Source organism: Scyliorhinus torazame, chromosome 17, assembly GCF_047496885.1.
Source record: "Scyliorhinus torazame isolate Kashiwa2021f chromosome 17, sScyTor2.1, whole genome shotgun sequence".
NCBI classification, from domain to species: domain Eukaryota; kingdom Metazoa; phylum Chordata; class Chondrichthyes; order Carcharhiniformes; family Scyliorhinidae; genus Scyliorhinus; species Scyliorhinus torazame.
The window spans coordinates 83,411,087-83,481,223 of NC_092723.1; the positions used below are offsets into that span (position 1 = coordinate 83,411,087).

The window sequence follows — 70,137 nt, forward strand, 5'->3', positions numbered from 1 at the left end:
GCCGGGCGTCGACAGGTTTCCGATCGAACCGGCCCGCTCCCGTTGGCGAGATCTGGATCCCGCCGCGGCGTGACGAGAAACCAATAATCACCAATTAAGGCCAATCTCTATCCCATTAACGGGGTGGACCACCTATATAACTGCCTCCCGTAATCTACCCAGCTCCCCAGCGAGTGGTCACGTGGACGCCCTTTAGCACCTATTTAAAAATGTGAAGCTGGCACAACGGCTGCGGTGGGGATTGTATGAGGTGAGTAGTCATCTTGGAAAATTGGCGGTCAGCTCTGAGGAATTGGGGCTGTTGCCAGTGTGCTCGGGGAGGCGGGGGTCGCCCCTTGATTGGGTGGGCGAGGGGCTCAGCGCCCGCAGGTCCAACATGCCACCCCCTGGATAGCGTATACCCCTACCAGGAGCAACTTTTGCTTCTGCCTCTCCGTTCCATTGAACAGCCGAGGACAGAACCCCGTCCGTGGTACTATGCTGAAGGTCACCTTAACCCCCACTGACCACGCCGGCCTCTGGCCGCACAGTTGAAGGCTTTCATTAATCAGGAATTGGCAATGTTAGCAATTCTGAGCACTACACAATTCCCAAATGGATTCCCCTGGGTAGATGTGCTAGGTCACAGGCCGCTGTGACTGCCTGGCACCCAATCAGACATTGCGGCCTGGGCACTTTGCCTGAACACTGGAGGTTGCACAACTACATGTGCAGTAGCCCACAATCAAACGCACAGCTCTGGGAATACTCCCTGGCCTCATGGTGGATGTGTGGATTGGGTTGGGGGGGGAGGGGGGGGATACATGAGACCAGTCCAAGTGCCTTTCCCAGCGGGGGGGTGGGTTTCAGTGCCCAGGGTCCTGTGCTGTGGCCGGAGGTGCGGGTGCAGTGCAGGGCCCCCAGCACAACCGGCTCGCTGGATGGCACTGAGAGATGGCAGGGAATGTAAGGGTGGGGAGGCTTGGGGAACTCGAGGATCACGGAGTGGAAGTCATAACTGATTGACAGTATCACACCCTCTCCAATTCCTTATAGATATCATGTGATGGATGATATTATAGACCCCGCAGCATGTGCCCTCATGGTGGCGTGACAGTCCAGGCAGCCAGAGGCCGGAGAAGGCAATGGCAGCAGCAATAGAGGCCCAAGGAGGCAGCCAATGTGCAGGGGCCCACCCCACATCCTGAGGACCCTGTCGCCCATTGGGCCAGGGAGGGATGCAGAGGGGGAGGCCGGCGACAGGCAAGGTGTACAGGCATCGCTGGTCTTTCAAAGAGACAGCATGTGCTGCAGGAGCTCTGAGTCAACAAGGAGACTGTGCGGCACCTGTGCCATGTCATGGCGGCCTTGGCACCACGTGGGGGAGGATACCCACTCCCGGTGGCCATCAAGGTCACCGCAGCCCTGAATTTCCAGAGCTTGAATGGGGACTTGTGTGGCATTTCGCAACCAACAGCCCACAATTGCATCCATTAAGTCAGAGATGCCCTGTTTGCCGGGCAGCTGACTATACAAACTTTGACCTGGACCAAGCCCAAGCCGGGCAGCAGGATTCTCTGCCATTGCCGGATGCCCCAGATCCAAGGGGTAATAGATGACATGCATGTCGCCTTGCAAGCACCAGTCGGTCTGAGAGTGCCCTTCGTTAGCAGGAAGGGGTTCCACTCCTTGAACGTCCAACTTGTATGTTGTCATGATATTCAAACACACACATCATGATAGACACACCAACAGACAAATCAGCACACCCAACATGACAACCAATCATAGACAAGGACAGAGACAGTATAAGAGAAGAAACACAACACCTGGTGGCCAGTAGATCTGGAGACCAGGACAAGGACAGGACCTGATTAACATCACACACAAGGAGTCACCACGTGCAGAGTATCAAGACAGAACTGTAAATAACAAGTTGAAATAAAACAGCGTTGTACCAAATACAACCGTGTTGGTTCATCTGTACATCAGAACACCCAACACTACATATGTGACCACCCACCTGAAGATCATGCACTTCCCCGGGAGTGTGCACGACAGCTACATCCTGGAGCAGTCGGAGCTCTCCCCCGTCTTCGAGGGACACCCCTGGATGACTGGTTAGCTCTTGGGGGATAAAGGGTTAAAGACATCACTGCTCCATCTCCCCCCTTTGAGTCCTTGAACTTATAGGTTCAGTTGGGCTGGAGAGCTTAAAACCCTTTCATTTAAGATAACATGTGTTAAGACAGAGGTGAGGAGGATGTTTTCTTTCTCTGAGAGGGTGGTGAGTCTCTGGAATTCTCTTCCTCAAAGGCAGTGTAATCAGAGTTGCACTCAAGTGAGAGCACAACGCAGCCTGAGAATCCAGGGAGTGCACTCCTGCGGACCTCCTGACAGCCTCCGCACATTGCGGGATTCACCAAAATCCCACGAGACGTCGCATGAGGCGCTCGTGGAATTGGGTCGTAAACCTACCTACGACCTATCTGCGCGGGATGTAATGGCCTCCGTCAATTCTCGGGCCTCCCCAGAGAGGCTGCAGCTGGGCGTCAATCTGTGCTCATCCACACAAACGAAGACCAGGTGGAACGGCACCCGGGGGTTCTCCCGGGCAATCGGAGACCCCTGGGTGGTCAGACTAAGTCCCTCCCCCTCCCCCGAGAATGCAGGCACCTGGGAATTGTCAGGTTAGCACCTTGACATTGTCAAATTGACATCTTGGCACTACCACCCTTGCACTGCCAAGGTGTCCGAGTGGCACTGCCAAGTCGGGAGGAGCACTGCCTGTGTGCCAGGGTGGCAGTGCAAGGGTGCCTGTGCCAGGGTGACACTGCTAGGGGTCAGGGCCCTAGAGGGGGCCATGCTCATGAAAGGAGGGTGAGGGGAGTTTGAAGGGTGGGGGTGTGCAAGGCAGGTAAATAGGGGCCTCTGGGGGGTTGGGGGGGGGATGATGGGTGGGAGTCCATTCCTTGTTTGTCGGAAAGGGTGCTGTAAGGGGCCTTGGGGGGCTTGATTAACAAGGGGGTGAAAAGTTATCAGGAGGTCGGCAGGAGTGTGGCGTTGAGGTCACATCAGATCAGCCATGACCTTACTGAATGGTAGGACAGGCTGAAGGGGCAGAGTGGCCTACACTGCTCCTAATTTGTATGTTCACATGTTTGATTTTTCATTCACCATTCTGTTGAAAAATGGATCGACTCAGTTGGTTTTGCCCTGGGACCAGGGTTGGTCCTTGTTCCATTTGATGACTATTCCTCGCCTGATGAGGTCCAGGATACAGACTTTGTCACCCTGCTGCAGTTGTGGCAGGTTTCTGGTGTGGTAACGTCTGTTGTAATAAAAGCTTGCTTCAGTCTGCAGGGTTGCTTTTTTGTTTGGATATCCAGGTAATCCTTTGTTACCAAGCCTTGCATGAGTTTTTCTGGCAGGAGCGTAAATAGTGTGTGATGTTTCCCACTCGGATTGGGACAGGCTGCACCCTAAGTTGGTGGACATGTATGTGAGTAGGGCAGACCCTTCATTCCACTTTTCAGCTTGACTGAGGGTATTTTGGGGAACTGACGTGGAAACAGATACCGGCTGTGGCTGCAAAACTTGCAAAGTATTGAGTGGAGAATTGCAGGCTGCTATTGGATATGATCTTGTCCAGAGTGCAGCGGCTCGCAAAAATCTCTTTCAGAGCTTTGATGACTGTCCCTGGTAATTGTATAAAGTTGTTTTGCCTCCACCCAGCTGGAGAAGTTGTCCGCCACAATCAGGAAGGATTCTATCAATACATTAATGATAAAAGGTTAGTTCAGGAAAAAGTGAGACAAAGAACAAAGAAAAATTACAGCACAGGAACAGTCTCTTCGGCCCTCCAAGCCGGCGCCAATCCAGATCCTCTCTCTAAAACTGTTGCCTATTTTCTAAGGATCTGTATCCCTCTGCTCCCTGCCCATTCATGTATCTGTCCAGGTACATCTTAAATGACGCTATCGTGCCCGCCTCTACCACCTCCGCCCGCATCTACCAGGACCTGGGAGCAGAACTGGCCAAGAGGCGCGCTGGATTCAACCGTGCTAAGGCGGCCCTCCGCAGCAAAGGGGTGAAGTTTGGGCTGTTGCATCCGACGAGGCTGTGGGTCACGTATCAATATCGCCACCATTATTTGGATGAGGCGTGGAATTTCATCAAGCAAGAAAAGTTGGACTCGAACTAAAGGACAGCCACACTGGGATGTTGCTCTGGTGGGGATGGTAATTGGCGAGTAGCCGGAGGCAGCGACATTATGTTGTTTTCTCTTATTTTTGTTTGTTCCCTGTTTCTTTGGCCATGTGTTCGGCTTTTGTAGAAATCGGCCGCAGGGGGTGGAGGGGGGCCCTACACGTAGGGCTGCTCTCCTGGCAACTGGAGCCATTTCTTTGGTGGGGCTGGGTTTGCACCCGGGGTTTGCTGTTTGTTGCGCTGGGGGGAGGGGGCGGAAAATGTTGTTTGGGAGCCGTTGAAGCAGATAAGTTGGGCTTTCCATAGGGAGTGAAGGGCAAAATGAGGCATCTGAGTAATTGGAGACAGAGGCGGGAGCGGCCGGGGTCAGCATGGGTCAGCTGACTCACGGAAGCATAATGGGGGGCGAGCCAGTGTCAAGTGGTTGCTTGACTTGGGGGTTTGGGATCACGGGGTTGCTGGGGGGGGCGGGGGGGGGGATGGGATGCTGCTTGGCTGACAGAAAAGGTGCCAACTTGGGGGAACAGAGGGAGAGCCAGGGGGGCCTCCAATGGGTAAGCGGGGAATGCGTGCTTGTGGCTGGCCGAAAAAGGGAGATGGCCAATCATCAGGGGGGGGGGGGGGGGGGGGGGGGTCAGCCCCCCGTCCAGGCTGATCACGTGGAATGTGCGGGGCCTGAATGGGCCGGTCAAGAGGGCTTGCGTGTTTTCGCACCTAAAGGGGTTAAAGGCAGACGTAGCCATGCTACAGGAGACGCACCTAAAACTTGCAGCCCAAACAAGATTGAGAAAAAGGTGCGTGGGCCAGGTATTCCATTCGGGGCTGGATTCAAAGACCAGAGGAGTAGCAATCCTGGTCAACAAACGGTTGGCTTTTGAGGCAGGTAATATTGTAGCTGACAAGGGGGGCAGATACATAATGGTCAGTGGGAAACTGCAGGGGACTCAGGTGGTGCTAGGGGGCATAGGTTTAAGGTGAGAGGGGCAAAGTTTAGAGTAGATGTACGAGGCAAGTTTTTTACGCAGAGGGTAGTGGGTGCCTGGAACTCACTACCGGAGGAGGTAGTGGAGGCAGGGACGATAGGGACATTTAAGGGGCATCTTGACAAATATATGAATAGGATGGGAATAGAAGGATACGGACCCAGGAAGTGTAGAAGATTGTAGTTTAGTCGGGCAGTATGGTCGGCACGGGCTTGGAGGGCCGAAGGGCCTGTTCCTGTGCTGTACATTTCTTTGTTCTTTGTTTGTTCTTTGTTCTAGTGAATGTTTACACCCTGAACTGGGACGACGTGGAATATATGAGACGCACGCTGGTTAAAATTCCGGACTTAGACTCACACAATCTGATTATGGGGGGTGACTTTAACACAATTATAGACCCTGAGCTGGAGCAGTCAAAGCCCAGGTCGGGCCTCTTCCGGTGGTGCTCGCGAGTGGAGTGGGTGCGTCGGGAAGAGGCTCCCGCCGGTCCACAATTTTTCGGATTTTTCCGGGGTTTTCCCCGTGGTTCTGTCTTCCCGGGTTTATTCGGCCATTGGGGCCTGAGGGACGGGCGTCGGGTCAGTCCAGTTTGGAGCCGGTGAGAAGCCCCGCGGGAGTGTCCAGCGACCGGAGCGGGAGGCATCGGCCCAGAGGTCGGATGCGTGGGCGGAGCTTGACACGAGGCGAGGCAATCGAGGTGGCAGGCCTGAGTCCAGAATGCGATGTAGAGGGGGGCTAGAGCACACTGGGTGGCTCCCACTGAAAATGGAACTTTGAGGAGTTTGAAGTCCGGTCCCTGGGGGAAGAGATTTCTTGAATTTGGAATTTTGGGGAAAAAATTTGTGAAAATAATTATTTAGTTATTTTCGGATTGAAGAAAGAGAGCAGAAAGAATACGTTGTTAGAGGATGCGAACAGCAGCTAGGAAGAAGGAAGAAAACCCGGGTTCGCCGTTAAATGAGAAGGCAAGCAAAAGCGCTGACAAGATTTACAGAATTTACAGTGCAGAAGGAGGCCATTGGAAAGAGCACCCTACCCAAAGTCAACACCTCCACCCTATCCCCATAACCCAGTAATCCCACCCAACAATAAGGGCAATTTTGGACACTAAGGGCAATTTATCATGGCCAATCCACCTAACCTGCACATCTTTGGACTGTGGGAGAAAACCGGAGCACCCGGAGGAAACCCACCGGATGCCGGACCGCATGGTGGGGCCGCACTACTTACCGTGGAAAAGATGACCGAGGTGATGGCGGTGGAGCTGGAAAAGCAGTTTGCGAGGCACATGGAGGCTTTGAGGAAGGAGACGCATTGAAATCATTGGTGGAGGAAACAATCGCCCCGGTGAGGGTAGCTGTGGCAAAGACATCGGCCGAGGTGAGAGAGCAGGGCGAGAAGATGAAGTAAGTGGAGGAAGCCATGTCGCAGCACAGCGACCAGCTCACCTCAATGGGGGACGAGCTGCGGAGAGTGGTGGAGGTCAACAGAGGACTCCGAGCAAAGCTCGAGGACTTGGAGAACCGCTCGAGACGGCACAATCTGAGAATTGTGTGCTTGCCCGAAGGGACAGAGGACCCAAGGCCAACAGAGTACTTTGCAAAGAAGTTGGCGGAGCTGATGGGGGAGGGTGAGAACTCCTCCCAGTACGAGCTGGACCGAGCTCATCGGTCATTAAGGCCGAAGCCCAAGGTGAATGAGCCGCCAAGAGCAGTAATTATCTGCTTCCATAAGTACTGCATGAAGGAGAAGATGTTAAGCTGGGCAATGCAGAAGCGGGAGGTGCAGTGGGACGGTGCTGGAGTTCGGATCTATCAGGACTTGACGGTTGACTTGGCAAAGAGACGAGCGGCGTTCAGGCAGGTGAAGGCGGCACTGTACAAAAAGGGGGTGCGATTTGGTACGGTGTACCCGGCGAAGCTGACGGTAATGTATAACGCCAAAGACTTTTATTTTGAGACAGCGGAAGCGGCTGAGGCGTTCGTGAGGGCAGAAAGCTTGGGACAGACGTGACGAGCGGAACTGGAAGAGAGACTGTGGACTGTGTTTGGGCAGCTGGAAAATGTATAAATGCTACAACTTTCATTTTACTGATGTGTATTGTAATCTACTTCTCTTTGCATTGTAGCAGAGTTCAAGTTAATGGTTGGGTTGATTGCCGTTCTGTGTTGCGACGGTTAAATCTTATGTTAGTGAATTGTATGGGTTGGATTGTTGGTTTTGTTTTTTCTTTCTCTGGGACTGGGTGGAAGGGGACGATATACCTTGGCGGGGGGGAGACACCCGCGCTAGCTAACTAAAGTCAGCTAGTGAACGGAGGTGAGGTGAGAGGAGGGCTGCGGACATTGGAGCCTGGATAGCAGGCTTTAATGGGACTATGAGGCGAGCGAGAGCGGGGGAAGGGATTGATGCTGGGGGATGTGTTTTCAAGGGGAAATATACTTGGGAGGGGGGGAAGAGGTTCGATGTTAATAATGGATCGGGGCAGGTCAGGCTCATGGGGCAGGGCCCGGTGGTATGATGATGGTGGATAAGAAGGGTTGGGGGGTTGAGAGACCCCCAGTCAGGATAGTCACGTGGAACGTGAGAGGGCTAGGAGGTCCGGTCAAGAGGTCAAGGGTGCTTGCGCATCTTAAAAGTTTGAAAGCTGATGTGGCAATGCTGCAGGAGACTCACTTGAGGGTGAAGGACCAGGTGAGACTTAAAAAGGGCTGGGTTAGTCAAGTGTTTCACTCTGGATTAGATGGAAGGACTTGAGGGGTAGTGGTGCTGGTCAGCAAAAGGGTACGCTTCCAGATGGAGATGGTGGTGGCAGATCAGGGGGGTCGATATGTGATTGTGACAGGGGCGCCGGAGGGGAGATTAGTGGCGCTGTTTTTTTTTTTTTCCTTTTTTAAATTAAATTTAGAGTACCCAATTCATTTTTTCCAATTAAGGGGCAATTTAGCGTGGCCAATCCACCTACCCTGCACATCTTTGGGTTGTGGGGGCGAAACCCACGCAGACACGGGGAGAATGTGCAAACTCCACACGGAGAGTGACCCAGAGACGGGATTCGAACCTGGGACCTCGGCGCTGTGAGGCAGCAGGGCTAACCACTGCGCCACCGTGCTGCCCGATTAGTGGCGCTGTTAAGTGTCTACGGTCCCCATTGGGACGATGTGGGATTCGCAAAAAAGGTGTTTGGGGCCATCCCCGACTTGGACAGGCACAAACTGATTGTGGGGGGGACTGGAACTTGGTGCAGGAGCCAAGGTTGGCCAGATCACGGCCGCGCTCGCTGGTCCCATCAGGGGGGAGCGTTCCGCGGCAATGAGGCCAGGCCCATCCTTCGTAACACCGGGGACAGGTAGAACCTCAGTATGTAGTGACACTTGGTGTTTGCATACTGGGGGTCCACGCACAGCTTGATGCAGCTGGACACAAAGGTGGCCAACAGGATGAGGGAGGCGTTGGGTACATTCCGCCCTCCCTTCTCCAGAGGTTTGTACATGGTGTCCCTTCGGACACGGTCCATCTTGGATCTCCAGATGTATTTGAAGATGGCTCGGGTGACTGCTGCGGCGTAGGGTCAGGTTATGGGCCAGACCTTCGCCACGTGCAGTAGCACCGAGAGTACCTCACACCTGATGACCAGGGTTTTGCCCGCAATGAAGAGGGAGCGTTGCTCCCACCAGCCCAGTTTCTGCCTTGCCTTTGCTAAGCGCTCCTCCCAGGTTTTGGTGCACGCCCCAGCAGCTCCGAACCATATCCCCAGCACCTTCAGGTAATCTGACCTGACAGTGAAGGGGACAAAGGACCGGTCGGCCCAGTTTCCAAAGAACATGGCCTCGCTCTTGCCATGGTTTACCTTGGCTCCCGAGGCCAGTTCAAACTGGTCGCAGGTGGTCAAGAGCCTGCGTACAGACGCAGGATCCGAGCAGAAGACGGCAACGTCGTCCATGTACAGGGAGGCCTTGACTTGCATGCCTCCACTGCCTGGGATCGTCACTCCTCTTATGCCCGGATCCTTCCTGATGGACTCGGCAAAAAGTTCTATGCAGCACACAAAAAGGGCAGAGGAGAGAGGGCAGCCCTGCCTGACTCCAGATTTGATCTGGATCTTTTCTGATTCCCACCCATTGATTGAGACTGCGCTATAGATGTTTGTGTAGAGCAGTTTGATCCAATTGCGAATTCCCTCCCCAAACCCCATTTTGGAAAGCACATCCATCATGTAGGTGTGCGATATTCTGTCAAAAGCCTTCTCCTGGTCAAGGCTGATGAGGCAAGTGTCCACCCCCCTGTCCTGCACGTAGGCGATCGTATCCCTGAGTAGCGCGAGGCTATCAGAGATCTTCCTGCCGGGTACAGCACAGGTCTGGTCAGGGTGGATCACCGACTCCAGAGCAGACCTGACCCGATTGGCGATGACCTTGGCTAGAATTTTGTAATCCACATTCAACAGTGAAATGGGTCGCCAATTTCGAATTTCTTCCCTTTCCCCCTTCTGCTTGTAGATGAGGGTGATGATGCCTTTCCTCATGGACTCTGACATGCTGCCTTCCAGAAGCATACTCTCGTACACTTCCAGCAGGTCTGGGCCGATCCAGTCCCACAGAGCCGAGTACAACTCCACCGGTAAGCCGTCGCTTCCGGGAGTTTTTCAGGCCGGATGGTGCGCACCTGATCAAGGCTTCCCGCCCCTTTGAACGCCTTAGTCTGGATTTCAAAGGGCCCCTCCCCTCCACCGACCGCAACACATACTTCCTGAACGTGGTGGACGAGTACTCCCGTTTCCCCTTCGCCATCCCCTGCCCTGACATGACAGCGGCCACAGTCATTAAAGCCCTTAATACCATATTCACACTGTTCGGTTGCCCCGCATACGTCCATAGCGACAGGGGGTCCTCCTTCATGAGTGACGAGCTGCGCCAGTTCCTGCTCAGCAAGGGTATAGCCTCGAGCAGGACGACCAGCTACAACCCCCGGGGGAACGGGCAAGTAGAGAGGGAGAACGGCACGGTCTGGAAGACCGTCCTACTGGCCCTACGGTCCAGGGACCTCCCAGTTTCACGGTGGCAGGAGGTCCTCCCGGACGCTCTCCACTCCATCCGGTCGCTACTGTGTACCAGCACTAACCAAACGCCTCATGAGCGTCTCCTTGTCTTCCCCAGGAAGTCCTCCTCTGGAACGTCGCTGCCGACATGGCTGGCGGCCCCAGGACCCATCTTGCTCCGAAAACATGTGCAGGCGCACAAGTCGGACCCGTTGGTCGAGAGGGTTCACCTCCTCCACACCAACCCGCAGTACGCTTACGTGGAGTACCCCGACGGCCGACAGGACACGGTCTCCCTGCGAGATCTGGCGCCCGCCGGCAACACGCACACCCCCCCGACACCAATCACCCCCTCCCTGCCACCGGCGCACCCCGCGACCGCCCCCTTCCCGGGAGGATCGGTCCTCCTCCCAGGTCCGACCAGAAGTGAAGCTGAAGCAGAAACCGTAAAGCTCCCGGAGATGACAACACTGGAACAAGCACCACCACCACCGGGGCTGAGGCGATCAACAAGGACGACCAGACCACCCGACCGACTCTTGGCAGCGGTGTAACACTAGAATGTTGTGGACAATTTTTTTTTCCCTCTTACGAATACTGTAAATATTTCAAAACAAAAAACCCTGTACATAGCCCAGTGTAGGGCACTGTGATGACATGCAAAAGTTTTTTTTCCTCCCAGGACCAGCCTTGTAAACCCCTACCACCATGCGAAGCACCACCCCGCCGGGTTCATTTTTAACAAGGGGTGAATGTGGTAGTATGCATTAGGGGACATGTGGGACTGTGAAGCCGTGATGTCATTGGCTGACAGATCCCGGGTCCTGGTTGGCTGTTGATCTCTAGCTCCGCCCTGAAGGCGGAGTATAAGAACCTGGAGTTCTCCCCCGCAGGCCAGTCTGTTGCTGAACTGCGGGGAACAAGTCACGCTTAATAAAGCCTCATCGACTTCATCTCTATTCGTCTCTCGTGAGTCTTTGTGCGCTACACTCGTCTCGAAGGACTTGGCGGCCTTTGTCAACTCGTCCAGAGTTAGTGGTTTGTCCAGGTTTTCCAGCTCGCTGTCGCCTATGACCTCCGTGATAGTCGACAGGAAGGTCTGGGAAACAGTGCTATCTGTTGGCTTCAGGTCATACAGTCCGGCATAAAAGGATTGGCTGATCCTCAGGATGTCAGACTGCGATGACTTTTCAGAGCCATCTTCTTCCTTCAGGCTGCTGATCACAGAGGTCTCTCTGTGCACCTTTTGGAAGAAGAAGCGTGAGCACTTTTCGTCCTGCTCCACGGAGCGGACTCTGGAACGGAAGATAACCTTGGAGGCCTCCGAGGTGTAGAGCGAGGCTTGCTGGCTCTTCACCTCTTGGAGATCCTCCTTGACATCCACCCCCATCGACTGCAGCTGGAGCAAATTCTGCATACTTTTCTGGAGCCTGGACATGACCCCTCGTCTCTCTCTCACCTTTTGAACGCCCTTGAGGATGAAAAACCTCTTGATATTCCCCTTGATTGCTTCCCACCAGAGATGTGGGGCGTCAAAGAGGGGTTTCACGGTTCTCCAACCTTTGTAATCCCTCCTGAGTTCCTCAAGGTTCTCAGGGGTCAGCAGTTTTACATTTAGCTTCCATGTCCCCCTGCCGACCCCCTGGTCTTCCTGCAGGTGGCAGTCGGCCAGTAGGAGGCAGTGGTCAGAGAAGAACACCGGCGTTACGTCGGTGGATTTGACCGTGAAAGCTCGGGACACAAAAAAGAAGTCTATCCTGGAGCGGACGGACCCGTCTGGCCGTGACCATGTGCATCTACGCTGCGCTCCGTCTGCAGGGTTGCTGCAGACGTCGAGCAGCTTGGCGTCTTTTACCGTTTCCATCAGGAGTCTGGACGTAGCGTCTAGTTTGCTGTCGGCTCTGCTGGATCGTCCAGTCGCATCGATGATGCAGTTGAAGTCACCACCCAGCATGACCGGCTTGGAGGTGGCCAACAGCAGTGGGAGTTGCTGAAGGACTGCCAGCCGCTCACTTTTTACGGCCGGGGTGTTCACATTAATAATTCTGAGAAGGGTGTTTTTGTATTTCACACCTGCTACGAGGATGCGCCCGCCCACCTCCTCCTTAACGTCAGAGATGGTGAAGTTGCCTCCCCGCAGCAGAATACCCAGGACAGAGAAGCGGCAGTCGTTTCCTCCTGACCAGATGGATGGCCCGTGGGACCACCAGCTCGACCAGCGCCTGTAGTTGCTGAGGTGCGGAATTCCGCACTCCTGCAGGAACAGTAGGTAGGCTTTCACATTTCCCAAATAGTTGAGTGTGGCTACACACCGCGAAGTATCTTTGATGCTTCGCACATTTATGGATGCAATTTTTAAACCAATTATAAAAAGGTAGATTTACCAGTCTCAAGAGTCCAGAGTCTATACAGTTGGCTGTTCCAGCTGTTCGATGTTCCCCAGCATGCCGGTGGTGCTTGCAAACTTTAGCACAGTTGCAGGGCTGAGAAAACTGTTCTGGTCCGTACTGGCCCCGTGATTTTGATGCAGATGCATTGGGGGGGTGGTGTAGCCCTGGCGTTCGTCGTGGCAGTCAGTAGGTGTTGGGGTTGCAGGCCGGTCTTCACCTGGGTTGTTGCTGCTCGTTGCTATCGGGGGTTGGTCTGTGACCTTGTTTTCTTCCCGGTCGGTGGTCTGGGGGTCTGTGTCTCCCATTCCACGTTGGTGCTTTGCCTCTTTATTTGAGACCGACTCTTGTCCTGTTTTCCCTCATCGGATGAGGTGTCGGCGCTAAGTGCGCCGGCTGAAAGGTGTCGCTTTTTGCCACTACCCCTCGGGGGGGTTCTTCAGTTTGTTTTTATGTTTTCTCTTTCGTTTGTCCCTGTTCACTGTTTCCCAGGGCTCTTTATTCTTTGTCCCATCCTCTTCCTCTTCCATTGAGTGTTCCTCATCAGATGGGGCTGGGGCTGGGTTGTCAGGGCGTTCTGGGGCCTCCTCTTTTTGTTGGGGGCCCTTCTGTTGCTTTTCCGCATTCTTGCCGTGGTGTCTTTTTCGGTGGAGGGTGTATGCACCTCCTCACTGGTCGCCTTTTTAACTCCGCTGCTGATGATTTGAGCGTATGTCGCCCCGCGTTTCGGGCAGGCCCTGTAAAGATGGCCGGCCTCCCCACACAGGTTGCAGCACTTGTCTTCCTTGCAGTCCTTAGTCATGTGTCCCTCCTGCCTGCAGTTCTTGCAGAAGGTCACACTGCAGTTTGCGGCAACATGCCCCGTTTTGCCACAGGTGTGGCATACTCGTGGCTGTCCCACGTAGTAGAGGTAGCCACGATTTACTCCAATAGCGAAATTGGAGGGGGGCTGCAGGATGGCTCCGTTGCTGTCCGTTCTTAGGGTCACCTTGACCTGGTGCTCACTTGTCCAGATGCCGAAGGTGTCTTTCACTTGCACGCTGTCACTTTTCAGCTCAGCGTACCTGGCGAGGAACGTGAGCACATCAGACACAGGGACGTGGGGGTTGTACGTGTGCAGTTTAACAACCCGATTTCGCTGTGCCGGTAGCGTAAACAGAGGTTCCGCAGTCAGGATCGACAGGGGACTCTGGTTACCTTTTTCCTTGAAGACGTTCAAGAATTTGATGCACGCTGCGACGCTCTTGAAGGTGACATCAAAGAAACCATTCTTGGGGAAGTTTTGCAAGCAGAAGATCTCTGTTACTTTAAACCCACAACACTCGAGCAGCACCCTCTTCACGAAGTGTTTCCGGTCCAAAGGTGACTCTCCTTCCGTTTTCTTCACTGTGACTCGGACAGTGTTTCGCACGCCCCAGCCTGGTGGTCGGGATAGAACATAGAACAATACAGCGCAGTACAGGCCCTTCGGCCCACGATGTTGCACCGAAACAAAAGCCATCTAACCTACACTATGCCATTATCATCCATATGTTTATCCAATAAACTTTTAAATGCCCTCAATGTTGGCGAGTTCACTACTGTAGCAGGTAGGGCATTCCACGGCTTCACTCCTCTTTGCGTAAAGAAACTACCTCTGACCTCTGTCCTCTCTCTATTACCACTCAGTTTAAAGTTATGTCCCCTCGTGCCAGCCATTTCCATCCGCGGGAGAAGGCTCTCACTGTCCACCCTATCCAACCCCCTGATCACTTTGTATGCCTCTATTAAGTCTCCTCTTAACCTTCTTCTCTCCAACGAAAACAACCTCAAGTCCATCAGCCTTTCCTCATAAGATTTTCCCTCCATACCAGGCAACATCCTGGTAAATCTCCTCTGCACCCGCTCCAAAGCCTCCACGTCCTTCCTATAATGCGGTGACCAGAACTGTACGCAATACTCCAAATGCGGCCGCACCAGAGTTCTGTACAGCTGCAACATGACCTCCTGACTCCGGAACTCAATCCCTCTACCAATAAAGGCCAACACTCCTTCTTCACAACCCTATCAACCTGGGTGGCAACTTTCAGGGATCTATGTACATGGACATCTAGATCCCTCTGCTCATCCACACTTCCAAGAACTTTACCATTAGCCAAATATTCCGCATTCCTGTTATTCCTTCCAAAGTGAATCACCTCACACTTCTCTACATTAAACTCCATTTGCCACCTCTCAGCCCAGCTCTGCAGCTTATCTATATCCCTCTGTAACCTGCTACATCCTTCCACACTATCGACAACACCACCGACTTTAGTATCGTCTGCAAATTTACTCACCCACCCTTCTGCGCCTTCCTCTAGGTCATTGATAAAAATGACAAACAGCAACGGCCCCAGAACAGATCCTTGTGGTACTCCACTTGTGACTGTACTCCATTCTGAACATTTCCCATCAACCACCACCCTCTGGCTTCTTTCAGCTAGCCAATTTCTGATCCACATCTCTAAATCACCCTCAATCCCCAGCCTCCGTATTTTCTGCAATAACCTACCGTGGGGAACCTTATCAAACGCTTTGCTGAAATCCATATACACCACATCAACTGCTCTACCCTCATCTACCTGTTCAGTCACCTTCTCAAAGAACTCAATAAGGTTTGTGAGGCATGACCTACCCTTCACAAAGCCATGCTGACTATCCCTGATCATATTATTCCTATCTAGATGATTATAAATCTTGTCTCTTATAATCCCCTCCAAGACTTTACCCACTACAGACGTGAGGCTCACCGATCTATAGTTGCCGGGGTTGTCTCTGCTCCCCTTTTTGAACAAAGGGACCACATTTGCTGTCCTCCAGTCCTCTGGCACTATTCCTGTAGCCAATGATGACATAAAAATCAAAGCCAAAGGTCCAGCAATCTCTTCCCTGGCCTCCCAGAGAATCCTAGGATAAATCCCATCAGGTCCCGGGGACTTATCTATTTTCAGCCTGTCCAGAATTGCCAACACCTCTTCCCTACGTACCTCAATGCCATCTATTCTATTAGCCTGGGGCTCAGCATTCTCCTCCACAACATTATCTTTTTCCTGAGGGAATACTGACGAAAAATATTCATTTAGTATCTCGCCTATCTCTTCAGACTCCACACACAATTTCCCATCCCTGTCCTTGACTGATCCTACTCTTTCCCTAGTCATTCGCTTATTCCTGACATACCTATAGAAAGCTTTTGGGTTTTCCTTGATCCTTCCTGCCAAATACTTCTCATGTCCCCTCCTTGCTCGTCTTAGCTCTCTCTTTAGATCTGCATCCATAGCTCGTACGTTGGGTCTGAACTGTATCGGCGTTACGCCTAAACCAGAGGTTTAGGCCAACATGTAGATCCACCAATAGCAGCCGAGCTCCAAACGTTTCCTCTTTGACGACTTCAATCCCTCCGAGTTCTCCAATCCACGATCGACATCGAAATCCTCAGCTTCTCTCGATCAAATGAGACTACACTTGATCTTAGGCAAAAGGCCGAGAAGCCGAGTAATCCACATTCAACAGTGAAATGATGTGGAGATGCCGGCGTTGGACTGGGGTGAGCACAGTACGAAGTCTTACAACACCAGGTTAAAGTCCAACAGGTTTGTTTTGATGTCACTAGCTTTCGGAGCGCTGCTCCTTCCTCAGTTGAATGAAGAGGTATGCTCCAGAAACATATATATAGACAGATTCAAAGATGCCAGACAATGCTTGGAATGCGACCATTAGCAGGTGATTAAATCTTTACAGATCCAGAGATGGGGTAACCCCAGGTTTCAGAGGTGTGAATTGTGTCAAGCCAGGACAGTTGGTAGGATTTTGCAGTGAAATGGGTGGTCAATTTTGAATTTGTTTGCTTTCCCCCTTGTGCTTGTAAGATGAGGGTGATGATGCCTTTCGTCATCCTTCATCACACCGGGGCCAGGTAGAAGCTGAGTAGCAGCAGCCACTTGACGAAGCGTTTTGTTGTGTGATGAAAGAAATGTGAATAAAGTGTATATTTGTATGTGTTTGAGCTGTTTTTTGACTTTGAAATTCCCCATAAAGGGGTGGTGTGCACCGTTCCTGGAGATACTGCAATACCAGGTCGATGCGTGGAGTGGACGGAGCAAGCCCCTATTCCATCTCCCTGCTCCAAAAATCAATTTAATATATGGTCCCCAGATAAGGGACGTATCAGATATTAAACTGATAAGAACAGATTTTTTTTTTTTTTTCAAAAAAATATACTTTATTCATAAAGATTTGTCATGAGCATTACAGAAACATTTCAAATTGTCTTGACTGTACATTTCCGGCAGGGTTACATGTTGCCTTGACTTTCTTTCATTCACTTTCGATATTGTCATACACATATCACTCTTTACATTACAATTCCTTCTTAAATATTTACAGTGGCATGTTTGTTTTTGTACATTGGAGTGTTGGTTGCCCAGACCGAGGGCCTTTACACTGTTACCCGCCCATCGGTGTACATTTGCTGGAAAGACTTTACACAGTGGTCTTTCCCCATTGCGCCTTGGCAGCAGCTGCCCCAAGCTTGAGTGCGTCCCTCAGAACGTAGTCCTGGACCTTGGAATGTGCCAGTCTGCAACACTCGGTCGAGGACAATTCTTTGCACTGGAAGATCAGCAAGTTTCGGGCAGACCAAAGAGCGTCTTTTACCGAGTTGATGACCTTCCAGCAGCAGCTGATATTTGTCTCGGTGTGTGTCCCTGGAAACAGTCCGTAGAGCACAGAGTCCTGTGTCACAGATCTGTTTGGGATAAACCTTGACAAATACCACTGCATCTCTCTCCAGACCTTCTTTGCAAAGGCACATTCCACAAGGAGGTGTGTGACCGTCTCATTTCCCCCACAGCCACTCCGAGGGCAGCGTGCATTGGTGCAGAGCCTTCGGGTTTGCATGACGAATCTGACAGGGAGGGCCCTTCTCACCACCAGCCAAGCTAGGTCTTGGTGCTTGTTTGAAAGTTCTGGTGATGAGGCGTTCTGCCAGATGACTCTGGCAGTCTGCTCAGGGAACCATCCAACGTCCTCCACGGTCTCCTTTTCCCTGAGGGCCTCGAGGACATTACGTGCTGACCACTGCTTCATTGCCTTGTGGTCAAAGGTGTATTTCTTCAAAATCTTTTCCACGAAGGACTGGTGGTACGGTACGGTCCAACTACTTGGAGCGTTCCGCGACAGTGAGGCCAGGCCCATCCTTCGTAACACCGGGGACAGGTAGAACCTCAGTATGTAGTGACACTTGGTGTTTGCATACTAGGGGTCCACGCACAGCTTGATGCAGCTGGACACAAAGGTGGCCAACAGGATGAGGCAGGCGTTGGGTACGTTCCGCCCTCCCTTCTCCAGAGGTTTGTACATGGTGTCCCTTCGGACACGGTCCATCTTGGATCGCCAGATAAATTTGAAGATGGCCCGGGTGACTGCTGTGGCGTAGGGTCGGGTTATGGGCCAGACCTGCGCCACGTACAGTAGCACCGAGAGTACCTCACACCTGATGACCAGGGTTTTGCCCGCAATGGAGAGGGAGCGTTGCTCCCACCAGCCCAGTTTCTGTCTTACCTTTCCTATGCGCTCCTCCCAGTTTTTGGTGCACGCCCCAGCAGCTCCGAACCATATCCCCAGCACCTTCAGGTAATCTGACCTGACAGTGAAGGGGACAAAGGACCGGTCGGCCCAGTTCCCAAAGAACATGGCCTCGCTCTTGCCCCGGTTTACCTTGGCTCCAGAGGCCAGTTCAAACTGGTCGCAGGTGGTCAAGAGCCTGCGTACAGACGCAGGATCCGAGCAGAAGACGGCAACGTCGTCCATGTACAGGGAGGCCTTGACTTGCATGCCTCCACTGCCTGGGATCGTCACTCCTCTTATACCCGGATCCCTCCTGATGGACTCGGCAAAAGGTTCTATGCAGCACACAAAAAGGGCAGAGGAGAGAGGGCAGCCCTGCCTGACTCCGGATTTGATCTGGAAATTTTCTGATTCCCACCCATTGATTGAGACTGCGCTATAGATGTTTGTGAAGAGCAGTTTGATCCAATTGCGAATCCCCTCCCCAAACCCCATTTTGGAGAGCACATCCATCATGTAGGTGTGCGATATTCTGTCAAAAGCCTTCTCCTGGTCAAGGCTGATGAGGCAAGTGTCCACCCCCCTGCCCTGCACGTAGGCGATCGTATCCCTGAGTAGCGCGAGGCTATCAGAGATCTTCCTGCCGGGTACAGCACAGGTCTGGTCAGGGTGGATCACCGACTCCAGAGCAGACCTGACCCGATTGGCGATGACCTTGGCTAGAATTTTGTAGTCCACATTCAACAGTGAAATGGGTCGCAAATTTCGAATTTCTTCCCTTTCCCCCTTCTGCTTGTAGATGAGGGTGATGATGCCTTTCCTCATGGATTCTGACATGCTGCCTTCCAGAAGCATACTCTCGTACACTTCCAGCAGGTCTGGGCCCATCCAGTCCCACAGAGCCGAATACAACTCAACCGGTAAGCCGTCGCTTCCGGGAGTTTTACTCGTCTCGAAGGACTTGGCGGCCTTTGTCAACTCGTCCAGAGTTAGTGGTTTGTCCAGGTTTTCCAGCTCGCTGTCGCCTATGACCTCCGTGATAGTCGACAGGAAGGTCTGGGAAACAGTGCTATCTGTTGGCTTCAGGTCATACAGTCCGGCATAAAAGGATTGGCTGATCCTCAGGATGTCAGACTGCGATGACTTTTCAGAGCCATCTTCTTCCTTCAGGCTGCTGATCACAGAGGTCTCTCTGTGCACCTTTTGGAAGAAGAAGCGTGAGCACGTTTCGTCCTGCTCCACGGAGCGGACTCTGGAACGGAAGATAACCGTGGAGGCCTCCGAGGTGTAGAGCGAGGCTTGCGGGCTCTTCACCTCTTGGAGATCCTCCTTGACATCCACCACCATCGATTGCAGCTGGAGCAAATTTTGCATACTTTTCTGGAGCCTGGACATGACCCCTCGTCTCTCTCTCACCTTTTGAACGCCCTTGAGGATGAAAAACCTCTTGATATTCCCCTTGATTGCTTCCCACCAGAGATGTGGGGCCTCAAAGAGGGGTTTCACGGTTCTCCAACCTTTGTAATCCCTCCTGAGTTACTCAATGTTCTCAGGGGTCAGCAGTTTTACATTTAGCTTCCACGTCCCCCTGCCTACCCCCTGGTCTTCCTGCAGGTGGCAGTCGGCCAGTGGTCAGAGAAGAACACCGGCGGTACGTCGGTGGACCTGACCGTGAAAGCTCGGGACACAAAAAAGAAGTCTATCCTGGAGCGGACGGACCCGTCTGGCCGTGACCATGTGTATCTACGCTGCGCTCCGTCTGCAGGGTTGCTGCAGACGTCGAGCAGCTTGGCGTCTTTTACCGTTTCCATCAGGAGTCTGGACGTAGCGTCTAGTTTGCTGTCGGCTTTGCTGGATCGTCCAGCCGCATCCATGATGCAATTGAAGTCACCACCCAGGATGACCGGCTTGGAGGTGGCCAACAGCAGTGGGAGTTGCTGAAGGACTGCCAGCCGCTCACTTTTTACGGCCGGGGCGTACAAATTAATAAGTCTGAGAGGGGTGTATTTGTACTTCACGTCTGCTACGAGGAGGCGCCCGCCCACCACCTCCTTAACGTCGGAGATGGTGAAGTTGCCTCCCTGCAGCAGAATACCCAGGCCGGTGGAGCGGCAGTCGTTTCCTCCTGACCAGATGGATGGCCCGTGGGACCACCAGCTCGACCAGCGCCTGTAGTTGCTGAGGTGCGGGATTCCGCACTCCTGCAGGAACAGTAGGTCAGCTTTTACATTTGCCAAATAGTTGAGTGTGGCTACACACCGCGAAGTATCTTTGATGCTTCGCACATTTATGGATGCAATTTTTAAACCCATTATAAAAAGGTAGATTTACCAGTCTCAAGAGTCCAGAGTCTATACAGTTGGCTGTTCCAGCTGTTGGATGTTCCCCAGCATGCCGGTGGTGCTCGCAAACTTTAGCACAGTTGCAGGGCTGAGAAAACTGTTCTGGTCCGTACTGGCCCCGTGATTTTGATGCAGATGCATTGGGGGGGTGGTGTAGCCCTGGCGTTCGTCGTGGCAGTCAGTAGGTGTTGGGGTTGCAGGCCGGTCTTCACCTGGGTTGTTGCTGCTCGTTGCTATCGGGGGTTGGTCTGTGACCTTGTTTTCTTCCCGGTCGGTGGTCTGGGGGGTCTGTGCCTCCCGTTCCACGTTGATGCTTTGCCTCTTTATTTGAGGCCGATTCTTGTCCTGTTTTCCCTCATCGGATGAGGTGTCGGCGCTAAGTGCGCCGGCTGAGCGGTGTTGCTTTTTGCCACTACACCTCGGGGGGTTCTTCAGTTAGTTTTTTTGTTTCCGCTTTCGTTTGTCCCTGTTCACTGTTTCCCAGGGCTCTTTATTCTTTGTCCCATCCTCTTCCTCTTCCATTGAGTGTTCCTCATCAGATGGGGCTGGGGTTGGGTTGTCAGGAGGTGCTGATGCCTCCTCTTTTTGTTGGGGGCCCTTCTGTTGCTTTTCCGCATTCTGTGCCGTGGTGTCTTTTTCGGTGGAGGGTGTATGCTCCTCCTCTCTGGTCGCCTTTTTAACTCCGCTGCTGATGATTTGAGCGTATGTCGCCCCGCGTTTCGGGCAGGCCCTGTAAAGATGGCCGGCCTCCCCACACAGGTTGCAGCACTTGTCTTCTTTGCAGTCCTTAGTCATGTGTCCCTCTTGCCTGCAGTTCTTGCAGAAGGTCACACTGCAGTTTGCGGCAACATGCCCCGTTTTGCCACAGGTGTGGCATACTCGTGGCTGTCCCACGTAGTAGAGGTAGCCATGATTTACTCCAATAGTGAAACTGGAGGGGGGATGCAGGATGGTTCCGTTGCTGTCCGTTCTTAGGGTCACCTTGACCTGGTGCTCACTTGTCCAGATGCCGAAGGTGTCTTTCACTTGCACGCTGTCATTTTTCAGCAAGCGTACCTGGCGAGGAACGTGAGCACATCAGACACATGGACGTGGGGGTTGTACGTGTGCAGTGTAAAAACCCGATTTCGCTGCGCCGGTAGCGTAAACAGAGGCTCCGCAGTCAGGATCGACAGGGGACTCTGGTTACCTTTTTCCTTGAAGACGTTCAAGAATTTGATGCACGCTGCAACGCTCTTGAAAGTGACATCAAAGAAACCATTGTTGGGGAAGTTTTGCAAGCAGAAGATCTCTGTTGCTTTAAACCCACAACACTCGAGCAGCACCCTCTTCACGAAGTGTTTCCGGTCCAAAGGTGACTCTCCCTCCGTTTTCTTCACTGTGACTCGGACAGTGTTTCGCACTCCCCAGCCTGGTGGTCGGGATGCAGCTGCATCCATAGCTCGTACGTTGGGTGTGAAACTCAATCGGCGTTAGGCCTCAACCAGAGGTTTAGGCCAGCATGTAGATCCACCAATAGCAGCCAAGCTCCAAACGTTTCCTCTTTGACGACTTCAATCCCTCCGAGTTTTCCAATCCACGATCGACATCGAAATCCTCAGCTTCTCTTGATCAAATGATACTACACTTGATCTTAGCCAAAAGGCCGAGAAGCCGAGTAATCCACATTCAACAGTGAAATGATGTGGAGATGCCGGCGTTGGACTGGGGTGAGCACAGTACGAAGTCTTACAACACCAGGTTAAAGTCCAACAGGTTTGTTTCGATGTCACTAGCTTTCAGAGCGCTGCTCCTTCCTCAGGTGAATGAAGAGGTATGCTCCAGAAACATATAGATAGACAGATTCAAAGATGCCAGACAATGCTTGGAATGCGACCATTAGCAGGTGATTAAATCTTTACAGATCCAGAGATGGGGTAACCCCAGGTTTCAGAGGTGTGAATTGTGTCAAGCCAGGACAGTTGGTAGGATTTTGCAGTGAAATGGGTGGTCAATTTTGAATTTGTTTGCTTTCCCCCTTGTGCTTGTAAGATGAGGGTGATGATGCCTTTCGTCATCCTTCATCACACCGGGGCCAGGTAGAAGCTGAGTAGCAGCAGCCACTTGACGAAGCGTTTTGTTGTGTGATGAAAGAAATGTGAATAAAGTGTATATTTGTATGTGTTTGAGCTGTTTTTTGACTTTGAAATTCCCCATAAAGGGATGGTGTGCACCGTTCCTGGAAATACTGCAATACCAGGTCGATGCGTGGAGTGGACGGAGCAAGCCCCTATTCCATCTCCCTGCTCCAAAAATCAATTTAATATATGGTCCCCAGATAAGGGACGTATCAGATATTAAACTGATAAGAACAGATTTTTTTTTAATTTTTTTTTTCAAAAAAATATACTTTATTCATAAAAATCTATCATGAGCATTACAGAAACATTTCAAATTGTCTTGACTGTACATTTCCGGCAGGGTTACATGTTGCCTTGGCTTTGTTTCATTCAATTTTGATATTGTCATACACATATCACTCTTTACATTACAATTCCTTCTTAAATATTTACAGTGCCATGTTTGTTTTATACATTGGAATGTTGGTTGCCCCGACCGAGGGGCTTTACACTGTTACCCGCCCCTCGGTGTACATTTGCTGGAAAGACTTTACACAGTGGTCTTTCCCCATTGCGCCTTGGCGGCAGCTGCCCCAAGCTTGAGTGCGTCCCTCAGCACGTAGTCCTGGACCTTGGAATGTGCCAGTCTGTAACACTCGGTCGAGGACAATTCTTTGCACTGGAAGATCAGCAAGTTTCGGGCAGACCAAAGAGCGTCTTTTACCGAGTTGATGACCTTCCAGCAGCAGTTGATATTTGTTTCGGTGTGTGTCCCTGGAAACAGTCCGTAGAGCACAGAGTCCTGTGTCACAGATCTGTTTGGGATAAACCTTGACAAATACCACTGCATCTCTCTCCAGACCTTCTTTGCAAAGCACATTCCACAAGGAGGTGTGTGACCGTCTCATTTCCCCCACAGCCACTCCGAGGGCAGCGTGCATTGGCGCAGAGCCTTCGGGTGTGCATGACGAATCTGACAGGGAGGGCCCTTCTCACCACCAGCCAAGCTAGGTCTTGGTGCTTGTTTGAAAGTTCTGGTGATGAGGCGTTCTGCCAGATGACTCTGGCAGTCTGCTCAGGGAACCATCCAACGTCCTCCACGGTCTCCTTTTCCCTGAGGGCCTCGAGGACATTACGTGCTGACCACTGCTTCATTGCCTTGTGGTCAAAGGTGTTTTTCTTCAAAATCTTTTCCACAAAGGACAGGTGGTACGGTACGGTCCAACTACTTGGAGCGTTCCGCGGCAGTGAGGCCAGGCCCATCCTTCGTTACACCGGGGACAGGTAGAACCTCAGTATGTAGTGACACTTGGTGTTTGCATACTGGGGGTCCACGCACAGCTTGATGCAGCTGGACACAAAGGTGGCCAACAGGATGAGTGAGGCGTTGGGTACGTTCCGCCCTCCCTTCTCCAGAGGTTTGTACATGGTGTCCCTTCGGACACGGTCCATCTTGGATCGCCAGATAAATTTGAAGATGGCCCGGGTGACTGCTGTGGCGTAGGGTCGGGTTATGGGCCAGACCTGCGCCACGTACAGTAGCACCGAGAGTACCTCACACCTGATGACCAGGGTTTTGCCCGCAATGGAGAGGGAGCGTTGCTCCCACCAGCCCAGTTTCTGTCTTACCTTTCCTATGCGCTCCTCCCAGTTTTTGGTGCACGCCCCAGCAGCTCCGAACCATATCCCCAGCACCTTCAGGTAATCTGACCTGACAGTGAAGGGGACAAAGGACCGGTCGGCCCAGTTCCCAAAGAACATGGCCTCGCTCTTGCCACGGTTTACCTTGGCTCCCGAGGCCAGTTCAAACTGGTCGCAGGTGGTCAAGAGCCTGCGTACAGACGCAGGATCCGAGCAGAAGACGGCAACGTCGTCCATGTACAGGGAGGCCTTGACTTGCATGCCTCCACTGCCTGGGATCGTCACTCCTCTTATGCCCGGATCCCTCCTGATGGACTCGGCAAAAGGTTCTGTGCAGCACACAAATAGGGCAGAGGAGAGAGGGCAGCCCTGCCTGACTCCAGATTTGATCTGGAACTTTTCTGATTCCCACCCATTGATTGAGACTGCGCTATAGATGTTTGTGTAGAGCAGTTTGATCCAATTGCGAATTCCCTCCCCAAACCCCATTTTGGAGAGCACATCCATCATGTAGGTGTGCGATATTCTGTCAAAAGGCTTCTCCTGGTCAAGGCTGATGAGGCAAGTGTCCACCCCCCTGTCCTGCACGTAGGCGATCGTATCCCTGAGTAGCGCGAGGCTATCAGAGATCTTCCTGCCGGGTACAGCACAGGTCTGGTCAGGGTGGATCACCGACTCCAGAGCAGACCTGACCCGATTGGCGATGACCTTGGCTAGAATTTTGTAGTCCACATTCAACAGTGAAATGGGTCGCCAATTTCGAATTTCTTCCCTTTCCCCCTTCTGCTTGTAGATGAGGGTGATGATGCCTTTCCTCATGGACTCTGACATGCTGCCTTCCAGAAGCATTCTCTCGTACACTTCCAGCAGGTCTGGGCCGATCAAGTCCCACAGAGCCGAATACAACTCAACCGGTAAGCCGTCGCTTCCGGGAGTTTTACTCGTCTCGAAGGACTTGGCGGCTTTTGTCAACTCGTCCAGAGTTAGTGGTTTGTCCAGGTTTTCCAGCTCGCTGTCGCCTATGACCTCCGTGATAGTCGACAGGAAGGTCTGGGAAACAGTGCTATCTGTTGGCTTCAGGTCATACAGTCCGGCATAAAAGGATTGGCTGATCCTCAGGATGTCAGACTGCGATGACTTTTCAGAGCCATCTTCTTCCTTCAGGCTGCTGATCACAGAGGTCTCTCTGTGCACCTTTTGGAAGAAGAAGCGTGAGCACTTTTCGTCCTGCTCCACGGAGCGCACTCTGGAACGGAAGATAACCTTGGAGGCCTCCGAGGTGTAGAGCGAGGCCTGCTGGCTCTTCACCTCTTGGAGATCCTCCTTGACATCCACCCCCATCTACTGCAGCTGGAGCAAATTCTGCATACTTTTCTGGAGCCTGGACATGACCCCTCGTCTCTCTCTCACCTTTTGAACGCCCTTGAGGATGAAAAACCTCTTGATATTCCCCTTGATTGCTTCCCACCAGAGATGTGGGGCCTCAAAGAGGGGTTTCACGGTTCTCCAACCTTTGTAATCCCTCCTGAGTTCCTCGATGTTCTCAGGGGTCAGCAGTTTTACATTTAGCTTCCATGTCCCCCTGCCTACCCCCTGGTCTTCCTGCAGGTGGCAGTCGGCCAGTAGGAGGCAGTGGTCAGAGAAGAACACCGGCGTTGCGTCGGTGGACCTGACCGTGAAAGCTCGGGACAAAAAAAAGAAGTCTATCCTGGAGCGGACGGACCCGTCTGGCCGTGACCATGTGTATCTACGCTGCGCGCCGTCTGCAGGGTTGCTGCAGACGTCGAGCAGCTTGGCGTCTTTTACCGTTTCCATCAGGAGTCTGGACGTTGCGTCTAGTTTGCTGTCGGCTTTGCTGGATCGTCCAGCCGCATCGATGATGCAGTTGAAGTCACCACCCAGGATGACCGGCTTGGAGGTGGCCAACAGCAGTGAGAGTTGCTGAAGGACTGCCAGCCGCTCACTTTTTACGGCCGGGGCGTACACATTAATAAGTCTGAGAGGGGTGTTTTTGTATTTCACGTCTGCTACGAGGAGGCGCCCGCCCACCACCTCCTTAACGTCGGAGATGGTGAAGTTGCCTCCCCGCAGCAGATTACCCAGGCCGGAGGAGCGGCAGTCGTTTCCTCCTGACCAGATGGATGGCCCGTGGGACCACCAGCTCGACCAGCGCCTGTAGTTGCTGAGGTGCGGAATTCCGCACTCCTGCAGGAACAGTAGGTCAGCTTTTACATTTGCCAAATAGTTGAGTGTGGCTACACACCGCGAAGTATCTTTGATGCTTCGCACATTTATGGATGCAATTTTTAAACCCATTATAAAAAGATAGATTTACCAGTCTCAAGAGTCCAGAGTCTATACAGTTGGCTGTTCCAGCTGTTGCATGTTCCCTAGCATGCCGGTGGTGCTCGCAAACTTTAGCACAGTTGCAGGGCTGAGAAAACTGTTCTGGTCCGTACTGGCCCCGTGATTTTGATGCAGATGCATTGGGGGGGTGGTGTAGCCCTGGGGTTCGTCGTGGCAGTCAGTAGGTGTTGGGGTTGCAGGCCGGTCTTCACCTGGGTTGTTGCTGCTCGTTGCTATCGGGGGTTGGTCTGTGACCTTGTTTTCTTCCCGGTCGGTGGTCTGGGGGGTCTGTGCCTTCCGTTCCACGTTGGTGCTTTGCCTCTTTATCTGAGGCCGATTCTTGTCCTGTTTTCCCTCATCGGATGAGGTGTCGGCACTAAGTGCGCCGGCTGAGAGGTGTCGCTTTTTGCCACTACCCCTCAGGGGGTTCTTCAGTTTGTTTTTTTGTTTTCTCTTTCGTTTGTCCCTGTTCACGGTTTCCCAGGGCTCTTTATTCTTTGTCCCATCCTCTTCCTCTTCCATTGAGTGTTCCTCATCAGATGGGGCTGGGGTTGGGTTGTCAGGAGATGCTGGGGCCTCCTCTTTTTGTTGGGGGCCCTTCTGTTGCTTTTCCTCATTCTGAACCGTGGTGTCTTTTTCGGTGGAGGGTGTATGCACCTCCTCTCTGGTCGCCTTTTTGACTCCGCTGCTGATGATCTGTGCATATGTCGCCCCGCGTTTCGGGCAGGCCCTGTAAAGATGGCCGGCCTCCCCACACAGGTTGCAGCACTTGTCTTCCTTGCAGTCCTTAGTCATGTGTCCCTCCTGCCTGCAGTTCTTGCAGAAGGTCACACTGCAGTTTGCGGCAACATGCCCCGTTTTGCCACAGGTGTGGCATACTCGTGGCTGTCCCACGTAGTAGAGGTAGCCACGATTTACTCCAATAGCGAAATTGGAGGGGGGATGCAGGATGGCTCCGTTGCTGTCCGTTCTTAGGGTCACCTTGACCTGGTGCTCACTTGTCCAGATGCCGAAGGTGTCTTTCACTTGCACGCTGTCACTTTTCAGCTCAGCGTACCTGGCGAGGAACGTGAGCACATCAGACACAGGGACGTGGGGGTTGTACGTGTGCAGTGTAACAACCCGATTTCGCTGTGCCGGTAGCGTAAACAGAGGCTCCGCAGTCAGGATCGACAAGGGACTCTGGTTACCTTTTTCCTTGAAGACGTTCAAGAATTTGATGCACGCTGCGACGCTCTTGAAGGTGACATCAAAGAAACCATTCTTGGGGAAGTTTTGCAAGCAGAAGATCTCTGTTGCTTTAAACCCACAACACTCGAGCAGCACCCTCTTCACGAAGTGTTTCCGGTCCAAAGGTGACTCTCCCTCCGTTTTCTTTACTGTGACTCGGACAGTGTTTCGCACTCCCCAGCCTGGTGGTCGGGATGCAGCTGCATCCATAGCTCGTACGTTGGGTGTGAAACTGTATCGGCGTTAGGCCTAAACCCGAGGTTTAGGCCAGCATGTAGATCCACCAATAGCAGCCAAGCTCCAAACGTTTCCTCTTTGACGACTTCAATCCCTCCGAGTTCTCCAATCCACGATCGACATGGAAATCCTCAGCTTCTCTCGATCAAATGAGACTACACTTGATCTTAGCCAAAAGGCCGAGAAGCGGAGTAATCCACATTCAACAGTGAAATGATGTGGAGATGCCGGCGTTGGACTGGGGTGAGCACAGTACGAAGTCTTACAACACCAGGTTAAAGTCCAACACAACACCAGGTTAAAGTCCAACAGGTTTGTTTCGATGTCACTAGCTTTCGGAGCGCTGCTCCTTCCTCAGGTGAATGAAGAGGTATGCTCCAGAAACATATATATGGACAGATTCAAAGATGCCAGACAATGCTTGGAATGCGACCATTAGCAGGTGATTAAATCTTTACAGATCCAGAGATGGGGTAACCCCAGGTTTCAGAGGTGTGAATTGTGTCAAGCCAGGACAGTTGGTAGGATTTTGCAGTGAAATGGGTGGTCAATTTTGAATTTGTTTGCTTTCTCCCTTGTGCTTGTAAGATGAGGCCTTTCGTCATCCTTCATCACACCCCGTAGAAGCTGAGTAGCAGCAGCCACTTGACGAAGCGTTTTGTTGTGTGATGAAAGAAATGTGAATAAAGTGTATATTTGTATGTGTTTGAGCTGTTTTTTGACTTTGAAATTCCCCATAAAGGGGTGGTGTGCACCGTTCCTGGAGATACTGCAATACCAGGTCGATGCGTGGAGTGGACGGAGCAAGCCCCTATTCCATCTCCCTGCTCCAAAAATCAATTTAATATATGGTCCCCAGATAAGGGACGTATCAGATATTAAACTGATAAGAACAGATTTTTTTTTTTTTTCAAAAAAATATACTTTATTCATAAAAATTTATCATGAGCGTTACAGAAACATTTCAAATTGTCTTGACTGTACATTTCCGGCAGGGTTACATGTTGCCTTGACTTTCTTCCATTCAATTTTGATATTGTCGTACACATATCACTCTTTACATTACCATTCCTTCTTAAATATTTACAGTGGCATGTTTGTTTTATACATTGTAGTGTTGGTTGCCCCGACCGAGGGGCTTTACACTGTTACCCGCCCCTCGGTGTACATTTGCTGGAAAGACTTTACACAGTGGTCTTTCCCCATTGCGCCTTGGCGGCAGCTGCCCCAAGCTTGAGTGCGTCCCTCAGCACGTAGTCCTGGACCTTGGAATGTGCCAGTCTGCAACACTCGGTCGAGGACAATTCTTTGCACTGGAAGATCAGCAAGTTTCGGGCAGACCAAAGAGCGTCTTTTACCGAGTTGATGACCTTCCAGCAGCAGTTGATATTTGTCTCGGTGTGTGTCCCTGGAAACAGTCCGTAGAGCACAGAGTCCTGTGTCACAGATCTGTTTGGGATAAACCTTGACAAATACCACTGCATCTCTCTCCAGACCTTCTTTGCAAAGCACATTCCACAAGGAGGTGTGTGACCGTCTCATTTCCCCCACAGCCACTCCGAGGGCAGCGTGCATTGGTGCAGAGCCTTCGGGTGTGCATGAAGAATCTGACAGGGAGGGCCCTTCTCACCACCAGCCAAGCTAGGTCTTGGTGCTTGTTTGAAAGTTCTGGTGATGAGGCGTTCTGCCAGATGACTCTGGCAGTCTGCTCAGGGAACCATCCAACGTCCTCCACGGTCTCTTTTTCCCTGAGGGCCTCGAGGACATTACGTGCTGACCACTGCTTCATTGCCTTGTGGTCAAAGGTGTTTTCTTTCAAAAACTTTTCCACAAAGGACAGGTGGTACGGTACGGTCCAACTACTTGGAGCGTTCCGCGGCAATGAGGCCAGGCCCATCCTTCGCAACACCGGGGACAGGTAGAACCTCAGTATGTAGTGACACTTGGTGTTTGCATACTGGGGGTCCACGCACAGCTTGATGCAGCTGGACACAAAGGTGGCCAACAGGATGAGGGAGGCGTTGGGTACGTTCCGCCCTCCCTTCTCCAGAGGTTTGTACATGGTGTCCCTTCGGACACGGTCCATCTTGGATCGCCAGATAAATTTGAAGATGGCCCGGGTGACTGCTGTGGCGTAGGGTCGGGTTATGGGCCAGACCTGCGCCACGTACAGTAGCACCGAGAGTACCTCACACCTGATGACCAGGGTTTTGCCCGCAATGGAGAGGGAGCGTTGCTCCCACCAGCCCAGTTTCTGTCTTACCTTTCCTATGCGCTCCTCCCAGTTTTTGGTGCACGCACCAGCAGCTCCGAACCATATCCCCAGCACCTTCAGGTAATCTGACCTGACAGTGAAGGGGACAAAGGACCGGTCGGCCCAGTTCCCAAAGAACATGGCCTCGCTCTTGCCCCGGTTTACCTTGGCTCCAGAGGCCAGTTCAAACTGGTCGCAGGTGGTTAAGAGCCTGCGTACAGACGCAGGATCCGAGCAGAAGACGGCAACGTCGTCCATGTACAGGGAGGCCTTGACTTGCATGCCTCCACTGCCTGAGATCGTCACTCCTCTTATACCCGGATCCCTCCTGATGGACTCGGCAAAAGGTTCTATGCAGCACACAAAAAGGGCAGAGGAGAGAGGGCAGCCCTGCCTGACTCCAGATCTGATCTGGAACTTTTCTGATTCCCACCCATTGATTGAGACTGCGCTATAGATGTTTGTGTAGAGCAGTTTGATCCAATTGCGAATTCCCTCCCCAAACCCCATTTTGGAGAGCACATCCATCATGTAGGTGTGCGATATTCTGTCAAAAGCCTTCTCCTGGTCAAGGCTGATGAGGCAAGTGTCCACCCCCCTGTCCTGCACGTAGGCGATCGTATCCCTGAGTAGCGCGAGGCTATCAGAGATCTTCCTGCCGGGTACAGCACAGGTCTGGTCAGGGTGGATCACCGACTCCAGAGCAGACCTGACCCGATTGGCGATGACCTTTGCTAGAATTTTGTAGTCCACATTCAACAGTGAAATGGGTCGCCAATTTCGAATTTCTTCCCTTTCCCCCTTCTGTTTGTAGATGAGGGTGATGATGCCTTTCCTCATGGACTCTGACATGCTGCCTTCCAGAAGCATACTCTCGTACACTTCCAGCAGGTCTGGGCCCATCCAGTCCCACAGAGCCGAATACAACTCAACCGGTAAGCCGTCGCTTCCGGGAGTTTTACTCGTCTCGAAGGACTTGGCGGCCTTTGTCAGCTCGTCCAGAGTTAGTGGTTTGTCCAGGTTTTCCAGCTCGCTGTCGCCTATGACCTCCGTGATAGTCGACAGGAAGGTCTGGGAAACAGTGCTATCTGTTGGCTTCAGGTCATACAGTCCGGCATAAAAGGATTGGCTGATCCTCAGGATGTCAGACTGCGATGACTTTTCAGAGCCATCTTCTTCCTTCAGGCTGCTGATCACAGAGGTCTCTCTGTGCACCTTTTGGAAGAAGAAGCGTGAGCACTTTTCGTCCTGCTCCACGGAGCGGACTCTGGAACGGAAGATAACCTTGGAGGCCTCCGAGGTGTAGAGCGAGGCTTGCTGGCTCTTCACCTCTTGGAGATCCTCCTTGACATCCACCCCCATCGACTGCAGCTGGAGCAAATTTTGCATACTTTTCTGGAGCCTGGACATGACCCCTCGTCTCTCTCTCACCTTTTGAACGCCCTTGAGGATGAAAAACCTCTTGATATTCCCCTTGATTGCTTCCCACCAGAGATGTGGGGCCTCAAAGAGGGGTTTCACGGTTCTCCAACCTTTGTAATCCCTCCTGAGTTCCTCGATGTTCTCAGGGGTCAGCAGTTTTACATTTAGCTTCCACGTCCCCCTGCCTACCCCCTGGTCTTCCTGCAGGTGGCAGTCGGCCAGTAGGAGGCAGTGGTCAGAGAAGAACACCGGCGTTACGTCGGTGGACCTGACCGTGAAAGCTCGGGACACAAAAAAGAAGTCTATCCTGGAGCGGACGGACCCGTCTGGCCGTGACCATGTGTATCTACGCTGCGCGCCGTCTGCAGGGTTGCTGCAGACGTCGAGCAGCTTGGCGTCTTTTACCGTTTCCATCAGGAGTCTGGACGTAGCGTCTAGTTTGCTGTCGGCTTTGCTGGATCGTCCAGCCGCATCGATGATGCAGTTGAAGTCACCACCCAGGATGACCGGCTTGGAGGTGGCCAACAGCAGTGGGAGTTGCTGAAGAACTGCCAGCCGCTCACTTTTTACGGCCGGGGCGTACACATTAATAAGTCTGAGAGGGGTGTTTTTGTATTTCACGTCTGCTACGAGGAGGCGCCCGCCCACCACCTCCTTAACGTCGGAGATGGTGAAGTTGCCTCCCCGCAGCAGAATACCCAGGCCGGAGGAGCGGCAGTCGTTTCCTCCTGACCAGATGGATGGCCCGTGGGACCACCAGCTCGACCAGCGCCTGTAGTTGCTGAGGTGCGGAATTCCGCACTCCTGCAGGAACAGTAGGTCAGCTTTTACATTTGCCAAATAGTTGAGTGTGGCTACACACCGCGAAGTATCTTTGATGCTTCGCACATTTATGGATGCAATTTTTAAACCCATTATAAAAAGATAGATTTACCAGTCTCAAGAGTCCAGAGTCTATACAGTTGGCTGTTCCAGCTGTTGAATGTTCCCCAGCATGCCGGTGGTGCTCGCAAACTTTAGCACAGTTGCAGGGCTGAGAAAACTGTTCTGGTCCGTACTGGCCCCGTGATTTTGATGCAGATGCATTGGGGGGGTGGTGTAGCCCTGGGGTTCGTCGTGGCAGTCAGTAGGTGTTGGGGTTGCAGGCCGGTCTTCACCTGGGTTGTTGCTGCTCGTTGCTATCGGGGGTTGGTCTGTGACCTTGCTTTCTTCCCGGTCGGTGGTCTGGGGGGTCTGTGCCTTCCGTTCCACGTTGGTGCTTTGCCTCTTTATCTGAGGCCGATACTTGTCCTGTTTTCCCTCATCGGATGAGGTGTCAGCACTAAGTGCGCCGGCTGAGAGGTGTCGCTTTTTGCCACTACCCCTCAGGGGGTTCTTCAGTTTGTTTTTTTGTTTCCTCTTACGTTTGTCCCTGTTCACGGTTTCCCAGGGCTCTTTATTCTTTGTCCCCTCCTCTTCCTCTTCCATTGAGTGTTCCTCATCAGATGGGGCTGGGGTTGGGTTGTCAGGAGGTGCTGGGGCCTCCTCTTTTTGTTGTGGGCCCTTCTGTTGCTTTTCCTCATTCTGAACCGTGGTGTCTTTGTCGGTGGAGGGTGTATGCACCTCCTCTCTGGTCGCCTTTTTAACTCCGCTGCTGATGATTTGAGCGTATGTCGCCCCGCGTTTCGGGCAGGCCCTGTAAAGATGGCCGGCCTCCCCACACAGGTTGCAGCACTTGTCTTCCTTGCAGTCCTTAGTCATGTGTCCCTCCTGCCTGCAGTTCTTGCAGAAGGTCACACTGCAGTTTGCGGCAACATGCCCCGTTTTGCCACAGGTGTGGCATACTCGTGGCTGTCCCACGTAGTAGAGGTAGCCATGATTTACTCCAATAGCGAAATTGGAGGGGGGATGCAGGATGGCTCCGTTGCTGTCCGTTCTTAGGGTCACCTTGACCTGGTGCTCACTTGTCCAGATGCTGAAGGTGTCTTTCACTTGCACGCTGTCACTTTTCAGCTCAGCGTACCTGGCGAGGAACGTGAGCACATCAGACACAGGGACGTGGGGGTTGTACGTGTGCAGTGTAACAACCCGATTTCGCTGTGCCGGTAGCGTAAACAGAGGCTCCGCAGTCAGGATCGACAAGGGACTCTGGTTACCTTTTTCCTTGAAGACGTTCAAGAATTTGATGCACGCTGCGACGCTCTTGAAGGTGACATCAAAGAAACCATTCTTGGGGAAGTTTTGCAAGCAGAAGATCTCTGTTGCTTTAAACCCACAACACTCGAGCAGCACCCTCTTCACGAAGTGTTTCCGGCCCAAAGGTGACTCTCCTTCCGTTTTCCTCACTGTGACTCGGACAGTGTTTCGCACTCCCCAGCCTGGTGGTCGGGATGCAGCTGCATCCATAGCTCGTACGTTGGGTGTGAAACTGTATCGGCGTTAGGCCTAAACCCGAGGTTTAGGCCAGCATGTAGATCCACCAATAGCAGCCAAGCTCCAAACGTTTCCTCTTTGACAACTTCAATCCACGATCGACATGGAAATCCTCAGCTTCCCTCGATCAAATGAGACTCCACTTGATCTTAGCCAAAAGGCCGAGAAGCGGAGTAATCCACATTCAACAGTGAAATGATGTGGAGATGCCGGCGTTGGACTGGGGTGAGCACAGTACGAAGTCTTACAACACCAGGTTAAAGTCCAACACAACACCAGGTTAAAGTCCAACAGGTTTGTTTCGATGTCACTAGCTTTCGGAGCGCTGCTCCTTCCTCAGGTGAATGAAGAGGTATGCTCCAGAAACATATATATGGACAGATTCAAAGATGCCAGACAATGCTTGGAATGCGACCATTAGCAGGTGATTAAATCTTTACAGATCCAGAGATGGGGTAACCCCAGGTTTCAGAGGTGTGAATTGTGTCAAGCCAGGACAGTTGGTAGGATTTTGCAGTGAAATGGGTGGTCAATTTTGAATTTGTTTGCTTTCCCCCTTGTGCTTGTAAGATGAGGCCTTTCGTCATCCTTCATCACACCCCGTAGAAGCTGAGTAGCAGCAGCCACTTGAGGAAGCGTTTTGTTGTGTGATGAAAGAAATGTGAATAAAGTGTATATTTGTATGTGTTTGAGCTGTTTTTTGACTTTGAAATTCCCCATAAAGGGGTGGTGTGCACCGTTCCTGGAGATACTGCAATACCAGGTCGATGCGTGGAGTGGACGGAGCAAGCCCCTATTCCATCTCCCTGCTCCAAAAATCAATTTAATATATGGTCCCCAGATAAGGGACGTATCAGATATTAAACTGATAAGAACAGATTTTTTTTTTTATTTTTTTTTTCAAAAAAATATACTTTATTCATAAAAATTTATCATGAGCATTACAGAAACATTTCAAATTGTCTTGACTGTACATTTTCGGCAGGGTTACATGTTGCCTTGACTTTCTTTCATTCAATTTCATTCAATTTTGATATTGTCGTACACATATCACTCTTTACATTACAATTCCTTCTGAAATATTTACAGTGGCATGTTTGTTTTATACATTGGAGTGTTGATTGCCCAGACCGAGGGGCTTTACACTGTTACGCGCCCCTCGGTGTACATTTGCTGGAAAGACTTTACACTGTGGTCTTTCCCCATTGCGCCTTGGCGGCAGCTGCCCCAAGCTTGAGTGCGTCCCTCAGCACGTAGTCCTGGACCTTGGAATGTGCCAGTCTGCAACACTCGGTCGAGGACAATTCTTTGCACTGGAAGATCAGCAAGTTTCGGGCAGACCAAAGAGCGTCTTTTACCGAGTTGATGACCTTCCAGCAGCAGTTGATATTTGTCTCGGTGTGTGTCCCTGGAAACAGTCCGTAGAGCACAGAGTCCTGTGTCACAGATCTGTTTGGGATAAACCTTGACAAATACCACTGCATCTCTCTCCAGACCTTCTTTGCAAAGGCACATTCCACAAGGAGGTGTGTGACCGTCTCATTTCCGCCACAGCCACTCCGAGGGCAGCGTGCATTGGTGCAGAGCCTTCGGGTGTGCATGAAGAATCTGACAGGGAGGGCCCTTCTCACCACCAGCCAAGCTAGGTCTTGGTGCTTGTTTGAAAGTTCTGGTGATGAGGCGTTCTGCCAGATGACTCTGGCAGTCTGCTCAGGGAACCATCCAACGTCCTCCACGGTCTCTTTTTCCCTGAGGGCCTCGAGGACATTACGTGCTGACCACTGCTTCATTGCCTTGTGGTCAAAGGTGTTTTCCTTCAAAAACTTTTCCACAAAGGACAGGTGGTATGGTACGGTCCAACTACTTGGAGCGTTCCGTGGCAATGAGGCCAGGCCCATCCTTCGCAACACCGGGGACAGGTAGAACCTCAGTATGTAGTGACACTTGGTGTTTGCATACTGGGGGTCCACGCACAGCTTGATGCAGCTGGACACAAAGGTGGCCAACAGGATGAGGGAGGCGTTGGGTACGTTCCGCCCTCCCTTCTCCAGAGGTTTGTACATGGTGTCCCTTCGGACACGGTCCATCTTGGATCGCCAGATAAATTTGAAGATGGCCCGGGTGACTGCTGTGGCGTAGGGTCGGGTTATGGGCCAGACCTGCGCCACGTACAGTAGCACCGAGAGTACCTCACACCTGATGACCAGGGTTTTGCCCGCAATGGAGAGGGAGCGTTGCTCCCACCAGCCCAGTTTCTGTCTTACCTTTCCTAGGCGCTCCTCCCAGTTTTTGGTGCACGCCTCAGCAGCTCCGAACCATATCCCCAGCACCTTCAGGTAATCTGACCTGACAGTGAAGGGGACAAAGGACCGGTCGGCCCAGTTCCCAAAGAACATGGCCTCGCTCTTGCCACGGTTTACCTTGGCTCCCGAGGCCAGTTCAAACTGGTCGCAGGTGGTCAAGAGCCTGCGCACAGACGCAGGATCCGAGCAGAAGACGGCAACGTCGTCCATGTACAGGGAGGCCTTGACTTGCATGCCTCCACTGCCTGGGATCGTCACTCCTCTTATGCCCGGATCCCTCCTGATGGACTCGGCAAAAGGTTCTATGCAGCACACAAAAAGGGCAGAGGAGAGAGGGCAGCCCTGCCTGACTCCAGATTTGATCTGGAACTTTTCTGATTCCCACCCATTGATTGAGACTGCGCTATAGATGTTTGTGTAGAGCAGTTTGATCCAATTGCGAATTCCCTCCCCAAACCCCATTTTGGAGAGCACATCCATCATGTAGGTGTGTGATATTCTGTCAAAAGCCTTCTCCTGGTCAAGGCTGATGAGGCAAGTGTCCACCCCCCTGTCCTGCACGTAGGCGATCGTATGCCTGAGTAGCGCGAGGCTATCAGAGATCTTCCTGCCGGGTACAGCACAGGTCTGGTCAGGGTGGATCACCGACTCCAGAGCAGACCTGACCCGATTGGCGATGACCTTTGCTAGAATTTTGTAGTCCACATTCAACAGTGAAATGGGTCGCCAATTTCGAATTTCTTCCCTTTCCCCCTTCTGCTTGTAGATGAGGGTGATGATGCCTTTCCTCATGGACTCTGACATGCTGCCTTCCAGAAGCATACTCTCGTACACTTCCAGCAGGTCTGGGCCCATCCAGTCCCACAGAGCCGAATACAACTCAACCGGTAAGCCGTCGCTTCCGGGAGTTTTACTCGTCTCGAAGGACTTGGCGGCCTTTGTCAGCTCGTCCAGAGTTAGTGGTTTGTCCAGGTTTTCCAGCTCGCTGTCGCCTATGACCTCCGTGATAGTCGACAGGAAGGTCTGGGAAACAGTGCTATCTGTTGGCTTCAGGTCATACAGTCCGGCATAAAAGGATTGGCTGATCCTCAGGATGTCAGACTGCGATGACTTTTCAGAGCCATCTTCTTCCTTCAGGCTGCTGATCACAGAGGTGTCTCTGTGCACCTTTTGGAAGAAGAAGCGTGAGCACTTTTCGTCCTGCTCCACGGAGCGGACTCTGGAACGGAAGATAACCTTGGAGGCCTCCGAGGTGTAGAGCGAGGCTTGCTGGCTCTTCACCTCTTGGAGATCCTCCTTGACATCCACCCCCATCGACTGCAGCTGGAGCAAATTTTGCATACTTTTCTGGAGCCTGGACATGACCCCTCGTCTCTCTCTCACCTTTTGAACGCCCTTGAGGATGAAAAACCTCTTGATATTCCCCTTGATTGCTTCCCACCAGAGATGTGGGGCCTCAAAGAGGGGTTTCACGGTTCTCCAACCTTTGTAATCCCTCCTGAGTTCCTCGATGTTCTCAGGGGTCAGCAGTTTTACATTTAGCTTCCACGTCCCCCTGCCTACCCCCTGGTCTTCCTGCAGGTGGCAGTCGGCCAGTAGGAGGCAGTGGTCAGAGAAGAACACCGGCGTTACGTCGGTGGACCTGACCGTGAAAGCTCGGGACACAAAAAAGAAGTCTATCCTGGAGCGGACGGACCCGTCTGGCCGTGACCATGTGTATCTACGCTGCGCGCCGTCTGCAGGGTTGCTGCAGACGTCGAGCAGCTTGGCGTCTTTTACCGTTTCCATCAGGAGTCTGGACGTAGCGTCTAGTTTGCTGTCGGCTTTGCTGGATCGTCCAGCCGCATCGATGATGCAGTTGAAGTCACCACCCAGGATGACCGGCTTGGAGGTGGCCAACAGCAGTGGGAGTTGCTGAAGGACTGCCAGCCGCTCACTTTTTACGGCCGGGGCGTACACATTAATAAGTCTGAGAGGGGTGTTTTTGTATTTCACGTCTGCTACGAGGAGGCGCCCGCCCACCACCTCCTTAACGTCGGAGATGGTGAAGTTGCCTCCCCGCAGCAGAATACCCAGGCCGGAGGAGCGGCAGTCGTTTCCTCCTGACCAGATGGATGGCCCGTGGGACCACCAGCTCGACCAGCGCCTGTAGTTGCTGAGGTGCGGAATTCCGCACTCCTGCAGGAACAGTAGGTCAGCTTTTACATTTGCCAAATAGTTGAGTGTGGCTACACACCGCGAAGTATCTTTGATGCTTCGCACATTTATGGATGCAATTTTTAAACCCATTATAAAAAGATAGATTTACCAGTCTCAAGAGTCCAGAGTCTATACAGTTGGCTGTTCCAGCTGTTGAATGTTCCCCAGCATGCCGGTGGTGCTCGCAAACTTTAGCACAGTTGCAGGGCTGAGAAAACTGTTCTGGTCCGTACTGGCCCCGTGATTTTGATGCAGATGCATTGGGGGGGTGGTGTAGCCCTGGGGTTCGTCGTGGCAGTCAGTAGGTGTTGGGGTTGCAGGCCGGTCTTCACCTGGGTTGTTGCTGCTCGTTGCTATCGGGGGTTGGTCTGTGACCTTGCTTTCTTCCCGGTCGGTGGTCTGGGGGGTCTGTGCCTTCCGTTCCACGTTGGTGCTTTGCCTCTTTATCTGAGGCCGATACTTGTCCTGTTTTCCCTCATCGGATGAGGTGTCGGCACTAAGTGCGCCGGCTGAGAGGTGTCGCTTTTTGCCACTACCCCTCAGGGGGTTCTTCAGTTTGTTTTTTTGTTTCCTCTTACGTTTGTCCCTGTTCACGGTTTCCCAGGGCTCTTTATTCTTTGTCCCCTCCTCTTCCTCTTCCATTGAGTGTTCCTCATCAGATGGGGCTGGGGTTGGGTTGTCAGGAGGTGCTGGGGCCTCCTCTTTTTGTTGGGGGCCCTTCTGTTGCTTTTCCTCATTCTGAACCGTGGTGTCTTTTTCGGTGGAGGGTGTATGCACCTCCTCTCTGGTCGCCTTTTTAACTCCGCTGCTGATGATTTGAGCGTATGTCGCCCCGCGTTTCGGGCAGGCCCTGTAAAGATGGCCGGCCTCCCCACACAGGTTGCAGCACTTGTCTTCCTTGCAGTCCTTAGTCATGTGTCCCTCCTGCCTGCAGTTCTTGCAGAAGGTCACACTGCAGTTTGCGGCAACATGCCCCGTTTTGCCACAGGTGTGGCATACTCGTGGCTGTCCCACGTAGTAGAGGTAGCCATGATTTACTCCAATAGCGAAATTGGAGGGGGGATGCAGGATGGCTCCGTTGCTGTCCGTTCTTAGGGTCACCTTGACCTGGTGCTCACTTGTCCAGATGCCGAAGGTGTCTTTCACTTGCACGCTGTCACTTTTCAGCTCAGCGTACCTGGCGAGGAACGTGAGCACATCAGACACAGGGACGTGGGTGTTGTACGTGTGCAGTGTAACAACCCGATTTCGCTGTGCCGGTAGCGTAAACAGAGGCTCCGCAGTCAGGATCGACAAGGGACTCTGGTTACCTTTTTCCTTGAAGACGTTCAAGAATTTGATGCACGCTGCGACGCTCTTGAAGGTGACATCAAAGAAACCATTCTTGGGGAAGTTTTGCAAGCAGAAGATCTCTGTTGCTTTAAACCCACAACACTCGAGCAGCACCCTCTTCACGAAGTGTTTCCGGTCCAAAGGTGACTCTCCTTCCGTTTTCCTCACTGTGACTCGGACAGTGTTTCGCACTCCCCAGCCTGGTGGTCGGGATGCAGCTGCATCCATAGCTCGTACGTTGGGTGTGAAACTGTATCGGCGTTAGGCCTAAACCCGAGGTTTAGGCCAGCATGTAGATCCACCAATAGCAGCCAAGCTCCAAACGTTTCCTCTTTGACAACTTCAATCCACAATCGACATGGAAATCCTCAGCTTCCCTCGATCAAATGAGACTACACTTGATCTTAGCCAAAAGGCCGAGAAGCCGAGTAATCCACATTCAACAGTGAAATGATGTGGAGATGCCGGCGTTGGACTGGGGTGAGCACAGTACGAAGTCTTACAACACCAGGTTAAAGTCCAACAGGTTTGTTTCGATGTCACGAGCTTTCGGAGCGCTGCTCCTTCCTCAGGTGAATGAAGAGGTATGCTCCAGAAACATATATATCGACAGATTCAAAGATGCCAGACAATGCTTGGAATGCGACCATTAGCAGGTGATTAAATCTTTACAGATCCAGAGATGGGGTAACGCCAGGTTTGAGAGGTGTGAATTGTGTCAAGCCAGGACAGTTGGTAGGATTTTGCAGTGAAATGGGTGGTCAATTTTGAATTTGTTTGCTTTCCCCCTTGTGCTTGTAAGATGAGGCCTTTTGTCATCCTTCATCACACCCCGTAGAAGCTGAGTAGCAGCAGCCACTTGACGAAGCGTTTTGTTGTGTGATGAAAGAAATGTGAATAAAGTGTATATTTGTATGTGTTTGAGCTGTTTTTTGACTTTGAAATTCCCCATAAAGGGGTGGTGTGCACCGTTCCTGGAGATACTGCAATACCAGGTCGATGCGTGGAGTGGACGGAGCAAGCCCCTATTCCATCTCCCTGCTCCAAAAATCAATTTAATATATGGTCCCCAGATAAGGGACGTATCAGATATTAAACTGATAAGAACAGATTTTTTTTTCTTTTTTTTTTTTTTTTTTTTCAAAAAAATATACTTTATTCATAAAAATTTATCATGAGCATTGCAGAAATATTTCAAATTGTCTTGACTGTACATTTCCGGCAGGGTTACATGTTGCCTTGACTTTCTTTCATTCAATTTTGATATTGTCATACACATATCACTCTTTACATTACAATTCCTTCTTAAATATTTACATTGTCATGTTTGTTTTATACATTGGAGTGTTGGTTGCCCAGACCGAGGGGCTTTACACTGTTACGCTCCCCTCGGTGTACATTTGCTGGAAAGACTTTACACAGTGGTCTTTCCCCATTGCGCCTTGGCGGCAGCTGCCCCAAGCTTGAGTGCGTCCCTCAGCACGTAGTCCTGGACCTTGGAATGTGCCAGTCTGCAACACTCGGTCGAGGACAATTCTTTGCACTGGAAGATCAGCAAGTTTCGGGCAGACCAAAGAGCGTCTTTTACCGAGTTGATGACCTTCCAGCAGCAGTTGATATTTGTCTCGGTGTGTGTCCCTGGAAACAGTCCGTAGAGCACAGAGTCCTGTGTCACAGATCTGTTTGGGATAAACCTTGACAAATACCACTGCATCTCTCTCCAGACCTTCTTTGCAAAGGCACATTCCACAAGGAGGTGTGTGACCGTCTCATTTCCCCCACAGCCACTCCGAGGGCAGCGTGCATTGGTGCAGAGCCTTCGGGTGTGCATGAAGAATCTGACAGGGAGGGCCTTTCTCACCACCAGCCAAGCTAGGTCTTGGTGCTTGTTTGAAAGTTCTGGTGATGAGGCGTTCTGCCAGATGACTCTGGCAGTCTGCTCAGGGAACCATCCAACGTCCTCCACGGTCTCCTTTTCCCTGAGGGCCTCGAGGACATTACGTGCTGACCACTGCTTCATTGCCTTGTGGTCAAAGGTGTTTTCCTTCAAAAACTTTTCCACAAAGGACAGGTGGTACGGTACGGTCCAACTACTTGGAGCGTTCCGCGGCAATGAGGCCAGGCCCATCCTTCGCAACACCGGGGACAGGTAGAACCTCAGTATGTAGTGACACTTGGTGTTTGCATACTGGGGGTCCACGCACAGCTTGATGCAGCTGGGCACAAAGGTGGCCAACAGGATGAGGGAGGCGTTGGGTACGTTCCGCCCTCCCTTCTCCAGAGGTTTGTACATGGTGTCCCTTCGGACACGGTCCATCTTGGATCGCCAGATAAATTTGAAGATGGCCCGGGTGACTGCTGTGGCGTAGGGTCGGGTTATGGGCCAGACCTGCGCCACGTACAGTAGCACCGAGAGTACCTCACACCTGATGACCAGGGTTTTGCCCGCAATGGAGAGGGAGCGTTGCTCCCACCAGCCCAGTTTCTGTCTTACCTTTCCGATGCGCTCCTCCCAGTTTTTGGTGCACGCCCCAGCAGCTCCGAACCATATCCCCAGCACCTTCAGGTAATCTGACCTGACAGTGAAGGGGACAAAGGACCGGTCGGCCCAGTTCCCAAAGAACATGGCCTCGCTCTTGCCCCGGTTTACCTTGGCTCCAGAGGCCAGTTCAAACTGGTCGCAGGTGGTCAAGAGCCTGCGTACAGACGCAGGATCCGAGCAGAAGACGGCAACGTCGTCCATGTACAGGGAGGCCTTGACTTGCATGCCTCCACTGCCTGGGATCGTCACTCCTCTTATGCCCGGATCCCTCCTGATGGACTCGGCAAAAGGTTCTATGCAGCACACAAAAAGGGCAGAGGAGAGAGGGCAGCCCTGCCTGACTCCAGATTTGATCTGGAACTTTTCTGATTCCCACCCATTGACTGAGACTGCGCTATAGATGTTTGTGTAGAGCAGTTTGATCCAATTGCGAATTCCCTCCCCAAACCCCATTTTGGAGAGCACATCCATCATGTAGGTGTGTGATATTCTGTCAAAAGCCTTCTCCTGGTCAAGGCTGATGAGGCAAGTGTCCACCCCCCTGTCCTGCACGTAGGCGATCGTATCCCTGAGTAGCGCGAGGCTATCAGAGATCTTCCTGCCGGGTACAGCACAGGTCTGGTCAGGGTGGATCACCGACTCCAGAGCAGACCTGACCCGATTGGCGATGACCTTTGCTAGAATTTTGTAGTCCACATTCAACAGTGAAATGGGTCGCCAATTTCGAATTTCTTCCCTTTCCCCCTTCTGCTTGTAGATGAGGGTGATGATGCCTTTCCTCATGGACTCTGACATGCTGCCTTCCAGAAGCATACTCTCGTACACTTCCAGCAGGTCTGGGCCCATCCAGTCCCACAGAGCCGAATACAACTCAACCGGTAAGCCGTCGCTTCCGGGAGTTTTACTCGTCTCGAAGGACTTGGCGGCCTTTGTCAGCTCGTCTAGAGTTAGTGGTTTGTCCAGGTTTTCCAGCTCGCTGTCGCCTATGACCTCCGTGATAGTCGACAGGAAGGTCTGGGAAACAGTGCTATCTGTTGGCTTCAGGTCATACAGTCCGGCATAAAAGGATTGGCTGATCCTCAGGATGTCAGACTGCGATGACTTTTCAGAGCCATCTTCTTCCTTCAGGCTGCTGATCACAGAGGTCTCTCTGTGCACCTTTTGGAAGAAGAAACGTGAGCACTTTTCGTCCTGCTCCACGGAGCGGACTCTGGAACGGAAGATAACCTTGGAGGCCTCCGAGGTGTAGAGCGAGGCTTGCTGGCTCTTCACCTCTTGGAGATCCTCCTTGACATCCACCCCCATCGACTGCAGCTGGAGCAAATTTTGCATACTTTTCTGGAGCCTGGACATGACCCCTCGTCTCTCTCTCACCTTTTGAACGCCCTTGAGGATGAAAAACCTCTTGATATTCCCCTTGATTGCTTCCCACCAGAGATGTGGGGCCTCAAAGAGGGGTTTCACGGTTCTCCAACCTTTGTAATCCCTCCTGAGTTCCTCGATGTTCTCAGGGGTCAGCAGTTTTACATTTAGCTTCCACGTCCCCCTGCCTACCCCCTGGTCTTCCTGCAGGTGGCAGTCGGCCAGTAGGAGGCAGTGGTCAGAGAAGAACACCGGCGTTACGTCGGTGGACCTGACCGTGAAAGCTCGGGACACAAAAAAGAAATCTATCCTGGAGCGGACGGACCCGTCTGGCCGTGACCATGTGTATCTACGCTGCGCGCCGTCTGCAGGGTTGTTGCAGACGTCGAGCAGCTTGGCGTCTTTTACCGTTTCCATCAGGAGTCTGGACGTAGCGTCTAGTTTGCTGTCGGCTTTGCTGGATCGTCCAGCCGCATCGATGATGCAGTTGAAGTCACCACCCAGGATGACCGGCTTGGAGGTGGCCAACAGCAGTGGGAGTTGCTGAAGAACTGCCAGCCGCTCACTTTTTACGGCCGGGGCGTACACATTAATAAGTCTGAGAGGGGTGTTTTTGTATTTCACGTCTGCTACGAGGAGGCGCCCGCCCACCACCTCCTTAACGTCGGAGATGGTGAAGTTGCCTCCCCGCAGCAGAATACCCAGGCCGGAGGAGCGGCAGTCGTTTCCTCCTGACCAGATGGATGGCCCGTGGGACCACCAGCTCGACCAGCGCCTGTAGATGCTGAGGTGCGGAATTCCGCACTCCTGCAGGAACAGTAGGTCAGCTTTTACATTTGCCAAATAGTTGAGTGTGGCTACACACCGCGAAGTATCTTTGATGCTTCCCACATTTATGGATGCAATTTTTAAACCCATTATAAAAAAAGATAGATTTACCAGTCTCAAGAGTCCAGAGTCTATACAGTTGGCTGTTCCAGCTGTTCGATGTTCCCCAGCATGCCGGTGGTGCTCGCAAACTTTAGCACAGTTGCAGGGCTGAGAAAGCTGTTCTGGTCCGTACTGGCCCCGTGATTTTGATGCAGATGCATTGGGGGGGTGATGTAGCCCTGGCGTTCGTCATGGCAGTCAATAGGTGTTGGGGTTGCAGGCCGGTCTTCACCTGGGTTGTTGCTGCTCGTTGCTATCGGGGGTTGGTCTGTGACCTTGTTTCCTTCCCGGTCGGTGGTCTGGGGGGTCTGTGCCTTCCGTTCCACGTTGGTGCTTTGCCTCTTTATTTGAGGCCGATTCTTGTCCTGTTTTCCCTCATCGGATGAGGTGTCGGCGCTAAGTGCGCCGGCTGAGAGGTGTCGCTTTTTGCCACTACCCCTCGGGGGGTTCTTCAGTTTGTTTTATTGTTTCCGCTTTCGTTTGTCCCTGTTCACTGTTTCCCAGGGCTCTTTATTCTTTGTCCCATCCTCTTCCTCTTCCATTGAGTGTTCCTCATCAGATGGGGCTGGGGTTGGGTTGTCAGGAGGTGCTGGGGCCTCTTCTTTTTGTTGGGGGCCCTTTTGTTGCTTTTCCTCATTCTGAGCCGTGGTGTCTTTTTCGGTGGAGGGTGTATGCACCTCCTCTCTGGTCGCCTTTTTAACTCCGCTGCTGATGATTTCAGCGTATGTTGCCCCGCGTTTCGGGCAGGCCCTGTAAAGATGGCCGGCCTCCCCACACAGGTTGCAGCACTTGTCTTCTTTGCAGTCCTTAGTCATGTGTCCCTCCTGCCTGCAGTTCTTGCAGAAGGTCACACTGCAGTTTGCGGCAACATGCCCCGTTTTGCCACAGGTGTGGCATACTCGTGGCTGTCCCACGTAGTAGAGGTAGCCACGATTTACTCCAATAGCGAAATTGGAGGGGGGATGCAGGATGGCTCCGTTGCTGTCCGTTCTTAGGGTCACCTTGACCTGGTGCTCACTTGTCCAGATGCCGAAGGTGTCTTTCACTTGCACGCTGTCACTTTTCAGCTCAGCGTACCTGGCGAGGAACGTGAGCACATCAGATACAGGGACGTGGGGGTTGTACGTGTGCAGTGTAACAACCCGATTTCGCTGTGCCGGTAGCGTAAACAGAGGTTCCGCAGTCAGGATCGACAAGGGACTCTGGTTACCTTTTTCCTTGAAGACGTTCAAGAATTTGATGCACGCTGCGACGCTCTTGAAGGTGACATCAAAGAAACCATTCTTGGGGAAGTTTTGCAAGCAGAAGATCTCTGTTGCTTTAAACCCACAGCACTCGAGCAGCACCTTCTTCACGAAGTGTTTCCGGTCCAAAGGTGACTCTCCATCCGTTTTCTTCACTGTGACTCGGACAGTGTTTCGCACGCCCCAGCCTGGTGGTCGGGATGCAGCTGCATCCATAGCTCGTACGTTGGGTGTGAAACTGTATCGGCGTTAGGCCTAAACCCGAGGTTTAGGCCAGCATGTAGATCCACCAATAGCAGCCAAGCTCCAAACGTTTCTTCTTTAGCGAGTTCAATCCCTCCGAGTTCTCCAATCCACGATCGTCATCGAAATCCTCAGCTTCCCTCGATCAAATGAGACTACACTTGATCTTAGCCAAAAGGCCGAGAAGCCGAGTAATCCACATTCAACAGTGAAATGATGTGGAGATGCCGGCGTTGGACTGGGGTGAGCACAGTACGAAGTCTTACAACACCAGGTTAAAGTCCAACAGGTTTGTTTCGATGTCACGAGCTTTCGGAGCGCTGCTCCTTCCTCAGGTGAATGAAGAGGTATGCTCCAGAAACATATATATCGACAGATTCAAAGATGCCAGACAATGCTTGGAATGCGACCATTAGCAGGTGATTAAATCTTTACAGATCCAGAGATGGGGTAACGCCAGGTTTGAGAGGTGTGAATTGTGTCAAGCCAGGACAGTTGGTAGGATTTTGCAGTGAAATGGGTGGTCAATTTTGAATTTGTTTGCTTTCCCCCTTGTGCTTGTAAGATGAGGCCTTTTGTCATCCTTCATCACACCCCGTAGAAGCTGAGTAGCAGCAGCCACTTGACGAAGCGTTTTGTTGTGTGATGAAAGAAATGTGAATAAAGTGTATATTTGTATGTGTTTGAGCTGTTTTTTGACTTTGAAATTCCCCATAAAGGGGTGGTGTGCACCGTTCCTGGAGATACTGCAATACCAGGTCGATGCGTGGAGTGGACGGAGCAAGCCCCTATTCCATCTCCCTGCTCCAAAAATCAATTTAATATATGGTCCCCAGATAAGGGACGTATCAGATATTAAACTGATAAGAACAGATTTTTTTTTTTTTTTTTTTCAAAAAAATATACTTTATTCATAAAAATTTATCATGAGCATTACAGAAACATTTCAAATTGTCTTGACTGTACATTTCCGGCAGGGTTACATGTTGCCTTGACTTTCTTTCATTCAATTTTGATATTGTCATACACATATCACTCTTTACATTACAATTCCTTCTTAAATATTTACATTGTCATGTTTGTTTTATACATTGGAGTGTTGGTTGCCCAGACCGAGGGGCTTTACACTGTTACGCGCCCCTCGGTGTACATTTGCTGGAAAGACCTTACACAGTGGTCTTTCCCCATTGCGCCTTGGCGGCAGCTGCCCCAAGCTTGAGTGCGTCCCTCAGCACGTAGTCCTGGACCTTGGAATGTGCCAGTCTGCAACACTCGGTCGAGGACAATTCTTTGCACTGGAAGATCAGCAAGTTTCGGGCAGACCAAAGAGCGTCTTTTACCGAGTTGATGACCTTCCAGCAGCAGTTGATATTTGTCTCGGTGTGTGTCCCTGGAAACAGTCCGTCGAGCACAGAGTCCTGTGTCACAGATCTGTTTGGGATAAACCTTGACAAATACCACTGCATCTCTCTCCAGACCTTCTTTGCAAAGGCACATTCCACAAGGAGGTGTGTGACCGTCTCATTTCCCCCACAGCCACTCCGAGGGCAGCGTGCATTGGTGCAGAGCCTTCGGGTGTGCATGAAGAATCTGACAGGGAGGGCCTTTCTCACCACCAGCCAAGCTAGGTCTTGGTGCTTGTTTGAAAGTTCTGGTGATGAGGCGTTCTGCCAGATGACTCTGGCAGTCTGCTCAGGGAACCATCCAACGTCCTCCACGGTCTCCTTTTCCCTGAGGGCCTCGAGGACATTACGTGCTGACCACTGCTTCATTGCCTTGTGGTCAAAGGTGTTTTCCTTCAAAAACTTTTCCACAAAGGACAGGTGGTACGGTACGGTCCAACTACTTGGAGCGTTCCGCGGCAATGAGGCCAGGCCCATCCTTCGCAACACCGGAGACAGGTAGAACCTCAGTATGTAGTGACACTTGGTGTTTGCATACTGGGGGTCCACGCACAGCTTGATGCAGCTGGACACAAAGGTGGCCAACAGGATGAGGGAGGCGTTGGGTACGTTCCGCCCTCCCTTCTCCAGAGGTTTGTACATGGTGTCCCTTCGGACACGGTCCATCTTGGATCGCCAGATAAATTTGAAGATGGCCCGGGTGACTGCTGTGGCGTAGGGTCGGGTTATGGGCCAGACCTGCGCCACGTACAGTAGCACCGAGAGTACCTCACACCTGATGACCAGGGTTTTGCCCGCAATGGAGAGGGAGCGTTGCTCCCACCAGCCCAGTTTCTGTCTTACCTTTCCGATGCGCTCCTCCCAGTTTTTGGTGCACGCCCCAGCAGCTCCGAACCATATCCCCAGCACCTTCAGGTAATCTGACCTGACAGTGAAGGGGACAAAGGACCGGTCGGCCCAGTTCCCAAAGAACATGGCCTCGCTCTTGCCCCGGTTTACCTTGGCTCCAGAGGCCAGTTCAAACTGGTCGCAGGTGGTCAAGAGCCTGCGTACAGACGCAGGATCCGAGCAGAAGACGGCAACGTCGTCCATGTACAGGGAGGCCTTGACTTGCATGCCTCCACTGCCTGGGATCGTCACTCCTCTTATGCCCGGATCCCTCCTGATGGACTCGGCAAAAGGTTCTATGCAGCACACAAAAAGGGCAGAGGAGAGAGGGCAGCCCTGCCTGACTCCAGATTTGATCTGGAACTTTTCTGATTCCCACCCATTGATTGAGACTGCGCTATAGATGTTTGTGTAGAGCAGTTTGATCCAATTGCGAATTCCCTCCCCAAACCCCATTTTGGAGAGCACATCCATCATGTAGGTGTGTGATATTCTGTCAAAAGCCTTCTCCTGGTCAAGGCTGATGAGGCAAGTGTCCACCCCCCTGTCCTGCACGTAGGCGATCGTATCCCTGAGTAGCGCGAGGCTATCAGAGATCTTCCTGCCGGGTACAGCACAGGTCTGGTCAGGGTGGATCACCGACTCCAGAGCAGACCTGACCCGATTGGCGATGACCTTTGCTAGAATTTTGTAGTCCACATTCAACAGTGAAATGGGTCGCCAATTTCGAATTTCTTCCCTTTCCCCCTTCTGCTTGTAGATGAGGGTGATGATGCCTTTCCTCATGGACTCTGACATGCTGCCTTCCAGAAGCATGCTCTCGTACACTTCCAGCAGGTCTGGGCCCATCCAGTCCCACAGAGCCGAATACAACTCAACCGGTAAGCCGTCGCTTCCGGGAGTTTTACTCGTCTCGAAGGACTTGGCGGCCTTTGTCAGCTCGTCCAGAGTTAGTGGTTTGTCCAGGTTTTCCAGCTCGCTGTCGCCTAAGACCTCCGTGATAGTCGACAGGAAGGTCTGGGAAACAGTGCTATCTGTTGGCTTCAGGTCATACAGTCCGGCATAAAAGGATTGGCTGATCCTCAGGATGTCAGACTGCGATGACTTTACAGAGCCATCTTCTTCCTTCAGGCTGCTGATCACAGAGGTCTCTCTGTGCACCTTTTGGAAGAAGAAGCGTGAGCACTTTTCGTCCTGCTCCACGGAGCGGACTCTGGAACGGAAGATAACCTTGGAGGCCTCCGAGGTGTAGAGCGAGGCTTGCTGGCTCTTCACCTCTTGGAGATCCTCCTTGACATCCACCCCCATCGACTGCAGCTGGAGCAAATTTTGCATACTTTTCTGGAGCCTGGACATGACCCCTCGTCTCTCTCTCACCTTTTGAACGCCCTTGAGGATGAAAAACCTCTTGATATTCCCCTTGATTGCTTCCCACCAGAGATGTGGGGCCTCAAAGAGGGGTTTCACGGTTCTCCAACCTTTGTAATCCCTCCTGAGTTCCTCGATGTTCTCAGGGGTCAGCAGTTTTACATTTAGCTTCCACGTCCCCCTGCCTACCCCCTGGTCTTCCTGCAGGTGGCAGTCGGCCAGTAGGAGGCAGTGGTCAGAGAAGAACACCGGCGTTACGTCGGTGGACCTGACCGTGAAAGCTCGGGACACAAAAAAGAAGTCTATCCTGGAGCGGACGGACCCGTCTGGCCGTGACCATGTGTATCTACGCTGCGCGCCGTCTGCAGGGTTGCTGCAGACGTCGAGCAGCTTGGCGTCTTTTACCGTTTCCATCAGGAGTCTGGACGTAGCGTCTAGTTTGCTGTCGGCTTTGCTGGATCGTCCAGCCGCATCGATGATGCAGTTGAAGTCACCACCCAGGATGACCGGCTTGGAGGTGGCCAACAGCAGTGGGAGTTGCTGAAGAACTGCCAGCCGCTCACTTTTTACGGCCGGGGCGTACACATTAATAAGTCTGAGAGGGGTGTTTTTGTATTTCACGTCTGCTACGAGGAGGCGCCCGCCCACCACCTCCTTAACGTCGGAGATGGTGAAGTTGCCTCCCCGCAGCAGAATACCCAGGCCGGAGGAGCGGCAGTCGTTTCCTCCTGACCAGATGGATGGCCCGTGGGACCACCAGCTCGACCAGCGCCTGTAGTTGCTGAGGTGCGGAATTCCGCACTCCTGCAGGAACAGTAGGTCAGCTTTTACATTTGCCAAATAGTTGAGTGTGGCTACACACCGCGAAGTATCTTTGATGCTTCGCACATTTATGGATGCAATTTTTAAACCCATTATAAAAAGGATAGATTTACCAGTCTCAAGAGTCCAGAGTCTATACAGTTGGCTGTTCCAGCTGTTCGATGTTCCCCAGCATGCCGGTGGTGCTTGCAAACTTTAGCACAGTTGCAGGGCTGAGAAAGCTGTTCTGGTCCGTACTGGCCCCGTGATTTTGATGCAGATGCATTGGGGGGGTGATGTAGCCCTGGCGTTCGTCATGGCAGTCAGTAGGTGTTGGGGTTGCAGGCCGGTCTTCACCTGGGTTGTTGCTGCTCGTTGCTAGCGGGGTTTGGTCTGTGACCTTGTTTCCTTCCCGGTCGGTGGTCTGGGGGGTCTGTGCCTTCCGTTCCACGTTGGTGCTTTGCCTCTTTATTTGAGGCCGATTCTTGTCCTGTTTTCCCTCATCGGATGAGGTGTCGGCGCTAAGTGCGCCGGCTGAGAGATGTCGCTTTTTGCCACTACCCCTCGGGGGGTTCTTCAGTTTGTTTTTTTGTTTCCGCTTTCGTTTGTCCCTGTTCACTGTTTCCCAGGGCTCTTTATTCTTTGTCCCATCCTCTTCCTCTTCCATTGAGTGTTCCTCATCAGATGGGGCTGGGGTTGGGTTGTCAGGAGGTGCTGGGGCCTCCTTTTTTTGTTGGGGGCCCTTTTGTTGCTTTTCCTCATTCTGAGCCGTGGTGTCTTTTTCGGTGGAGGGTGTATGCACCTCCTCTCTGGTCGCCTTTTTAACTCCGCTGCTGATGATTTCAGCGTATGTTGCCCCGCGTTTCGGGCAGGCCCTGTAAAGATGGCCGGCCTCCCCACACAGGTTGCAGCACTTGTCTTTTTTGCAGTCCTTATTCATGTGTCCCTCCTGCCTGCAGTTCTTGCAGAAGGTCACACTGCAGTTTGCGGCAACATGCCCCGTTTTGCCACAGGTGTGGCATACTCGTGGCTGTCCCACGTAGTAGAGGTAGCCACGATTTACTCCAATAGCGAAATTGGAGGGGGGATGCAGGATGGCTCCGTTGCTGTCCGTTCTTAGGGTCACCTTGACCTGGTGCTCACTTGTCCAGATGCCGAAGGTGTCTTTCACTTGCACGCTGTCACTTTTCAGCTCAGCGTACCTGGCGAGGAACGTGAGCACATCAGATACAGGGACGTGGGGGTTGTACGTGTGCAGTGTAACAACCCGATTTCGCTGTGCCGGTAGCGTAAACAGAGGTTCCGCAGTCAGGATCGACAAGGGACTCTGGTTACCTTTTTCCTTGAAGACGTTCAAGAATTTGATGCACGCTGCGACGCTCTTGAAGGTGACATCAAAGAAACCATTCTTGGGGAAGTTTTGCAAGCAGAAGATCTCTGTTGCTTTAAACCCACAGCACTCGAGCAGCACCTTCTTCACGAAGTGTTTCCGGTCCAAAGGTGACTCTCCATCCGTTTTCTTCACTGTGACTCGGACAGTGTTTCGCACGCCCCAGCCTGGTGGTCGGGATGCAGCTGCATCCATAGCTCGTACGTTGGGTGTGAAACTGTATCGGCGTTAGGCCTAAACCCGAGGTTTAGGCCAGCATGTAGATCCACCAATAGCAGCCAAGCTCCAAACGTTTCTTCTTTGACGACTTCAATCCCTCCGAGTTCTCCAATCCACGATCGTCATCGAAATCCTCAGCTTCCCTCGATCAAATGAGACTACACTTGATCTTAGCCAAAAGGCCGAGAAGCGGAGTAATCCACATTCAACAGTGAAATGATGTGGAGATGCCGGCGTTGGACTGGGGTGAGCACAGTACGAAGTCTTACAACACCAGGTTAAAGTCCAACAGGTTTGTTTCGATGTCACTAGCTTTCGGAGCGCTGCTCCTTCCTCAGGTGAATGAAGAGGTATGCTCCAGAAACATATATATAGACAGATTCAAAGATGCCAGACAATGCTTGGAATGCGAGCATTAGCAGGTGATTAAATCTTTACAGATCCAGAGATGGGGTAACCCCAGGTTTGAGAGGTGTGAATTGTGTCAAGCCAGGACAGTTGGTAGGATTTTGCAGTGAAATGGGTGGTCAATTTTGAATTTGTTTGCTTTCCCCCTTGTGCTTGTAAGATGAGGCCTTTCGTCATCCTTCATCACACCCCGTAGAAGCTGAGTAGCAGCAGCCACTTGACGAAGCGTTTTGTTGTGTGATGAAAGAAATGTGAATAAAGTGTATATTTGTATGTGTTTGAGCTGTTTTTTGACTTTGAAATTCCCCATAAAGGGGTGGTGTGCACCGTTCCTGGAGATACTGCAATACCAGGTCGATGCGTGGAGTGGACGGAGCAAGCCCCTATTCCATCTCCCTGCTCCAAAAATCAATTTAATATATGGTCCCCAGATAAGGGACGTATCAGATATTAAACTGATAAGAACAGATTTTTTTTTTTTTTTTTTTTTTTTTTTTTTTTTTTTTTATTCAAAAAAATATACTTTATTCATAAAAATTTATCATGAGCGTTACAGAAACATTTCAAATTGTCTTGACTGTACATTTCCGGCAGGGTTACATGTTGCCTTGACTTTCTTCCATTCAATTTTGATATTGTCGTACACATATCACTCTTTACATTACCATTCCTTCTTAAATATTTACAGTGGCATGTTTGTTTTATACATTGGAGTGTTGGTTGCCCCGGCCGAGGGGCTTTACACTGTTACCCGCCCCTCGGTGTACATTTGCTGGAAAGACTTTACACAGTGGTCTTTCCCCATTGCGCCTTGGCGGCAGCTGCCCCAAGCTTGAGTGCGTCCCTCAGCACGTAGTCCTGGACCTTGGAATGTGCCAGTCTGCAACACTCGGTCGAGGACAATTCTTTGCACTGGAAGATCAGCAAGTTTCGGGCAGACCAAAGAGCGTCTTTTACCGAGTTGATGACCTTCCAGCAGCAGTTGATATTTGTCTCGGTGTGTGTCCCTGGAAACAGTCCGTAGAGCACAGAGTCCTGTGTCACAGATCTGTTTGGGATAAACCTTGACAAATACCACTGCATCTCTCTCCAGACCTTCTTTGCAAAGGCACATTCCACAAGGAGGTGTGTGACCGTCTCATTTCCCCCACAGCCACTCCGAGGGCAGCGTGCATTGGTGCAGAGCCTTCGGGTGTGCATGAAGAATCTGACAGGGAGGGCCCTTCTCACCACCAGCCAAGCTAGGTCTTGGTGCTTGTTTGAAAGTTCTGGTGATGAGGCGTTCTGCCAGATGACTCTGGCAGTCTGCTCAGGGAACCATCCAACGTCCTCCACGGTCTCTTTTTCCCTGAGGGCCTCGAGGACATTACGTGCTGACCACTGCTTCATTGCCTTGTGGTCAAAGGTGTTTTCTTTCAAAAACTTTTCCACAAAGGACAGGTGGTACGGTACGGTCCAACTACTTGGAGCGTTCCGCGGCAATGAGGCCAGGCCCATCCTTCGCAACACCGGGGACAGGTAGAACCTCAGTATGTAGTGACACTTGGTGTTTGCATACTGGGGGTCCACGCACAGCTTGATGCAGCTGGACACAAAGGTGGCCAACAGGATGAGGGAGGCGTTGGGTACGTTCCGCCCTCCCTTCTCCAGAGGTTTGTACATGGTGTCCCTTCGGACACGGTCCATCTTGGATCGCCAGATAAATTTGAAGATGGCCCGGGTGACTGCTGTGGCGTAGGGTCGGGTTATGGGCCAGACCTGCGCCACGTACAGTAGCACCGAGAGTACCTCACACCTGATGACCAGGGTTTTGCCCGCAATGGAGAGGGAGCGTTGCTCCCACCAGCCCAGTTTCTGTCTTACCTTTCCTATGCGCTCCTCCCAGTTTTTGGTGCACGCCCCAGCAGCTCCGAACCATATCCCCAGCACCTTCAGGTAATCTGACCTGACAGTGAAGGGGACAAAGGACCGGTCGGCCCAGTTCCCAAAGAACATGGCCTCGCTCTTGCCCCGGTTTACCTTGGCTCCAGAGGCCAGTTCAAACTGGTCGCAGGTGGTTAAGAGCCTGCGTACAGACGCAGGATCCGAGCAGAAGACGGCAACGTCGTCCATGTACAGGGAGGCCTTGACTTGCATGCCTCCACTGCCTGGGATCGTCACTCCTCTTATACCCGGATCCCTCCTGATGGACTCGGCAAAAGGTTCTATGCAGCACACAAAAAGGGCAGAGGAGAGAGGGCAGCCCTGCCTGACTCCAGATCTGATCTGGAACTTTTCTGATTCCCACCCATTGATTGAGACTGCGCTATAGATGTTTGTGTAGAGCAGTTTGATCCAATTGCGAATTCCCTCCCCAAACCCCATTTTGGAGAGCACATCCATCATGTAGGTGTGCGATATTCTGTCAAAAGCCTTCTCCTGGTCAAGGCTGATGAGGCAAGTGTCCACCCCCCTGTCCTGCACGTAGGCGATCGTATCCCTGAGTAGCGCGAGGCTATCAGAGATCTTCCTGCCGGGTACAGCACAGGTCTGGTCAGGGTGGATCACCGACTCCAGAGCAGACCTGACCCGATTGGCGATGACCTTTGCTAGAATTTTGTAGTCCACATTCAACAGTGAAATGGGTCGCCAATTTCGAATTTCTTCCCTTTCCCCCTTCTGTTTGTAGATGAGGGTGATGATGCCTTTCCTCATGGACTCTGACATGCTGCCTTCCAGAAGCATACTCTCGTACACTTCCAGCAGGTCTGGGCCCATCCAGTCCCACAGAGCCGAATACAACTCAACCGGTAAGCCGTCGCTTCCGGGAGTTTTACTCGTCTCGAAGGACTTGGCGGCCTTTGTCAGCTCGTCCAGAGTTAGTGGTTTGTCCAGGTTTTCCAGCTCGCTGTCGCCTAAGACCTCCGTGATAGTCGACAGGAAGGTCTGGGAAACAGTGCTATCTGTTGGCTTCAGGTCATACAGTCCGGCATAAAAGGATTGGCTGATCCTCAGGATGTCAGACTGCGATGACTTTACAGAGCCATCTTCTTCCTTCAGGCTGCTGATCACAGAGGTCTCTCTGTGCACCTTTTGGAAGAAGAAGCGTGAGCACTTTTCGTCCTGCTCCACGGAGCGGACTCTGGAACGGAAGATAACCTTGGAGGCCTCCGAGGTGTAGAGCGAGGCTTGCTGGCTCTTCACCTCTTGGAGATCCTCCTTGACATCCACCCCCATCGACTGCAGCTGGAGCAAATTTTGCATACTTTTCTGGAGCCTGGACATGACCCCTCGTCTCTCTCTCACCTTCTGAACGCCCTTGAGGATGAAAAACCTCTTGATATTCCCCTTGATTGCTTCCCACCAGAGATGTGGGGCCTCAAAGAGGGGTTTCACGGTTCTCCAACCTTTGTAATCCCTCCTGAGTTCCTCGATGTTCTCAGGGGTCAGCAGTTTTACATTTAGCTTCCACGTCCCCCTGCCTACCCCCTGGTCTTCCTGCAGGTGGCAGTCGGCCAGTAGGAGGCAGTGGTCAGAGAAGAACACCGGCGTTACGTCGGTGGACCTGACCGTGAAAGCTCGGGACACAAAAAAGAAGTCTATCCTGGAGCGGACGGACCCGTCTGGCCGTGACCATGTGTATCTACGCTGCGCGCCGTCTGCAGGGTTGCTGCAGACGTCGAGCAGCTTGGCGTCTTTTACCGTTTCCATCAGGAGTCTGGACGTAGCGTCTAGTTTGCTGTCGGCTTTGCTGGATCGTCCAGCCGCATCGATGATGCAGTTGAAGTCACCACCCAGGATGACCGGCTTGGAGGTGGCCAACAGCAGTGGGAGTTGCTGAAGAACTGCCAGCCGCTCACTTTTTACGGCCGGGGCGTACACATTAATAAGTCTGAGAGGGGTGTTTTTGTATTTCACGTCTGCTACGAGGAGGCGCCCGCCCACCACCTCCTTAACGTCGGAGATGGTGAAGTTGCCTCCCCGCAGCAGAATACCCAGGCCGGAGGAGCGGCAGTCGTTTCCTCCTGACCAGATGGATGGCCCGTGGGACCACCAGCTCGACCAGCGCCTGTAGTTGCTGAGGTGCGGAATTCCGCACTCCTGCAGGAACAGTAGGTCAGCTTTTACATTTGCCAAATAGTTGAGTGTGGCTACACACCGCGAAGTATCTTTGATGCTTCGCACATTTATGGATGCAATTTTTAAACCCATTATAAAAAGGATAGATTTACCAGTCTCAAGAGTCCAGAGTCTATACAGTTGGCTGTTCCAGCTGTTCGATGTTCCCCAGCATGCCGGTGGTGCTTGCAAACTTTAGCACAGTTGCAGGGCTGAGAAAGCTGTTCTGGTCCGTACTGGCCCCGTGATTTTGATGCAGATGCATTGGGGGGGTGATGTAGCCCTGGCGTTCGTCATGGCAGTCAGTAGGTGTTGGGGTTGCAGGCCGGTCTTCACCTGGGTTGTTGCTGCTCGTTGCTAGCGGGGGTTGGTCTGTGACCTTGTTTCCTTCCCGGTCGGTGGTCTGGGGGGTCTGTGCCTTCCGTTCCACGTTGGTGCTTTGCCTCTTTATTTGAGGCCGATTCTTGTCCTGTTTTCCCTCATCGGATGAGGTGTCGGCGCTAAGTGCGCCGGCTGAGAGGTGTCGCTTTTTGCCACTACCCCTCAGGGGGTTCTTCAGTTTGTTTTTTTGTTTCCTCTTACGTTTGTCCCTGTTCACGGTTTCCCAGGGCTCTTTATTCTTTGTCCCATCCTCTTCCTCTTCCATTGAGTGTTCCTCATCAGATGGGGCTGGGGCTGGGTTGTCAGGAGGTGCTGGGGCCTCCTCTTTTTGTTGGGGGCCCTTTTGTTGCTTTTCCTCATTCTGAGCCGTGGTGTCTTTTTCGGTGGAGGGTGTATGCACCTCCTCTCTGGTCGCCTTTTTAACTCCGCTGCTGATGATTTCAGCGTATGTTGCCCCGCGTTTCGGGCAGGCCCTGTAAAGATGGCCGGCCTCCCCACACAGGTTGCAGCACTTGTCTTTTTTGCAGTCCTTATTCATGTGTCCCTCCTGCCTGCAGTTCTTGCAGAAGGTCACACTGCAGTTTGCGGCAACATGCCCCGTTTTGCCACAGGTGTGGCATACTCGTGGCTGTCCCACGTAGTAGAGGTAGCCACGATTTACTCCAATAGCGAAATTGGAGGGGGGATGCAGGATGGCTCCGTTGCTGTCCGTTCTTAGGGTCACCTTGACCTGGTGCTCACTTGTCCAGATGCCGAAGGTGTCTTTCACTTGCACGCTGTCACTTTTCAGCTCAGCGTACCTGGCGAGGAACGTGAGCACATCAGATACAGGGACGTGGGGGTTGTACGTGTGCAGTGTAACAACCCGATTTCGCTGTGCCGGTAGCGTAAACAGAGGTTCCGCAGTCAGGATCGACAAGGGACTCTGGTTACCTTTTTCCTTGAAGACGTTCAAGAATTTGATGCACGCTGCGACGCTCTTGAAGGTGACATCAAAGAAACCATTCTTGGGGAAGTTTTGCAAGCAGAAGATCTCTGTTGCTTTAAACCCACAGCACTCGAGCAGCACCTTCTTCACGAAGTGTTTCCGGTCCAAAGGTGACTCTCCATCCGTTTTCTTCACTGTGACTCGGACAGTGTTTCGCACGCCCCAGCCTGGTGGTCGGGATGCAGCTGCATCCATAGCTCGTACGTTGGGTGTGAAACTGTATCGGCGTTAGGCCTAAACCCGAGGTTTAGGCCAGCATGTAGATCCACCAATAGCAGCCAAGCTCCAAACGTTTCTTCTTTGACGACTTCAATCCCTCCGAGTTCTCCAATCCACGATCGTCATCGAAATCCTCAGCTTCCCTCGATCAAATGAGACTACACTTGATCTTAGCCAAAAGGCCGAGAAGCGGAGTAATCCACATTCAACAGTGAAATGATGTGGAGATGCCGGCGTTGGACTGGGGTGAGCACAGTACGAAGTCTTACAACACCAGGTTAAAGTCCAACAGGTTTGTTTCGATGTCACTAGCTTTCGGAGCGCTGCTCCTTCCTCAGGTGAATGAAGAGGTATGCTCCAGAAACATATATATAGACAGATTCAAAGATGCCAGACAATGCTTGGAATGCGAGCATTAGCAGGTTATTAAATCTTTACAGATCCAGAGATGGGGTAACCCCAGGTTTGAGAGGTGTGAATTGTGTCAAGCCAGGACAGTTGGTAGGATTTTGCAGTGAAATGGGTGGTCAATTTTGAATTTGTTTGCTTTCCCCCTTGTGCTTGTAAGATGAGGCCTTTCGTCATCCTTCATCACACCCCGTAGAAGCTGAGTAGCAGCAGCCACTTGACGAAGCGTTTTGTTGTGTGATGAAAGAAATGTGAATAAAGTGTATATTTGTATGTGTTTGAGCTGTTTTTTGACTTTGAAATTCCCCATAAAGGGGTGGTGTGCACCGTTCCTGGAGATACTGCAATACCAGGTCGATGCGTGGAGTGGACGGAGCAAGCCCCTATTCCATCTCCCTGATCCAAAAATCAATTTAATATATGGTCCCCAGATAAGGGACGTATCAGATATTAAACTGATAAGAACAGATTTTTTTTTTTCAAAAAAATATACTTTATTCATAAAAATTTATCATGAGCATTACAGAAACATTTCAAATTGTCTTGACTGTACATTTCCGGCAGGGTTACATGTTGCCTTGACTTTCTTTCATTCAATTTTGATATTGTCATACACATATCACTCTTTACATTACAATTCCTTCTTAAATATTTACATTGTCATGTTTGTTTTATACATTGGAGTGTTGGTTGCCCAGACCGAGGGGCTTTACACTGTTACGCGCCCCTCGGTGTACATTTGCTGGAAAGACTTTACACAGTGGTCTTTCCCCATTGCGCCTTGGCGGCAGCTGCCCCAAGCTTGAGTGCGTCCCTCAGCACGTAGTCCTGGACCTTGGAATGTGCCAGTCTGCAACACTCGGTCGAGGACAATTCTTTGCACTGGAAGATCAGCAAGTTTCGGGCAGACCAAAGAGCGTCTTTTACCGAGTTGATGACCTTCCAGCAGCAGTTGATATTTGTCTCGGTGTGTGTCCCTGGAAACAGTCCGTAGAGCACAGAGTCCTGTGTCACAGATCTGTTTGGGATAAACCTTGACAAATACCACTGCATCTCTCTCCAGACCTTCTTTGCAAAGGCACATTCCACAAGGAGGTGTGTGACCGTCTCATTTCCCCCACAGCCACTCCGAGGGCAGCGTGCATTGCTGCAGAGCCTTCGGGTGTGCATGAAGAATCTGACAGGGAGGGCCCTTCTCACCACCAGCCAAGCTAGGTCTTGGTGCTTGTTTGAAAGTTCTGGTGATGAGGCGTTCTGCCAGATGACTCTGGCAGTCTGCTCAGGGAACCATCCAACGTCCTCCACGGTCTCCTTTTCCCTGAGGGCCTCGAGGACATTACGTGCTGACCACTGCTTCATTGCCTTGTGGTCAAAGGTGTTTTCCTTCAAAAACTTTTCCACAAAGGACAGGTGGTACGGTACGGTCCAACTACTTGGAGCGTTCCGCGGCAATGAGGCCAGGCCCATCCTTCGCAACACCGGGGACAGGTAGAACCTCAGTATGTAGTGACACTTGGTGTTTGCATACTGGGGATCCACGCACAGCTTGATGCAGCTGGACACAAAGGTGGCCAACAGGATGAGGGAGGCGTTGGGTACGTTCCGCCCTCCCTTCTCCAGAGGTTTGTACATGGTGTCCCTTCGGACACGGTCCATCTTGGATCGCCAGATAAATTTGAAGATGGCCCGGGTGACTGCTGTGGCGCAGGGTCGGGTTATGGGCCAGACCTGCGCCACGTACAGTAGCACCGAGAGTACCTCACACCTGATGACCAGGGTTTTGCCCGCAATGGAGAGGGAGCGTTGCTCCCACCAGCCCAGTTTCTGTCTTACCTTTCCTATGCGCTCCTCCCAGTTTTTGGTGCACGCCCCAGCAGCTCCGAACCATATCCCCAGCACCTTCAGGTAATCTGACCTGACAGTGAAGGGGACAAAGGACCGGTCGGCCCAGTTCCCAAAGAACATGGCCTCGCTCTTGCCCCGGTTTACCTTGGCTCCAGAGGCCAGTTCAAACTGGTCGCAGGTGGTCAAGAGCCTGCGTACAGACGCAGGGTCCGAGCAGAAGACGGCCACGTCGTCCATGTACAGGGAGGCCTTGACTTGCATGCCTCCACTGCCTGGGATCGTCACTCCTCTTATGCCCGGATCCCTCCTGATGGACTCGGCAAAAGGTTCTATGCAGCACACAAAAAGGGCAGAGGAGAGAGGGCAGCCCTGCCTGACTCCAGATTTGATCTGGAACTTTTCTGATTCCCACCCATTGATTGAGACTGCGCTATAGATGTTTGTGTAGAGCAGTTTGATCCAATTGCGAATTCCCTCCCCAAACCCCATTTTGGAGAGCACATCCATCATGTAGGTGTGTGATATTCTGTCAAAAGCCTTCTCCTGGTCAAGGCTGATGAGGCAAGTGTCCACCCCCCTGTCCTGCACGTAGGCGATCGTATCCCTGAGTAGCGCGAGGCTATCAGAGATCTTCCTGCCGGGTACAGCACAGGTCTGGTCAGGGTGGATCACCGACTCCAGAGCAGACCTGACCCGATTGGCGATGACCTTTGCTAGAATTTTGTAGTCCACATTCAACAGTGAAATGGGTCGCCAATTTCGAATTTCTTCCCTTTCCCCCTTCTGCTTGTAGATGAGGGTGATGATGCCTTTCCTCATGGACTCTGACATGCTGCCTTCCAGAAGCATACTCTCGTACACTTCCAGCAGGTCTGGGCCCATCCAGTCCCACAGAGCCGAATACAACTCAACCGGTAAGCCGTCGCTTCCGGGAGTTTTACTCGTCTCGAAGGACTTGGCGGCCTTTGTCAGCTCGTCCAGAGTTAGTGGTTTGTCCAGGTTTTCCAGCTCGCTGTCGCCTATGACCTCCGTGATAGTCGACAGGAAGGTCTGGGAAACAGTGCTATCTGTTGGCTTCAGGTCATACAGTCCGGCATAAAAGGATTGGCTGATCCTCAGGATGTCAGACTGCGATGACTTTTCAGAGCCATCTTCTTCCTTCAGGCTGCTGATCACAGAGGTGTCTCTGTGCACCTTTTGGAAGAAGAAGCGTGAGCACTTTTCGTCCTGCTCCACGGAGCGGACTCTGGAACGGAAGATAACCTTGGAGGCCTCCGAGGTGTAGAGCGAGGCTTGCTGGCTCTTCACCTCTTGGAGATCCTCCTTGACATCCACCCCCATCGACTGCAGCTGGAGCAAATTTTGCATACTTTTCTGGAGCCTGGACATGACCCCTCGTCTCTCTCTCACCTTTTGAACGCCCTTGAGGATGAAAAACCTCTTGATATTCCCCTTGATTGCTTCCCACCAGAGATGTGGGGCCTCAAAGAGGGGTTTCACGGTTCTCCAACCTTTGTAATCCCTCCTGAGTTCCTCGATGTTCTCAGGGGTCAGCAGTTTTACATTTAGCTTCCACGTCCCCCTGCCTACCCCCTGGTCTTCCTGCAGGTGGCAGTCGGCCAGTAGGAGGCAGTGGTCAGAGAAGAACACCGGCGTTACGTCGGTGGACCTGACCGTGAAAGCTCGGGACACAAAAAAGAAGTCTATCCTGGAGCGGACGGACCCGTCTGGCCGTGACCACGTGTATCTACGCTGCGCGCCGTCTGCAGGGTTGCTGCAGACGTCGAGCAGCTTGGCGTCTTTTACCGTTTCCATCAGGAGTCTGGACGTAGCGTCTAGTTTGCTGTCGGCTTTGCTGGATCGTCCAGCCGCATCGATGATGCAGTTGAAGTCACCACCCAGGATGACCGGCTTGGAGGTGGCCAACAGCAGTGGGAGTTGCTGAAGAACTGCCAGCCGCTCACTTTTTACGGCCGGGGCGTACACATTAATAAGTCTGAGAGGGGTGTTTTTGTATTTCACGTCTGCTACGAGGAGGCGCCCGCCCACCACCTCCTTAACGTCGGAGATGGTGAAGTTGCCTCCCCGCAGCAGAATACCCAGGCCGGAGGAGCGGCAGTCGTTTCCTCCTGACCAGATGGATGGCCCGTGGGACCACCAGCTCGACCAGCGCCTGTAGTTGCTGAGGTGCGGAATTCCGCACTCCTGCAGGAACAGTAGGTCAGCTTTTACATTTGCCAAATAGTTGAGTGTGGCTACACACCGCGAAGTATCTTTGATGCTTCGCACATTTATGGATGCAATTTTTAAACCCATTATAAAAAAGATAGATTTACCAGTCTCAAGAGTCCAGAGTCTATACAGTTGGCTGTTCCAGCTGTTCGATGTTCCCCAGCATGCCGGTGGTGCTCGCAAACTTTAGCACAGTTGCAGGGCTGAGAAAGCTGTTCTGGTGCGTACTGGCCCCGTGATTTTGATGCAGATGCATTGGGGGGGTGATGTAGCCCTGGCGTTCATCATGGCAGTCAGTAGGTGTTGGGGTTGCAGGCCGGTCTTCACCTGGGTTGTTGCTGCTCGTTACTATCGGGGGTTGGTCTGTGACCTTGTTTCCTTCCCGGTCGGTGGTCTGGGGGGTCTGTGCCTTCCGTTCCACGTTGGTGCTTTGCCTCTTTATTTGAGGCCGATTCTTGTCCTGTTTTCCCTCATCGGATGAGGTGTCGGCGCTAAGTGCGCCGGCTGAGAGGTGTCTCTTTTTGCCACTACCCCTCGGGGGGTTCTTCAGTTTGTTTTTTTGTTTCCGCTTTCGTTTGTCCCTGTTCACTGTTTCCCAGGGCTCTTTATTCTTTGTCCCATCCTCTTCCTCTTCCATTGAGTGTTCCTCATCAGATGGGGCTGGGGTTGGGTTGTCAGGAGGTGCTGGGGCCTCTTCTTTTTGTTGGGGGCCCTTTTGTTGCTTTTCCTCATTCTGAGCCGTGGTGTCTTTTTCGGTGGAGGGTGTATGCACCTCCTCTCTGGTCGCCTTTTTAACTCCGCTGCTGATGATTTCAGCGTATGTCGCCCCGCGTTTCGGGCAGGCCCTGTAAAGATGGCCGGCCTCCCCACACAGGTTGCAGCACTTGTCTTCTTTGCAGTCCTTAGTCATGTGTCCCTCCTGCCTGCAGTTCTTGCAGAAGGTCACACTGCAGTTTGCGGCAACATGCCCCGTTTTGCCACAGGTGTGGCATACACGTGGCTGTCCCACGTAGTAGAGGTAGCCACGATTTACTCCAATAGCGAAATTGGAGGGGGGATGCAGGATGGCTCCGTTGCTGTCCGTTCTTAGGGTCACCTTGACCTGGTGCTCACTTGTCCAGATGCCGAAGGTGTCTTTCACTTGCACGCTGTCACTTTTCAGCTCAGCGTACCTGGCGAGGAACGTGAGCACATCAGATACAGGGACGTGGGGGTTGTACGTGTGCAGTGTAACAACCCGATTTCGCTGTGCCGGTAGCGTAAACAGAGGTTCCGCAGTCAGGATCGACAAGGGACTCTGGTTACCTTTTTCCTTGAAGACGTTCAAGAATTTGATGCACGCTGCGACGCTCTTGAAGGTGACATCAAAGAAACCATTCTTGGGGAAGTTTTGCAAGCAGAAGATCTCTGTTGCTTTAAACCCACAGCACTCGAGCAGCACCTTCTTCACGAAGTGTTTCCGGTCCAAAGGTGACTCTCCATCCGTTTTCTTCACTGTGACTCGGACAGTGTTTCGCACGCCCCAGCCTGGTGGTCGGGATGCAGCTGCATCCATAGCTCGTACGTTGGGTGTGAAACTGTATCGGCGTTAGGCCTAAACCCGAGGTTTAGGCCAGCATGTAGATCCACCAATAGCAGCCAAGCTCCAAACGTTTCTTCTTTGACGACTTCAATCCCTCCGAGTTCTCCAATCCACGATCGTCATCGAAATCCTCAGCTTCCCTCGATCAAATGAGACTACACTTGATCTTAGCCAAAAGGCCGAGAAGCGGAGTAATCCACATTCAACAGTGAAATGATGTGGAGATGCCGGCGTTGGACTGGGGTGAGCACAGTACGAAGTCTTACAACACCAGGTTAAAGTCCAACAGGTTTGTTTCGATGTCACTAGCTTTCGGAGCGCTGCTCCTTCCTCAGGTGAATGAAGAGGTATGCTCCAGAAACATATATATAGACAGATTCAAAGATGCCAGACAATGCTTGGAATGCGAGCATTAGCAGGTGATTAAATCTTTACAGATCCAGAGATGGGGTAACCCCAGGTTTGAGAGGTGTGAATTGTGTCAAGCCAGGACAGTTGGTAGGATTTTGCAGTGAAATGGGTGGTCAATTTTGAATTTGTTTGCTTTCCCCCTTGTGCTTGTAAGATGAGGCCTTTCGTCATCCTTCATCACACCCCGTAGAAGCTGAGTAGCAGCAGCCACTTGACGAAGCGTTTTGTTGTGTGATGAAAGAAATGTGAATAAAGTGTATATTTGTATGTGTTTGAGCTGTTTTTTGACTTTGAAATTCCCCATAAAGGGGTGGTGTGCACCGTTCCTGGAGATACTGCAATACCAGGTCGATGCGTGGAGTGGACGGAGCAAGCCCCTATTCCATCTCCCTGCTCCAAAAATCAATTTAATATATGGTCCCCAGATAAGGGACGTATCAGATATTAAACTGATAAGAACAGATTTTTTTTTTTTTTTTTTTTTCAAAAAAATATACTTTATTCATAAAAATTTATCATGAGCATTTCAGAAACATTTCAAATTGTCTTGACTGTACATTTTCGGCAGGGTTACATGTTGCCTTGACTTTCTTTCATTCAATTTTGATATTGTCGTACACATATCACTCTTTACATTACAATTCCTTCTTAAATATTTACAGTGGCATGTTTGTTTTATACATTGGAGTGTTGATTGCCCAGACCGAGGGGCTTTACACTGTTACGCGCCCCTCGGTGTACATTTGCTGGAAAGACTTTACACTGTGGTCTTTCCCCATTGCGCCTTGGCGGCAGCTGCCCCAAGCTTGAGTGCGTCCCTCAGCACGTAGTCCTGGACCTTGGAATGTGCCAGTCTGCAACACTCGGTCGAGGACAATTCTTTGCACTGGAAGATCAGCAAGTTTCGGGCAGACCAAAGAGCGTCTTTTACCGAGTTGATGATCTTCCAGCAGCAGTTGATATTTGTCTCGGTGTGTGTCCCTGGAAACAGTCCGTAGAGCACAGAGTCCTGTGTCACAGATCTGTTTGGGATAAACCTTGACAAATACCACTGCATCTCTCTCCAGACCTTCTTTGCAAAGGCACATTCCACAAGGAGGTGTGTGACCGTCTCATTTCCCCCACAGCCACTCCGAGGGCAGCGTGCATTGGTGCAGAGCCTTCGGGTGTGCATGAAGAATCTGACAGGGAGGGCCCTTCTCACCACCAGCCAAGCTAGGTCTTGGTGCTTGTTTGAAAGTTCTGGTGATGAGGCGTTCTGCCAGATGACTCTGGCAGTCTGCTCAGGGAACCATCCAACGTCCTCCACGGTCTCCTTTTCCCTGAGGGCCTCGAGGACATTACGTGCTGACCACTGCTTCATTGCCTTGTGGTCAAAGGTGTTTTTCTTCAAAAACTTTTCCACGAAGCACAGGTGGTACGGTACGGTCCAACTACTTGGAGCGTTCCGCGGCAATGAGGCCAGGCCCATCCTTCGCAACACCGGGGACAGGTAGAACCTCAGTATGTAGTGACACTTGGTGTTTGCATACTGGGGGTCCACGCACAGCTTGATGCAGCTGGACACAAAGGTGGCCAGCAGGATGAGGGAGGCGTTGGGTACGTTCCGCCCTCCCTTCTCCAGAGGTTTGTACATGGTGTCCCTTCGGACACGGTCCATCTTGGATCGCCAGATAAATTTGAAGATGGCCCGGGTGACTGCTGTGGCGTAGGGTCGGGTTATGGGCCAGACCTGCGCCACGTACAGTAGCACCGAGAGTACCTCACACCTGATGACCAGGGTTTTGCCCGCAATGGAGAGGGAGCGTTGCTCCCACCAGCCCAGTTTCTGTCTTACCTTTCCTATGCGCTCCTCCCAGTTTTTGGTGCACGCCCCAGCAGCTCCGAACCATATCCCCAGCACCTTCAGGTAATCGGACCTGACAGTGAAGGGGACAAAGGACCGGTCGGCCCAGTTCCCAAAGAACATGGCCTCGCTCTTGCCCCGGTTTACCTTGGCTCCAGAGGCCAGTTCAAACTGGTCGCAGGTGGTCAAGAGCCTGCGTACAGACGCAGGATCCGAGCAGAAGACGGCAACGTCGTCCATGTACAGGGAGGCCTTGACTTGCATGCCTCCACTGCCTGGGATCGTCACTCCTCTTATGCCCGGATCCCTCCTGATGGACTCGGCAAAAGGTTCTATGCAGCACACAAAAAGGGCAGAGGAGAGAGGGCAGCCCTGCCTGACTCCAGATCTGATCTGGAACTTTTCTGATTCCCACCCATTGATTGAGACTGCGCTATAGATGTTTGTGTAGAGCAGTTTGATCCAATTGCGAATTCCCTCCCCAAACCCCATTTTGGAGAGCACATCCATCATGTAGGTGTGCGATATTCTGTCAAAAGCCTTCTCCTGGTCAAGGCTGATGAGGCAAGTGTCCACCCCCCTGTCCTGCACGTAGGCGATCGTATCCCTGAGTAGCGCGAGGCTATCAGAGATCTTCCTGCCGGGTACAGCACAGGTCTGGTCAGGGTGGATCACCGACTCCAGAGCAGACCTGACCCGATTGGCGATGACCTTTGCTAGAATTTTGTAGTCCACATTCAACAGTGAAATGGGTCGCCAATTTCGAATTTCTTCCCTTTCCCCCTTCTGCTTGTAGATGAGGGTGATGATGCCTTTCCTCATGGACTCTGACATGCTGCCTTCCAGAAGCATACTCTCGTACACTTCCAGCAGGTCTGGGCCCATCCAGTCCCACAGAGCCGAATACAACTCAACCGGTAAGCCGTCGCTTCCGGGAGTTTTACTCGTCTCGAAGGACTTGGCGGCCTTTGTCAGCTCGTCCAGAGTTAGTGGTTTGTCCAGGTTTTCCAGCTCGCTGTCGCCTATGACCTCCGTGATAGTCGACAGGAAGGTCTGGGAAACAGTGCTATCTGTTGGCTTCAGGTCATACAGTCCGGCATAAAAGGATTGGCTGATCCTCAGGATGTCAGACTGCGATGACTTTTCAGAGCCATCTTCTTCCTTCAGGCTGCTGATCACAGAGGTGTCTCTGTGCACCTTTTGGAAGAAGAAGCGTGAGCACTTTTCGTCCTGCTCCACGGAGCGGACTCTGGAACGGAAGATAACCTTGGAGGCCTCCGAGGTGTAGAGCGAGGCTTGCTGGCTCTTCACCTCTTGGAGATCCTCCTTGACATCCACCCCCATCGACTGCAGCTGGAGCAAATTTTGCATACTTTTCTGGAGCCTGGACATGACCCCTCGTCTCTCTCTCACCTTTTGAACGCCCTTGAGGATGAAAAACCTCTTGATATTCCCCTTGATTGCTTCCCACCAGAGATGTGGGGCCTCAAAGAGGGGTTTCACGGTTCTCCAACCTTTGTAATCCCTCCTGAGTTCCTCGATGTTCTCAGGGGTCAGCAGTTTTACATTTAGCTTCCACGTCCCCCTGCCTACCCCCTGGTCTTCCTGCAGGTGGCAGTCGGCCAGTAGGAGGCAGTGGTCAGAGAAGAACACCGGCGTTACGTCGGTGGACCTGACCGTGAAAGCTCGGGACACAAAAAAGAAGTCTATCCTGGAGCGGACGGACCCGTCTGGCCGTGACCATGTGTATCTACGCTGCGCGCCGTCTGCAGGGTTGCTGCAGACGTCGAGCAGCTTGGCATCTTTTACCGTTTCCATCAGGAGTCTGGACGTAGCGTCTAGTTTGCTGTCGGCTTTGCTGGATCGTCCAGCCGCATCGATGATGCAGTTGAAGTCACCACCCAGGATGACCGGCTTGGAGGTGGCCAACAGCAGTGGGAGTTGCTGAAGAACTGCCAGCCGCTCACTTTTTACGGCCGGGGCGTACACATTAATAAGTCTGAGAGGGGTGTTTTTGTATTTCACGTCTGCTACGAGGAGGCGCCCGCCCACCACCTCCTTAACGTCGGAGATGGTGAAGTTGCCTCCCCGCAGCAGAATACCCAGGCCGGAGGAGCGGCAGTCGTTTCCTCCTGACCAGATGGATGGCCCGTGGGACCACCAGCTCGACCAGCGCCTGTAGTTGCTGAGGTGCGGAATTCCGCACTCCTGCAGGAACAGTAGGTCAGCTTTTACATTTGCCAAATAGTTGAGTGTGGCTACACACCGCGAAGTATCTTTGATGCTTCGCACATTTATGGATGCAATTTTTAAACCCATTATAAAAAGATAGATTTACCAGTCTCAAGAGTCCAGAGTCTATACAGTTGGCTGTTCCAGCTGTTGAATGTTCCCCAGCATGCCGGTGGTGCTCGCAAACTTTAGCACAGTTGCAGGGCTGAGAAAACTGTTCTGGTCCGTACTGGCCCCGTGATTTGGATGCAGATGCATTGGGGGGGTGGTGTAGCCCTGGGGTTCGTCGTGGCAGTCAGTAGGTGTTGGGGTTGCAGGCCGGTCTTCACCTGGGTTGTTGCTGCTCGTTGCTATCGGGGGTTGGTCTGTGACCTTGTTTTCTTCCCGGTCGGTGGTCTGGGGGGTCTGTGCCTTCCGTTCCATGTTGGTGCTTTGCCTCTTTATCTGAGGCCGATTCTTGTCCTGTTTTCCCTCATCGGATGAGGTGTCGGCACTAAGTGCGCCGGCTGAGAGGTGTCGCTTTTTGCCACTACCCCTCAGGGGGTTCTTCAGTTTGTTTTTTTGTTTCCTCTTACGTTTGTCCCTGTTCACGGTTTCCCAGGGCTCTTTATTCTTTGTCCCATCCTCTTCCTCTTCCATTGAGTGTTCCTCATCAGATGGGGCTGGGGCTGGGTTGTCAGGAGGTGCTGGGGCCTCCTCTTTTTGTTGGGGGCCCTTTTGTTGCTTTTCCTCATTCTGAGCCGTGGTGTCTTTTTCGGTGGAGGGTGTATGCACCTCCTCTCTGGTCGCCTTTTTAACTCCGCTGCTGATGATTTCAGCGTATGTTGCCCCGCGTTTCGGGCAGGCCCTGTAAAGATGGCCGGCCTCCCCACACAGGTTGCAGCACTTGTCTTTTTTGCAGTCCTTATTCATGTGTCCCTCCTGCCTGCAGTTCTTGCAGAAGGTCACACTGCAGTTTGCGGCAACATGCCCCGTTTTGCCACAGGTGTGGCATACTCGTGGCTGTCCCACGTAGTAGAGGTAGCCACGATTTACTCCAATAGCGAAATTGGAGGGGGGATGCAGGATGGCTCCGTTGCTGTCCGTTCTTAGGGT

The 70,137-nt window shown here is 52.1% G+C and overlaps 5 non-coding genes and 4 pseudogenes across 5 annotated transcripts; all 9 read right to left on the reverse strand.

Moving 5' to 3' along the window:
* Positions 1-16,657: 16,657 nt before the first annotated feature.
* LOC140394673 (U2 spliceosomal RNA) lies at positions 16,658-16,836 on the reverse strand (annotated as a pseudogene).
* A 5,893-nt stretch (positions 16,837-22,729) lies between these two features.
* Positions 22,730-22,914, reverse strand: LOC140394667 (U2 spliceosomal RNA). Its single transcript, XR_011935961.1, has one exon. It is a non-coding gene; the product is annotated as a U2 spliceosomal RNA (small nuclear RNA).
* A 5,910-nt stretch (positions 22,915-28,824) lies between these two features.
* LOC140394677 (U2 spliceosomal RNA) lies at positions 28,825-29,002 on the reverse strand (annotated as a pseudogene).
* Positions 29,003-34,894: 5,892 nt separating this feature from the next.
* Positions 34,895-35,080, reverse strand: LOC140394665 (U2 spliceosomal RNA). The gene has a single exon (XR_011935959.1). It is a non-coding gene; the product is annotated as a U2 spliceosomal RNA (small nuclear RNA).
* A 5,880-nt stretch (positions 35,081-40,960) lies between these two features.
* On the reverse strand, positions 40,961-41,154 carry LOC140394593 (U2 spliceosomal RNA). Its single transcript, XR_011935914.1, has one exon. It is a non-coding gene; the product is annotated as a U2 spliceosomal RNA (small nuclear RNA).
* A 5,890-nt stretch (positions 41,155-47,044) lies between these two features.
* Positions 47,045-47,227, reverse strand: LOC140394679 (U2 spliceosomal RNA). Its single transcript, XR_011935963.1, has one exon. It is a non-coding gene; the product is annotated as a U2 spliceosomal RNA (small nuclear RNA).
* Positions 47,228-53,116: 5,889 nt separating this feature from the next.
* Positions 53,117-53,321, reverse strand: LOC140394599 (U2 spliceosomal RNA; annotated as a pseudogene).
* Positions 53,322-59,210: 5,889 nt separating this feature from the next.
* On the reverse strand, positions 59,211-59,385 carry LOC140394676 (U2 spliceosomal RNA; annotated as a pseudogene).
* A 5,889-nt stretch (positions 59,386-65,274) lies between these two features.
* LOC140394693 (U2 spliceosomal RNA) lies at positions 65,275-65,459 on the reverse strand. Its single transcript, XR_011935976.1, has one exon. It is a non-coding gene; the product is annotated as a U2 spliceosomal RNA (small nuclear RNA).
* Positions 65,460-70,137: the final 4,678 nt, after the last annotated feature.